This window comes from Mytilus edulis, chromosome 2 (assembly GCF_963676685.1).
Source record: "Mytilus edulis chromosome 2, xbMytEdul2.2, whole genome shotgun sequence".
Taxonomy (NCBI): Eukaryota; Metazoa; Mollusca; class Bivalvia; order Mytilida; family Mytilidae; genus Mytilus; species Mytilus edulis.
Window position 1 is genome coordinate 3,148,414 of NC_092345.1, and position 72,089 is coordinate 3,220,502.

Sequence of the window (72,089 nt, forward strand, 5' to 3'; positions counted from 1 at the left end):
TTTTAAAAAATGCCCACCCTCACATTGTTCATTGCCGTGACGTGGCGTGAGGGCTCCACTTTGGTGGTCTAAGATGAACACGTTGAGGGATTGTATGCAATCTTTCTTTTCTTCATTTCTTACGTTTTCCTTGGTCGCCATCTTGGAAGTACACACCGATATCCATAATTTTATAATGATCAATATTAACTTACCTGCAACTTTTTTTTTATTTTTAGGTTATAAAATACACTTCTATTATAATTTTATTCAATAATATATGTTTAAAAGTCACTTAAATGTGTTAATATTGATATTTGAAGAGTTATTCGGTAATTACATGAGTTATTCGGATAATAACACTGTTATTCGGTAATTCGTGTTACCCCCTTAAAATTTGCAGTTACGTCCCTTGTCATGCACAAAACGTCACGAAAACGTGTGGAATCGTTTTCAATATGTCAGCCTCCAGTACAAACAAATAAAGTTCATGATTTCTCATAATATTCATCGAAGACATTCGTAGTTAGCAATGTCATCCCTTGATACATGGGTCAGCGACAAACTGCATGACATCTTAGGAATATCGGACAAATACATCTCACAATATTTGATTGGTTTGTGTAAAAAAGCAACAAGCTCAGATGGATTCATTGATAACCTCAGAGAAACTGAAGCAGTTGACATTAATCCACAAGTTATCCAATTTGCGAAGGAGTTATGGGAAAGGGTAACTTAAATAGTCTTGTAGATAGAATTATTCCAAGGCTTTGTTGGACACCTATAGCATAGGTTTCATTCGAATGTACTTTTTTTTAAAATGCCCCTCTGCGATGCTTTCGAGACAAGACAGCCCCACAGTGACACTTCCATGAATCATGACGTCCATAGGATGCATCGACCATAAAGCAAAACCTACAAATAACACATTGTCCATACTTTTTAGTTTAACTGTAGAGCATGATTCTACAGACTCTAATCTGTAACGGGTTTGCCCCAAATGTTGCCACACACCACAGATTTTCAGGGCTCAAGTCCAGGAGGAGACTATGTGACTTTGCCAACAAAATCATGTTCTCCTGGGTTATAATTGGTGCCCAATTAAAGAATCCCTCTGTCAACATATATTTGTTCCGCCTAGCAGAAGTTCCAATGGAAACTTTGTTATAAACATTGTCATAATATCTATTCCTGTTGGAACAAAGATTCTAAACAATTTATTCCGTTAGGAACATATACTGTGATTTTTATTCTTGTGGAAATAATATTCCAGAATATTTTTTCCTTTTGGAACTTATATTATGCAGGAACTTCTATTCCGTGACACCACAGTAGTTAGATAGAATATTTAGCTAGTATATTTTGTTATAAGAGTCATAATGATATGATGACTCCTGAGGTTTAGAAAGCGTGATTGGACAGCTTCCCTTAATACATATGGCAGATACACTGTAGCTAGTTGCTATAAATAATTCACATTTATATATTATATGCTATATATATATATATAATGTGTATTCTAAGTGAATTGCATATAAAAAACATAACAAATAATGTAAATACAGCATATATAATTTACCATCTACTTGTATATATCACAATACTTTTTAGAATTTAAATAAAATTTATTTGCGAAAAAAAGCTATTGATGGTGTGTCTTATCAAAGTATGGCTCTGTTGTCTTTTCATGGTATGGCTGACACAGCATGGATGTCATGTCTTGCATTGTTGACTCCTTTATCCCAGGACGTTGTTGACCTTATCTTCAAGTATAAATTGAATTTTATTATTGAATAGCGTTTAGTTTTATATATTCAAACAAACAAACAAATAAATATTTTGATTGATATTATTATTCACATATAGGTATTTATGAAGTTTTTGCTGATTAATGATAATCTGAAACAATAATGTGTTTGGATATAAAAAAGATTAATCTTTCACCTGTTTTTTTTTTTAAATGCAATTGCCATTGACATGATTAATGCTGAAATATTATTCTCCAACAGGTCAAGACTTTGTAATATATTACACAAAAAACATGTATCTATTCAAAAATCCTTAAAAAAAACCCAAATACTATGTAGTCTGTGTGTTATTGCTTGGAGTACTATTGTGTATTTAATATATGTAGATATGTTCTACAAAATGTCCAAAGGCGAAAAAAAGGATAAGTTCTTAATCAATATTTTCAGGCACCAAGAAAAGCTGTAACAGAAAAAGTAGGAAGAGTTTTAGAAAGGCAATCATTAGAGCTACAAAAGAAGAACCAGAGTTATAAACTTGTATCGTCTGGAAGTGAGGAGGATGAATATTCTGTCCAGCCAAAGGTAGACAACTCTATCCTAAAAATATATATAGAAAAGGGTGGTGTACATTAAGATTTGAATTAGTTTACAGAATCATGAATACTGTGGATTCATTTATTTTCGTGGGTACCTATTTTCATTGATTAAGAAAAAAATGTATAATTGTGGATATTTAATTTCGTGGTTTTGCCAACGTCTGCATACAAGCCAACAGAAAATTTGTCATTCGTTGAACATTTGATTTCGTGGTTCACCTGTACCAATGAAATCCATGAAAACTTGTATCCAATGAATAATAATGAATCCACAGTAAAAACATTTGGGCAAGCTATGAGACAGCAACTAAACAAACACAAACCAAATGAAATCGACTAGATGTCAACATATGTTTGTTTACAGGTGTAAATACAATATGTTATAATTTTATTACTTTTCAAGCTGAAGTTTGAGCAATGCTAGAAACACATTAATTTCTTTCAGAGACGGAAGGCAGAAAAAAGACAGAAGCATTTACGTAAGAAGCAGGAATCTTCAGATGAAAGTGATGCAAATCCAGATAGGTAGGAGTCTAGTCAAACCAAAAAATTACACTTCCATTCCTAAATGCAAATTTTTAAGCTGATACAGAAAACTAAAAAACAAACATGTACAATTTGTATAAACATTACAAATCAACAGTATACACTTTTTTTCTGGCTATGGGTATGAGAACAATAAACTTGCTATTAACTTGTAAATAAGTGTTTTATTATGCAGACAATTTTTTAGCACATAAATGATGCTTTTATTGCTGTTCTGTCATTTGGAAAAAGCTATAAAGTTCTCAAACAACAAATCCCCCTCTCGAATCAATCTGCCTTTAAATTGAAGAAAAATGTAAGATATTTCAAGCAGCAACTAAACACAAATACATATACAAGCCTTCAATAATTAGCAGAAACCATGCCCAGTCCTTCAACAGAAAACTATTTTTTGTAAAATTTTTGTAATTTTTTTTAATGGGGTTATTATTACCTTCAAGATGGTTTTAATAACATTAGGAAGGCTGCGTAAATGTCTTTTTGTGTCATTTGTTTCAAAAATCAAAGTTAAAAGCTGTTTTGAGTTTGTAGAAACAGACTAAAATATTAAACTTTATACCTCATGTTGTGTGAGTAGTTTCAAAATTGTAATTTCTTTCAGGGACCTTGATGCAGATGATAAAATGGATTCAGATTCTAGTGATTCAGAAAAAGAAAGGTTACAGGATCTTGAAGAAAGGGACAAATTTGCAAACAGACTCAGAGAAAAAGATAAAGATTCACAGAGAAAAGTTATGTCAAAATCAGAGAAAAAGGTAAAAAGGGGTATATCAAAGTAAATATGGTATACTGTCTTGAAACGTTCAATTAAAACAAAGACTTTTGAGAACAGAATTGCTGATTAAAATTCAGAAGGTGTTTAAAAAAAAGGAAATTTTTCATTTTGTATCTGGTGAGCTTTCAGTTGAGTACATCTTTATTCAAACGAGGAAATTTTTGGCCAAAGGGACACAACTCTACTATTGCAGTGAAAGGAGAAGGTCCAGTAAGACCCCTTTTTGACCCCAAAATATAGCAGTTTTACAAAATTATTAATTGGAAAGTAGAATGCTTCTGCTACATAAATATGGACTGTTTTTAACAAAATACAATGCACCTATATCGGTACTTGCATCATTAAGTCATGCTAAATTACTGAAATCTTCACAAAATTAGCATTTTAGTTAAATTTTAGACAGTTTCCGTCTGAAACGAAAGTGGCCGCGTTTGTGTTCATTCATAATATTGAAATGTAAGTTATATTTAATGATAATACATATCATATATAAAGGTTGAGGATGAACAAGGATGAGGCCATTTTCATTTTTTGACAAAAACCATCTGAAAAGTGGCTTTTTTGTCATATTTGATAAATTTTTCATATTTAAGCTTGAATGGGAGTGTTTTTAATGAGTAAATCAGTTAAAACCTTACACTTAAATTAATTGAATCAAGTGAAATAGACACTTAAGTGTTAAAAAAAAGTCCAAAATCTTTCTTCAAATGAAACTGAAGTTTGAGGCCAAAATCGGCCCTTACCAGAACTACTCCTTTCAAATCATCCTTTATCATGCTGCAATTATTTTTATCATTTTAATCCTAAAATTTGTTTGCATGTATTTTTTCTGTAGTTATGGTATTTTCTGTCTTCATGGTTTTACAGTTACTGATCTTTTTCTTCTTAAATTTTCTTTGTAGGCATATGAAGAGGCAACAAAACGTCTGCAATTAGAAAGAGAAAGCAGAAATAACATAATACCAGACTTAAGAAAGAAATCTCGTAGAGACTACTATAAAAAGAGACATAGGGATAAACTAGATGATTTAGAAGCTGAGATCATAGATGAAGAATTTTTATTTGGTGACATGCCGTATGTATCTTGTTTGTATTATTTTTGTGAGTTATTGATTCCTCTGTATTGAAACAGTTGTGGAGTAAGAAGTGGAAGATTCACAGCAGTTTTCAAAAACTAGTTTTGAGTGTACTGGTGGTCCTGTGACTCTTTACATTTGGAAATGAGATAAACTGTAAAAGAGATAACAATTTACGTGGCTTGCTTTTTTTGTTTTGAAATCCTGATAGGCAGTGATTCTGTTTCAAAACATGTGCATGCCTTACAAATTTATTTATTTTTAAAATAACAGTACAAGATCTTAAACATTCTTTACAAATACTATCTATGTTAGGTAAAGCAATTCATAAAAAAGAGCACATTTGTTGACTCACTGGTGTTATTTATTTATTCATGCATTTTGTGTTTTGGAAATATGTGTAATATACACAATATTTTTTTCTTAGTTTAACAGAAAGAGAAAAGAAAGATATGAAATACAAGAAAAAGGTGTTGCAGCTGGCTAAAGAACATCGTAAAGCTGGTGAGAAACAGAAAGCAGACCATTATTACATGCCTAAAGATGATGTTAAACCTACAGAAAAGTATGAAGAAGATGACACAGAAAAAGGACCAAATTATGAACAGAAGCGCTGGGAAGAGGATCATGTAGGGGCAGCAATTATGAGATTTGGAGCCAGGGATGCCAAAGAGAAGGCTCGAGAGAAAAAGTATGTAAAGGATTACGATGTGATTATGGACGAGGAAATAGAATTCATTCAAGCTTTACAGATGCCAGGAACCAGAAAGGTAAGAATTATACTGTCTTTTATAGGTGTGTATAGTACACATTGTTTTACCCCCAATAAAGTAGTTGAAAGAGGGGATGGGTTTTATTACAAATTATAGATGGTTTTAAGGTAAAGATTGCATGAAATGCAATCAAAACCTTATGGGACTGACTTGATTTATAAATGTTCCAAGGCTTATCACTACCTTTTTTGATACACATATTATATAGTGCATTGATCATAACATTCTGTACAGTACGGGTAGGGACTTATTTTTATGGATGTCTTAATCCGTCTAGTCGGATATGAACAATCGGACATTTTTATGGTAGGTAGTATGTTCATTAAACAACAGATCCAGGTGTGAATGGTCCTTTCATCTTAATCCGTGTTGCTAAAATTACGGTTCACTGATTTCAGAATCAGATTACCTGTAATTTTAACCTCTCAGTCACTTTATTGATTATATTAGTTCTACATCGTATTTGACATAAAATATTTTTACAGGTGAAGTACTGGAGAAAACATTGTTTAATAAAAATAGCTTATTTTTGTTAATTATGGTTTTTATATTTCAACTGCTATTTATTTTCTTTGTTCCTAAAAATTATTTTTATTTTATGTTCCTTTTCGTTTTTTTTTTGTTTTTTTTGTATCTTTTTGTTATTTGTTTGCATAAATTGTTTAAACATATATATTATTACATGTATTCTATTTCTTGAAGCTTACGGTTATTTTTATTTTACTGATTTATTTTCCACGTAAATCCATTGATAGCAGAATGCTATCTCAAGTGCTGCTGCATACATTTTAGTTTGACGCGGTCACATGCAAAATATTTCTAAAATTTGTATTTAATATTCTGTATGTTGTGTCAGTTCCGAGATAAAAATAATTACAGTGAGCAACACTTGTATATTATTAGTAGCTTGATGATTCTTTGTAGTTTTACTTTTTACTGTAAACAAATATTGTCCGAAAGTTGGAGATGTATGACTAAAATAGAACGCAAATAATAACACTAGAAGAAAATATTGATTCTTCCCGGGCATATAAGTTTATTTTAAGATTTCCGTGTTTGTTCATTATGCTAAATTAATATAATTGCTCTGCATTTGGGGGTAGGGGGTAAAAGGGGTCCGGATCTCGAAATCCCGGGCTTAAAAACACGAAGTCACAAGGTCCCGAATTCAAATAAATTTAAATCCCGACATTGCGAAAAAAGAATTCCCAGATCCCGAAAGGGTTAATCCCGAAATCCCGAACTTATTTGCATAATATTAATTTACGCACAATCCATGTAACAAAGGAAACTTGTATGTTATATTTTTTATAGCAATCTAAAAGAAAAAATTGCCGTGAAAAGACAATTCCATGATACACATATCAGTGATCAACAGCGTGTGCACGTGGTTGAACTTTCACTTGACTCCACTCACAATAATATTGAATGCTAATAAAAGATATTAAAGATCGATTTTGTCCACTGCACGAGATTTTTATATGGCGGGAAATGTCGTAACAGTAAACACAGGTAACCTTACTGACCGACCGTGGGAAAATTCATTCATGATTAAATTTGATGTGGAATGATTGACAGTATTGTGTTTTAGTTTTGGACTCTTGATCGATTTACCAGAATAGAAATTTAATCGATTTACATACATGTATAATAAAAACACGATTTAGTCTTCTTTAACTATTTTTTGTTTTATTTTTATCAGTCATTTCCCGGATTCCCATTTAAATAATCTATTTGGAGACCTCCTTTAAACTTCGGAAATAATACAACATCGATTTAAAAAATCAAACTGACTGCGCGAGCTTTAGAATGACTAGAAGTACGACGAAAAAGTAAAGACAGCTGATCATGACTAGTACGACTAGCCTTCAACCCCATTGGGGTATAAATGTGCATTTAGTCAATAAACTATATAAGGTTAAACTTTGATTTTCGTGTATTGATTTGATACAATTTGTAAAATATATTTATAACACCGGCGATTTTCACAAAATATTTTAGACATGAAAATAGAAAGGTATATTATCTCGAGTGTCAACAATTTTAAATAAAGTAAAAAAAATAGGAATCGAAATATGATCTCGGCGTTATAAATATTGTATTAAAAGAAGCCAATAGCTTGACTTTCAAAGAGATTAACGGGAAATATGTCAAAATAGAAAGCACGAGTGATCTGTCTGACCAAAATGTTTCACTTGCGAGAAATGATTGACAGGTGTGAATAGATGTAGAGGCTCCGACGGGGAAAGTTGTATCAAAAGGAAAATAACTTAATTCACAATGTCTATATATATTTCATAAATACGATATGTTGGCCTTATACTTAAAATTGATTTTCTTATAATAACATATAAAGGAACAGGACGTTAAAAGCAGGAAATAATATAACCATCAACGAAAACTCGTATAATTTACGGGATTGAAGTCTCAACAATTTGATTTAACTTCTATTGAAAACAGTCTTGGTTGTTATTAAGCTTATTATTTTGAATTAGATGAAATATTTACGGTTTACAAATACGAATACAAAATAGTTTATTGGCACAAAACTATTGAAATAATTGGCAACACAATATATTGTTAAAAATCGTCTTTATTTCATTTTCAAATTATAAAAAAAATAAAATTATATTTAATTTTAATTATGTCACCCGATCGACAATGTCGGGTGACATATTGCTTTTCCTCTGTTTCTTTGTTATTATTATTATTCTTCCAACTATTTTGTCCGCCACTTTTCTCAGAGCCAATGGAACCAATCTTAATGATAGTTAAGTATAATAGGGAACACAAAATTGCGGGTTGCAGTAGGGTCTAAGACCATAAAAAATGGCTGCCATTTCCATGGAAACGGAACAATTGTGAAAAATTCCACTTTTTGGTTTTTTGGAATAATTTGGAGATGCTTAAACTCAGAATCATCATATTTTAATACAATGAAGGTGCCACCCATATACTGGTTTTGGATAATTTTGGCAATCATTGGAACTACTATGTTGCCATGGAAACTACACCAAAAATTTCAAAAATATGAAAATGCTTCAAATTTTTTGAAACTTCACCATAACGATGAGCAACTTTGGTAGATGTGGAATTTGGCGTTGGAATTTCCAAAATGTCTGCCGTTTCCATGGAAACAATGCAAAAAGGTCAAAATGCTCCGAAAACTTCCGGGTTTGGTGAATAACTTTGGTTTGCTTGAACTTAAAATCATCAAATTTTTACACAATATAGTTATCCACTATATACAGGTTTTGATTGATTTTGACAATCATTGGAACTACTCTGTTACCATGGATACAGGATCAAATATCTCAAAAATTTCAAAATGCTCCAATATTGATGAAACTTAATATGATAGTTGACTGGCAAGTCTGGATGACACTTTTGAAGTGTGGAATTTCCAAAATGGCCACCGTTGCCATGGAAACTGTAAAAAAGTCAAAATTTCTCAAAATGCTTTGAACTTAGTGAAACTTTATATTATTGTTAACTGCCAAGTACAGATGATACTTTTGACTTTGAAATTTTCAAAATGGCTGCCGTTGCCATGGAAACAGCAGAAATGTGAATTTTTTTAAAATGCTCTGAATGTACTGAAAATTTACAGTAAGATGTATTGCTATAAATATATGTGCATTCACTGTTAAACCATTTTGAAATGGCTGCCGGTTAGTGGCAATAGGGGAAGGGTGACATCCGCTATTGCTTGCAATGGCAATTCTAGTTTTTATTCTTATTCTTATATTTAATTTTAATTTTATTTCTTATATTTAATTTTAATTTTATTTCTTATATTTAATTTTAATTTTAATTCTTTCTCTTTGAATACAAAACATTATCTTACCTCCTATACATTTCCAGGAATATGATTGGTTAAAAGCGTCCGCGTGCAAACCGTGTATATTAGGTTAGTAGGGAGGCGGGGCTTATCTCATACACGGTTAGTAGTGGAGTTACGTCCCTTTATATTCCTTATTAGGTAAGAAGGGGGCGGGGCTTATTTCATACACGGTTAGTAATGGTGTTATGTCCCTTTATAAAAAACAAAACGGTACTGAGAAAAAATCTTAAAAGTTCCAACAGACGAAGAAATTGATGATTAAGATTGAATTAAATTCATTTAAACCTTACAAGTCGTTATTCTTGGCATCTGTTTTTGTAGGATCAATGGAATATTTTCTTAGTGCTCACAGTATTGAAGACTTGCTCATTTTGAGAATCACCAGTATTAATTTCACCCGTTAAGATAGTCGGTAAGATAAATTCGTTACATAGTGTGCTAGTGACGTAATACGGTATATATGGGGTCAGTAAATTCCATATGGGGATTCGAGCTTCGCTCTCACCCCATATGGAATTTACTGACCCCATATATACCGTATTAGGTCACTAGCACACTATGTAACTAATAATATTTTACATTTATCTATCCTCCATAAATACTAATATATCTGTACAGGTAAAATTTAATTCTAATCAAGTTGGTACAGATTGATTTACGACCTTCCACTTGGATATTGCACAGCAGGTGTTTATTACACTGGGACAACTGTCCGACCAGTCTGACATCTAGACGGATTAAGGCATCCATAAAAATAAGTCCCTACCTGTACTGTACATCCTATCCATGAACATTTCAAGAAATATATTGATGTAATATATGCTCAGATATTCAAGGCACAAAATGATTTACATTTGTCAAGAAACTTTTGCAAGGTGCAGGCATCTAATATCTGTTCAAAAATAGAATGATGTCATCACTAACATCATCTTTAACAAAGTTGGAGTTATCTTCCTTTGTCTAGAATTGCTGTTAAATCAACTACAACCAATGCAATAATTAATTTTACTTCTTACTGATAAATTGGAGCAATCTTTACCATTCAGTGCTTACATGCACTTTTATTATTTTTTTAATTTAATCACTGTTTTATTTTTAGCGCATTTTTCTTCATTATTTTATATGATAAAATCAGCATTGTAAAAATATAAGAGAAGAGTTAGAAAACAATATATTCTTCATACTATGTTTTATTTAATTTTGGTAGGTGTGTTCTTTTATACCTCAGAAGAACTGAATTATAAATTTGGAATGCAGATTAAAGCAGTAAAAATTAGAATGAGAAAAAGAATTCTTTCAAATAATCTAATACAATTTCAAAGAAGTGATTTAAGTTGGTAGAAGAAATTCTCAGGGCTTATTACTTTTATTTAGTTTGTCACTATAGAACTGAACTTTATATTATCCATGTCACATGGTGGTTATCATAATGATAAGGACCAGTTATTATTTATTAACAGGATGAACCAGATTTGTCAGAGAGAGAGATGAAGAAAATGACAATAGAAGAAACACAGAAAAGTTTACCTATCTATCCTTTCAGAGAGGATCTAATTGCTGCCATGGAGGAACATCAAGTTCTTATTATAGAAGGGGAAACAGGATCAGGGAAGACAACTCAAATACCACAATTTCTTGTCAAGGCAGTAAGTAGTAAGGGAGACAACTCAAATACCACAATATCTGGTCCAGACAGTAAGTAAAAAATGAAGAAATAGGTAACTGCAAATCATGATGTCAAGCAGTTTTGAATGAAAGATTTTCAATTTTTACAACCAAGTTACCTTGGCAGTGAATCTTTATGCTTATCATGTTTAATCCACTTTTCAATTTCTTCTGGTGGTCTGTACGATGTTTGAAAGCATGTTTAGTGTAAGACTTACAACAAAATAAAAATATGGAATGTTATGGGTTATGAGATTAAGACAGTAGGAGGTATAGAAAAAGGCTAAATTAAAACCATCTGGTATAGATTATAACCATGAATTGAATAATTAAAGTATATTTTTTCCCCCGTTTATTGGTGTTTTGAAGATGAATACCTAAACAGGTCATATTTTTAACTTGAAAATGTTCACGGCTGTCAAAGCTTAGGGGGAGATTTGCATCTTTGAAGGTTTCAGTGGTTGGCAAGCATGGTTAATCAGAAGTAAAGATATCTTAATTGTGTGTATTGGTGTGGTTGTTAATTATAATATATTGTTTTAGGGATACACTAAGGGAGAAAAGAAGATTGGATGTACCCAGCCAAGGAGAGTGGCAGCCATGTCTGTAGCAGCCAGGGTAGCAGAAGAAATGGGATATAAACTTGGGAATGAGGTCAGTAGTTTATACATCCATAAGATGTCTAGGTTTTAATTAGATTTAATTTCAGTTTCAATAAATAACAAAAGCTTAAAGTTGCAAGGAAGATGGTCATATTTTTCCATCAATAAAAATATCACAATAATTTCTGAATTTTCAGCATTGAATTAAAAGATTAATCAGAGAATCTGTCATATTAATTTAATGGAAATAGCAATGTGCTTATTTTGTAGGTTGGATACAGTATAAGATTTGAGGACTGTACATCAGAGAGGACCATGATTAAGTATATGACAGATGGTATGTTGTTAAGAGAATTCCTGTCGGAACCAGATCTAGGAGGATATAGGTAAGAATTCCTGTCCAAACCAGATCTTGGAGGATATAGGTAAGAATTCCTGTCAGAACCAGATCTAGGGGGATATAGATAAGAGTTCCTGTCATAACCAGATTTTGGAGGATATCGGTTAGAACCAGATATAGGGGTTATAAGTAATCATATAGGTCATTGTGATACAATAAGGAAGGAAAGGGGATAGATCTTTGAGGCTTAGTGGAACAAATATACATTTCTTATAATTACGTTACATGTATGTTTCATAAGAAACCATACTTTTGATTGGCTGACAGAAATTGTGAGGCAAATCCTACATCATAAAATTGAGATTGGAAATGAAGAATGTGTCAAAGAGAAAACAACCCGACAATAGAACAGACAACAGCAGATGGTCACCAATAGGTCTTCAATGCAGTGAGAAACTCCCGCACCGATCAATATATATTTCTCAATAAAATTCATCATTCATGACAGCACATGCTTGACATGACAACTTGACAGCAATTGAAAGGAAAATAAAAAAAATGTTTCATAAAACATATAATTTCATGTTTGTAACATAAAAATGTATTACATGTATAAGAATTGAAATTAATGTTCATTGACTTATTTTTCTCTTTTCAGTGTAATGATAATTGACGAAGCTCATGAAAGAACATTACATACAGATGTATTATTTGGATTAGTTAAAGATATAGCCAGATTCAGACCAGACCTTAAACTTCTTATTTCTAGTGCTACCTTGGATGCAGAGAAGTTTTCTGAAGTATGAAATTGTAATGTCAGTTAAAAACATTGATTAAGTTTATAAAACACCAATGTTAACAAGGTTCAAATACAAAATTACACACACACACAAATGCCTAAAATTGACACAAACTCTTTTAAGTGATATTTGGGTTGAAGATATTTTTGCCACTAAAACTTATAACATAACTAGTCCATTATTTGTTTTCTAATTTTGGAAGATTATATGGTTTAAATAATGGCACTTTTTGTTTATTTATTTTTATGTTATTTTGATAATTTTGTTACAGTTTTTTGATGATGCACCAATATTCCGTATCCCTGGTAGACGGTATCCTGTAGATATATACTATACCAAAGCCCCAGAGGCTGACTACTTAGATGCTGCTGTTGTCTCAGTTCTACAAATACATGTCACTCAACCTACTGGAGATATTCTGGTGTTCATGACTGGTCAGGAAGAAATAGAAACATCCAATGAAATGTTGCAGGTAAATAACGGGAGGGGCTATCAATTGTCTTAAATCTGTTTGGCTGTCAGAAGGAGATATAGATATGGAATGAAATGTTGTAGGTTACATTGGATGGGCTATTAATTGTTTTCAATCTGCTAGAGATAGTCTAGTTTGTTTTGCTGTTAGAACAAATTGTTTGAAAACCATGAGCCAGCAGGTAAATTATAAAGACATGATCCAGTACGAAAAGGTCAGTTGTCAGGTATGCTGAAAATGATGTACATTACATGGAAACAGACCATTATATTTATAAAAATTTACTGAATCATCCCACAGATACTAATTATAGAATAACTAATCAAGAATTCAAATAGAGAAAAATATTCAATGAGTGACCGAACAACACATTACACATTGAATTTTCCTCGGAGTTCAGTATTTTTGTGATTTTACTTTTTAATAATTATCAGTGTTTTACGTTCCGAGTTGAAATTTTTTAATATTTGAATTCTTTGAATAGTTAAACTTTTTAGTACATTGTCAAATACCTTTTTTTTTATGAAATTAAAGAAGAAAATGTAAGGGACAATATTTTTTTCTACTCATTCACAATTTGTTTTGATCGGACGTTATCGCCAACATCTGAACAACGCCTATTGTTGTATGACCACAGAGAGTGAAATTACCACTTTTATTTTACTTGTGAAATTATCGGATTTATTTCACTGGGAAATCTATGTAATTCATTGCAACCAATGTAATAAATGCCATTTATTGTTTTTTTTTTGCACCAGATTTTGTTTGCAATTTTGGACTGATTGGATATTTAAGTCTTTGCTGTGTTTGTTATTCACATGTCATGCCATTGTACAATGCACTTGAATGAGCAGTGAAATGTTGATGTAGGGTTAATTTCATGGTGAAATTTCTTAAATTATATTAGCAAAATAATAGCCCCAAACTGAAAATTTCACTACACAGTATATTGCAAACAAAAAGTAGAAAGGACTTTTTTTGATAAAAAATTCTGTATGTATGTAAATACCTTAAAGTTTGGATACCTCAAAAAATAAGAAAACACGGCCAAACCGTTTAAGGTCAAATCTGTCTACTATATTGGAACCGTCAGTTAAACTTATGTAGTTTATATGTAGATTTTTAGTAAAATATTTCAAATTGTACAACTTTACATATATGTCTTTAATATCAATTATTTATGTAAATTTTAGCATGACACTGTATGACAAGCAACACAGCAATTGTTCTAAAAGTAACTTATATAAAACAAACTCCAAAGAGAAAATAGGAGTTGTTTTAAATGCTTTAAAAGATAAAAATAATTTATTATATTTGTTTGTTGTGTATAGGTATTAAAACTATAGACAATACAAACTACAATGTGAAATATGGTTTATGTGATGATCTCAGGTATAGTATTTGTGGACCCAAGTATCACACAAATTTCTACATTTAACTTACAATGTTTATGAACATGTTTTACGTTTATTTTATAGGAGAGAACTAGAAAGCTTGGTAGTAAGATAAAAGAGCTGATTATTTTACCTATCTATGCCAACCTACCATCAGACATGCAGGCAAAAATCTTTGAACCAACACCTCCGGGAGCCAGAAAGGTACTCACTCAAATATGATTATTATTTAAGAGTCCATTGCCCTGTCAATAACTTTAAATAACCCATAAAGATTCCATAGAAGTTATTAAGGCACAAAACAAGTCACTTGTGTCAATTTCATTCCTACCATCAAATGAAATACATATTTACTTGTCTATTTGTCCATTTGAGTTAATCCCCTTTGACTAGTTTGATTGTGATCAAATCTGAAATATGGATTTTCTTACAACTTTATATTTATCAGCTATAAGCACAAGTCAGTTTCCTTGAACAAAAAATTGTATTTCTTGAACCAAATAAGCGAACAAGAAATATGCTCTTTTTTGTTTTTCAGGTGATCTTGGCCACGAACATAGCAGAAACCTCTTTGACCATTGATGGAATCAGTTATGTCATAGATCCAGGATTCTGTAAACAGAACAGTTACAATGCCAGGACAGGAATGGAATCATTAGTTGTTACACCTATATCAAAGGTATTCTACAATTAAACCATATCTCACAGAATTGTCACAATGCACCATTAGTTGTTACCCCTTATATCAAAGGTCATCTACAGTCAAACCATAACTCCCTGAGTCCCAGAATAGTCATAATGAATCATAAGTTGTTACACATATATCAAAGGTAATCTACAGTCAAACCTTAACTCCCAGAACACTCATCATAATTAAGATATCTTAAAATTGATATGCAGTTAATGCCAGAATCCAAGTAAGACAAGGCAGTCAATATACACATCTATAATCTGCCACGATGAGAGATACCAAATAATAGTATACAGAAACACAAAAATCATGGAATTTAACAGAAAACAAAAAAACAGACTTAAGGGAGAGGGCTTAAAAGTCCTGTCTTCAAGTACCTAGGACTTTTGATACCTTTTCTGAAATTCTCCAGACATAATTATACAAAAATTCATCCTTCAACAGTTTAAATACTTTCAACCAAGCTCTAAATGCCCGCGATTTTGTGGGTGTTTTCTAGTTATATTGAAATTTAAATCTTGTCTATAAAACACATGATCCATTGTCCAAGCTTTCAATTCAGTGATCTCTGTATCAAAAAGGAAGAACAACACATAAAAATGAAGAACTGAATTGTGGAAATATTTTTTGTTATGATTATTTTTATGTAATACTTGAAATTGAGCTTTGAACAAATTTTCATAAATGGAAATATCATTAGATTGATACTTCAGGTCTCTGCACTTTATCTGGCATCCCCTGGATTGAAATTTTGAATCATACTTGAAAAACAATGAATGTTCTTGCATTCTAAGCATGAGATTTTTAAGGCATTATTGGGGCAAAAAAAAATTGTTTATGTTGTCACCATTATATGAAATTATTATGAGTGACACAGTATTTGTATACTTTCCTAACCACAGTAGGTGTTGTAGAATTTACTAATCTTATTTCCTTTACAATTCAATTTTCCAACACATTAATCTCCTTTGAATTCAGATTAAAGTTGCTTGTTATATTATTCGTCTGCTATCAAATATACATATGTAGATTGTTTATTTGAATGACAGGCGGCATTGAAAGTCTTTTTAGTCTACTTGACTAACTATGTAAATTAAACTGTTTTTAATTATAGGCATCAGCCAATCAGAGAGCAGGAAGAGCTGGCCGTGTATCAGCAGGCAAATGTTTCAGACTGTATACAGCATGGGCATACAAAAATGAACTTGAAGACAACACAATACCAGAAATTCAGAGAACAAACTTAGGAAATGTTGTCTTACTGCTCAAAAGTTTGGGTATAAATGACTTGATTCATTTTGATTTTATGGACCCTCCACCACATGAGACATTAGTTCTGGCATTAGAACAACTGTATGCTCTAGGAGCATTAAATAATCGGGGAGAGTTGACGAAACTGGGGAGGAGAATGGCAGAATTTCCAGTAGATCCAATGATGTCAAAGATGATACTGGCTTCAGAACAGTGAGTTTTTATGCACTTGAGGGTCTGGGTTGTTTTACCAGATAGGACGGTTCATTATGTTTTTGGTCTGTCTATTTTTCTGTCCATGCATCTGTCCAATATCAAGCTTAAGGCTCAAAGAAATTATTTTCAAATCGACGATATGACCTTTTAAAGAATATATGCCAAATTAGGGTTTTAATGCAGATTGTGCAGTTCACTAATAAAAAATTGTAATTGTGTAAATCAGGTCATGGTCCAGTGATTTTCAATCAATAACCAATTTCCAATGTTTAATTTTCTGTTAGGAACTACTTATGATAGGTAATTGAATTTTCTATAAAGTTGTATCACTATCAGTACCACTCAGTTTGTTGATCATTTTGAGGTCCTGTCCGTTAGTCAACTTTGAATTAATTAGAAATGTTGCTGTCCATCAGATTTTCTTAGTCCTTGCGCAATGAAAATTGTGTGTAGCAAATTTCAGAAATAATAAAATTGTTATATGTTCCCATGACAATATATTACATGTAATATTAAATGTTTCAATTTTTTGACTGTTTTTACATTTCTATTTTCAGATATCAGTGTGCAAAAGAAATTCTATCCATTACAGCAATGTTATCTGTTAATAATTCAATATTTTACCGTCCTAAAGATAAAGTGGTCCATGCAGATACTGCCAGGCAGAATTTCTTCCGACCAGGTGGAGATCATATGACATTACTTAATATTTATGAACAATGGGAGGAAACGGATTACTCCACTCAGTGGTGTTTTGAAAACTTTATTCAACATCGGTCAATGAAACGAGCGAGAGATGTGAGAGATCAGTTAGAAGGGTTGTTAGAAAGAGTTGAGATAGAGGTGTCTTCAAAACCTGGTGACACAATCGCACTGAGAAAGGTAAAAAATACAATAACTTGCATTTGATAAGAAAAGTTTCATATTAACAAGATCATAATGAATTATTTTATGTTTTGAAGAGAAAAAAATAACAATATATTTTTATTAATTTATAATTTGCAAAAGTATAGGTCATTTCTTTGCTGCATGCTGGAATATCCCTCAAGGTTTTTCCATGAAAATATACATGTTCTTTAATATGTTGTGCTGTTATACCACTGTCCCATGTTAGGGGAGGGTTGAACACTCACAAACATGTTGAACCACACCACATTCATTATGTACCTGTATCAAGCCAGGAGCTTGTAGTTTAGTGGTTGTTGTTGGTTCATGTCTGTCATATTTGTTTTTTCTTAAATTGTTTTGTAAAAAAATATGCTATTAGTTTTCTAAATTGAATCATTTCATATTTTTCATGTTGGGGCCTTTTATTGCTGACTATACAATATGGGTTTTTATCATTGTTGAAGGCCCTACAGTAGCCTTTTATTGCTTACATCAACTTCATTTGAACTTTGATGGATAGTTGTCTCATTGGCATTCATACCACATCTCCTTATTTTTATGTAGGAGCTATGGATGATAATTTGAAATCTATTCTATGGGAGGGTGTTTTGTACAGTGAAAGGGTAAAATTCAAACTCTGTGGATGAGTACAATGAATGTTTAACAGTGGCGGATCCAGATATTTTCATAAGTGGGGGCCCGCTCCAGTCACGCTTCAGTGATTCCCTATATACGCAACTAAAAAAAATTTCAAAAAAGGGGGGGGGGGGCCTGGGCCCCCCCTAAATCCGCCTCTGTTTAAATTGTAAAAAATAATCCTATACATGAAAGTATAAAGAGGCAACAGACAAAGCGTCCGTTAAACAGAACGTTTTGATATGGGAAGTTGAAAGTAATTTAATTAACTAATTCAATGCATGTGTATCTGTTGTGTTCTTCTTGTGTGTTTATTGTATTCTTCTGATGTGTCAATTGTGTTCTTCTGATGTGTTAATTGTATTCTTCTGATATGTCAATTTTATTCTTCTGATGTGTCAATTATATTCTTCTGGTGTGTCAATTGTGTTCTTCTGATGTGTCAATTGTTTTCTTCTGATGTGTCAATTGTATTTTTCTGATGTGTTCATTGTATTCTTCCAGTGTGTCAATTGTATTCTTCTGATGTGTCAATTGTATTCTTCTGGTGTGTCAATTGTGTTTTGATGTGTCAATTGTATTCTTCTTGTGTGTTTATTATGTTCTTCTGATGTGTCAATTGTATTCTTCTTGTGTGTTTATTGTATTTTCTAATGTGTCAATTGTATTCTTCTGGTGTGTCAATTGTATTCTTCTTGTGTGTTTAGTGTGTTCTTCTGGTGTGTCAATTGTGTTCTTCTGATGCGTCAATTGTATTATTCTGATGTCTCAATTGTATTATTCTTTTGTGTCAATTGTATTCTTGTGTGTTTATTGTGTTCCTCTGATGTGTCAATTTTATTCTTCTGGTGTGTCAATTGTGTTCTTCTGGTGTGACTATGAACTTTTTCTTGTGAGATGAGTTTTTTGTGGGTTTTTTTGCTAGTATATTATGCTCTTCTTGTATGTCAATTGTGTACTTCTTGTTAGTATTGTGTTCTTGTTTATAAATGATGGAATAATGATTGAGATGGTTAAAGATTTGCATTAATATCTTATTTTAAAATATGATTTATTGCTTCTTCTTTTTTCCAGGCCATTACAGCAGGATTTTTCTACCACACAGCTAGGTTATCAAAGGGAGGTAATTACAGAACTGTAAAACATCAACAGACAGTTATGGTACACCCAAACAGTAGTTTGTTTGAAGATCGACCAAGATGGCTTATTTATCATGAACTTGTTTTCACCACTAAAGAATTCATGAGACAGGTGATTATATATACAAAGATAACTATACAAAAAATAAAATTTATAAGACAGGTGTCAGATTTTGTTAAAATTGCAGTATGCGTAACTCATGTATTACTATCCGCTGCCTGCTTTTGCTACAAGTATTTGTTTAAATAAAGCTTTATATTTTAGAAGGTACAAGAGTTAAGGGCATCCGATACAGTTTCAAGGGAGTTAACTCTTGGCGCGACGTTAAGCGTTTGAATTCCCGCAAAACGTCACTTTTTGCGGGACGTAATGCGTGTCATTTTCCGTAATCAGAAACGTAATGTGGAATTTCCATGCTCCAATTTCTGTTTCTCCCGCATGCTAATTTCTACGCCATTAATATTAGTCAGTGCATTTGATTCTACCAGGATAACAGTCTAATAACATAATAAGAAATAAAACACATTACTGTTTCTTTGAAATCTTCAACACATATCGTATGGTGAGCAATCTCAAGACGACTGACCCTTTTGGTGTTACTAATATCATGCATGTCAATTAAAATTTTATTACCATTCATCATCCACGATTTGGTCCGGATCCGTTTTTTTATTACAGCACAGAAAACCAATGATATTTTAAAACTAATACCGAAAATGTATGTACACGAAGAAGTCAATTTCCTTTCTAAACAATTTATTCAATTTATTTATGTAAAAGAAATAATGGTATGCCGCTAATACAAACAATGATACAACTTTTATAAAAGAACAAAGTTTCTATTTGATTTTCCTCCACGTTGCACGTAATTTATCTAACAAAAGGCAATAGCAAACAATATGTTTATACACCCGTAAAAATTTTGACGGGACATAATGGTATAAAAATGCCCGCGTCCGTCTGTCCGTTGTAAATATGGTACAGCATATTATCATTAAACTGAACATGGTTGTTTTTTTCAGTCATGATGGTCAAACGATCTGTATCATTTTTGGTGAACTTTATGAGTTACAGGACTTCGTAACTAGAACAGTGTTTTCTTACAGTTCGCGGTGTATCTAGAAAACGTTTTATGACTATTGCTCAAAACTTTACACACTTCTTGGTTATATAATTCTGAAGAATTTGTATATACTTTTGAGAATGATTCAGAATTTGATTTTAGAGTTATTGAGTTTATGACAAAAAGGGGGTGGGGGTTCACATGTCGCGCCGTATCTCAGAAACTATCTACAATTATTGCATAAAACTTCACATACTTTTTAGTTAAATTATTCTTAAGATCTGTATACTTTGGTGATGATTCTTTAATTCATTTTTGAGTTATTGAATTTTTATTGAGCTTCAATTTGGGGATCATATAAAACATGTTGTGATATATAAACTTCCTATTGAGCAAGAATAATGAATGAGTCAGAATATACCTAGCATGACTTCCCGTACAACCCCCGTGTTATTTTAAAAACATATATTATGTTTTTTTGTTTTTTTTTTCATAAGACGAAGGGCGTATCATGCGCTCGAAGCGCAGCTGTTTATTTTTTTCTTTATTTTTTATAGATTATATTAGAGAAATGACGGAATGACAGAAAATACAATGCAATTTTCGATACAATTAATATTTCCAAATGGCATAACTCTTTTAAAGAATAGTTGATATGCACTGATTTTCGAACGTGTCCATACGATATCAGTTTTATAGAAAGTTGGCAAGAATGGTACACTTGAAAAATCTAATTAACCAGAAGTCCGGAAGGACAGACAGGGGAATGGACATGCGGTATTTTATGTACGCGCTGTGGTGAAAAAAATATATAGTTATTTACCATTAAAATTACGCTATGAGAGAATGATTTTATAATCGCAACTAATCGTAATATATCCAGTCCTCTCGCTATTAATTCAATCGTTTTTTAGCCAAATCAAAATTTTCAAAATAATAGTTTCTCTGTCTGGACAAAAGCATCCATTAGCAAATTGAAGATTCTCCTTTGTAAAATTTTGCTTCTGTTTTCTGACCACATAAAACAGAAGATGTGGTATAATTGCCAATTAGACAACTCTCAACAAGAGACAAACATGACACAGAAATTAACAACTATAGGTCACCGTACAGTCTTCAACAATGAGCAAAACCCATACCGCATAGTCAGCTATAAAAGGTCCCGAAATGACAAGGTAAAACAACTCAAACGAGAAAAGTAACGGCATAATTTATGTACTGCAATTTATGCACAAAAAAAAAAGAAGTTCCGTTTGCAGGAGAATGCAGAGTTCACACGTAATTCGAATAAGTTTAATTCGCAATCGAAATGTTTTACGTCCTAGCGTAAATTCTAATTCAAATTGCAATGCGCGTCAAATTTGATAACTGTCCAATCGACGCTAACTTTTTTAAAATTCGTATCAACAAAAACGGATTTTCTCAGTGATAAAAACGTAAATTAAAGAATTATGTGTAATGAAACAGCAGCCACCAAACAAAACAAAACAAAGAACAACATATAGAGGTCATCATACAGTATAAAATAATATACGAGTGTGTACAGTAAATGTGCCTGTATGTCATGTTCTAAATTGCCGAGTCTTTAACTTTTGAAAGCCGTAAAAATTATCAACAGTCCGTAATAACTTTTCTTGAGATGTTTCTCACTTAGACCACAAACACAGAGAGGTATTTGTTATTCACATGATTTTACTTTCGAAAACAATGTTACCAATTTATAGATAGTACTTTACAAGCAATATTTATACATCTGAAAAATGTCGCCGGTAATTTGAAGCGATAACGTCGAAATTGTCTGCCAGCGACGTCGTGCACTTTAGCGCTAACGTTGAGGTTACAAAGGGGTGACGCAATTTTTTAGGATAAATCGCGATTATCATGGAATCCAGCACGGTGACCTATATTTTTTATTTGAGATTTGGAGAAAGCATGACAAAATGCAGTTTATGCAGAAAAATGATAAAAATGACATTTTCAGAAACAGTTTTTTTTCCATTTTTTTAGGTTTAGAAAAATACCACTTTGAGCATCTGGTCCGAAATGTCAAGCAAGACTTGAATAATTTTATAGTTATTCGTGTAGTGATTTATTTTTTTCTTTATTGCCATTTATCGCAGCTTCAGATTGAACCCGATCTTAATAATTTACGACGAAGAATATCTGCTCCAAAAATTTTATAACATTGCCTATTTTTTTTACAAAATTGCACAAATCCCCAATTTTCAGCCTCAATTTTCTCGAAAACAAGCACGGTGACCTATGTTTTATTTTGTGTTTTATTTTATAACTCGCCAAGGCCTACAACATATTTCAAAATTATAAAAATGACATTATATCGAGAAACTGTATCGGATGCCCTTAAATGCTTCATATCTTGTCTGTAGATACCTAAAGTTACACAGTTTCTGTCTTCTGTCATATGTCCACCAGATAGGGTTCACCTGACCTTGACTGCATTTTATGGTTAAAGTTAGGTGAAGTTCTGTTTCTCAAATACTGTAAGCAGTAAGTCAAATATACAGGGTGTATGGAATGATTGAAATGGGTAGTCAGTCTGGTAGGTTTCATCTGACCTTGACTTAATTTTCATGGTGTATTGAATAATGTTTAGTTTTCCTGTAATGCTCAATTTTTCAAGTACTATTAGTAATAGGTCAACTATATTCGATGTATGGAATGATTGTCAGGTATACTTGTCTGACTGGAAGGTTTCATCTGACCTCGATCTCATTTTCATGGTTCATTGGTCAAAGTTAAGATTTTGCTTTTTGGTTTGTTTTTCAAATACTAATAGTAATATGTCAACTAAAATTGGTGTATTGAATGATTATAAGATGTACATGTCTGTCTTGAAGTTTTGGTCCATTTTTCAATTACCATAAGAAAAAGATCAACTATATTTGAGGTTTAAATTTTTTTTAAGGTGTAAATAAAATTGAGAATGGAAATGGGGAATGTGTCAAAGAGACAACGACCCAACCAAAGAGCAGACAACAGCCGAAGGCCACCAATAGGTCTTCAATGCAGCGAGAAACTCCTGCACCCGTAGGCTGCTTTAGACTTCATTCTCATAGATCTTTAAAAATGTTAAGTTTATATGACATTTCTAATAAAATCTTTATCTTTAAGACTTTCAACATAAAATCAATGGTCAGTAAAGCAGGGGAGACATTTCAATGTGTGCATACTTGTTTACTTTTACAATGGCTAGACAACATTTGTAGTTGAGTAAGATTTATATCATATCCATCTTGAACCTAGATTGTCGTATAGACTTTACTAAACCTGAAGACTTGTCCAAAACCTCATATGTTTGGTAGTGAGGCTAAGATTTCATTGTAAGTATAAAAACAAAAAGATGTAGTATTATTGACAAAAGGATGTAGAAGTTATCTACTATAGCTCACCATTGGCCTGTTTCTAAGTACTAGTAACTGAATATTTCAGTTTTTTAACAGTCTCTCTGTTGGTTGATATAGTTGATTTAAGGACTAAACTTTTTTGGAATTTACCTTGGAGTTTAGTATTATTGTTGTTACATTGTTTCCTTTAGCAACTGAACATTTATAGAATTGTGGATTATTTAATGCGTATTGGTCTGTTATGCATATAGCATATGGCTTTGACCTTATTTTGGAACAATAGTGGTTGTCTGTATTAGGCATTGGGCGAATTACATTGCAATGTAATGCATTATATTACAATTACTTTGACAAAACCGTGCATTAAATTACAATTACAATTACAATTACAAGCATTTATCAATGTAATGCATTATATTACAATTACTTTGACGAAACCGTGCATTAAATTACAATTACAATTACAAGCATTTATCAAAGTAATGCATTATATTACAATTACTTTTGCAAAGTAATGCATTGAATTACACATTACATTTGTAAATGTTATTATTAAGTGAAAAAAATAAAACATTTTGCAAAACAACATTAAGTCACAAAAGATTCTAGCATATGCAAAAACTGTTCCTTATACAAATTGAATTAAAGTGAAAAGTCTATTCAATAAAACTATTACATTTTAACATTGACATAAGAGTTTTGAGTTTTAACATTGACATAAGAGTTTTGAGGTATATACATCTCTATGTTTCTCTAAAAAGAAATTACAGAGAGATGAAGTTTTATATTTATTTTAACTATTGTTAACTTCACTTTTATAAATATAAATTTATTTTATCAATTCCAATCAAAAATATTTACTGAGAATTTCATTCCTAATTAAATTTAAAAAAAAAGAGCTTAATTTATGACCAAGTGTCAAAATGGTGAAAATAATTGATTGTAAAACAAATTAATTAGTGTTTTATGACAATGGTAAATTTTCTGTTATTTATTAAATCATGACAAGGTATTCATTGATGTTTTGACAACAACAAAACACTTTTACAGTAATGTCCTTCTTTTTTTCAAATTCTGCTTTAGCTAAATACCTAACAATCTGTGAAAGATATATAGTATGCGAAAAAAAAGTAATGCCATGTAATGTAATATAATGCATGAAATTACACAACATTATTCTAAAGTAATGCATTAAATTACAATTACATGTAATGCAAAAATTGCTGCATAACACATTACAGACAAAGAGCAGACAACAGCTGAAGGCCACCAATACAGTGTCGGATCCAGGGGGGGGTTCCGAGGGTTGAAACCCCCCCTTTTTTTTGGCCGATCAATGCATTTGAATGGGAGCATATAGTTGGGAACCCCCCCCTTTTTAAAATGGCTGGATCCGCGCCTGCAATGGGTCTAAAATTCAACTAGAAACTCCTACATCTGGAGGCATGTTTCAGCTGGCCCCTAAACAAAAATGTATTCTAGTTCAGTGATAATGGACATCATACTAAACTCTGAAATATACACAAGAAACTAAAATTATACAATACTAACATAGGAATTTCTCTAACACTTTTGTACATAACCACCCAACCATAGATGAGACATGCAATCCCTGTGTCCCTTGTATTCTTTTGTGACACAACCGTTGTTCGTTCTAAAATGAATTGTGAATGTATAAATGAACTATAATCTAAGATGATTTATTAAACATGTGATATACATAATTTTAGGTAATAGAAATAGAAAACAGCTGGTTATTGGAAGTTGCACCTCATTATTACAAATCTAAAGAACTGGAAGATGGATCTGGAAAGAAAATGCCTAAAAATACGGGAAAAACGAGAGAAGATGTGACGAGGAATTATTGAGGGAAGAAACTGTTATGGAGAGCATTGTGATTAACCTACATAAAAACTGAAACAAACAGATAAACCATAAAAAGTGATATTTCCTGGAATTATTTGTACATATTTCTGAATGTAATATGGATAAGTGTCCATGGTTCAAGAAAGTTCCTAGAACAATTAGTGGGAATGAGATCCATTATAAAATTTATTGTGAATTAGTACCATCCATATAATTTTACTTCAGTAAATACCGGTAATGTCTGCACATTTATTTTCAATGATATTTGCAAATGATTCTGTGAGATTCAACATGTTACATGATGTACATAAACAAAATAAATCTTGTTTTTTATAGTTTGTTTTTGAATTGCTAATTGTGTATTGCTAACTAGTAAACATATTTGTTTAGAGGCCAGCTGAAGGATGCCTCAGGGTGCGGAAGTTTCTCGCTACATTGAAGGCCCTTTTGTGGCCTTCGGTTGTTGTCTGCTCTATGGTCGGGTTGTTGTATCTTTGACACATTCCCCATTTTTATTTTCAATTTTATTGAAAGATAGAAAGTACATTGAAATCTCTTTTGCTTTACTTAAGGTCAAGAGAAAATTATGCATTTAAAGGATTTTTTATCAGAGGTCAGAGAAAATTATGCATTCAAAGGATTTTTTATAAAAAAAATATTCTGTTTTCATCTTCTCCTTCTCAGGTCAGTGGCCAGAATGAGGTTATGCAATCACTTGGCATCCATTATTTGTAAACAAAGATCTTCATCAATACCACTGAACTAATTGAAATGAAACTGGACATGATTGATTATCTTAACATTTACATTATGTTCTTAAATTAAATGTCAATCCAAAAAATGGCTGCTATTGCTAAAAATATAATATAAGTGTAAAATGCAAGTTATCTCGTATTTTGAAAGCCATAATGGAAACAGAAAATCTGAAATTATCTGCAAAAAAAGATCTACAAAAAAGATGCTTAGGCTAAAACCATAATTGACTCATTATGAGAATATTTACTCGTCAAAGATTTCAGATTGTAATTTATACTATAAATGATGTATGCCCCAACATAGTGACTCTAGTTGCAAAAGGAACAGTATGTAGAAACACAATATAGACATGAATGAATAACATACAAGCACAGAAAGAAATTATAATCAAAACAAAACATATATACCTTTTGTTTATTTTTGTTGTTCAGGTGCTGTCCAATAGACATATACCCCACATCTCATTTAAATTCCATAAAATACAAAATTTTAAGCTAATTACTGTCTTCTGGTCATGTGATCTTTTACCATTGTTTGTTGTTTGTTCCTCACATTTTGATCTTTTTCTTGAAAATCACTGAATTAAATGAAACCAAATTTGGTGGAGTTGGAAGTGACAGAATCCTTGTGTTACTTTTGGTGCATATTCGTCAATAACATAACCACCTGAAGCCAAACTTCCTGTTCATGTGAAGGTCCTTACAATTGAAGTGTGTTTAGAAGTTGCTGATTTGAATTTCATATTGGCAACCAGCAAAGGTCAAAGTTCACACTGAGCTATGAATAATTATAATTTGCTCATCATTTCAAGATCAGATCAGTGAAGTTGAAGTAAGTGAATTAGAAAAAAAAACAATGCAGAAATGTTTATTTAAAGTCTCGTTTAGCTTTACCATAAAACATACATAGGACCTAAGGAAGGCACTTTAAAATCTACTATGGGTGGGTGGCAAGAACAGTTGAAATGTAATTAAAATTCTAAATTTGACTTTATTGGGTGAGTACTCATTATGAAATTGCCTACCCTATGTACCATGTTTATTTTTTTTGGAACAGCCCTTACCAAGTCATGTTACTTTGGAACTGAATAAAAAATCTAATATGACTTCAGGGACCAAAAATTGGTCCAATTGTACTGATTTTCAAAATTTGCTCATGAACCTGTCTCTATTTTTGCATTATTTTGTTAGTTAAATTATGAAAATCAACAGATACGTGAAATTGTAAAATTCAGCTATTCTTCATTTTGAAAAATTTAGATATAGTTGCAATTTTTTTTTTTTTTCTTCAATCCAGATGTTTTCTGATCCAATTTTGAATCTCCTTTTCCCTAAAAACTCCTATTAAGGTTTTCAAACATCATTATGACTAAGTTTAAAAAAGTTTAATCCCAAAGGAAAATTTTGTATTTGAACATGGTTTGCATTTACTTAACATGATTGAATTTTATGTCAAGCCTTAAAAACCAAGGGTTAAATATAGGTAACACATACACTTAACATTATCAATGACCAATGAATTTGATGTGAAGGTCAGATTCACCCTGTTGGAAGAACATTTTTTTTCCAATCGTTCTACGTAAAATTTTAATCCTGTTATCCTGATGAGTTTATTTACCAACAATTATTTACCTATTTCTACTAGTATCTGTAAAGACTATTAAAATGGTTTGCATTGCATTTTGAACATTGATGTCAAGGTCAAATGAACTTTGCCAGATGGATTTTAAACATTACATTGATATTATACAACAAATAGTGCCTACCAATTAGCTACAGTTTGTGATGAATGGTTGTTTAATGTCCATTGGCAAGTTCCATGTATATTAAAAACGAGACGATGGTATTTTTTTGGCTGTGCATGTATTGTTTTTGAGTCGTGGATGGATACCCGATATTCATTTTGTTTCTATTAACTATTATTGATATGAATGTGATTCCTGCATTGTAGTAGACTTTTTGCACCGGAATGAAACACATTTATTCTAAAACCAGTTGTTGGCATGACACAGGTTATGTTCTTCTCATATATTTCATGATGGTATAATTCTAAACCCCTAACAGGAGGGATTGTGCCTGATATTCATATGATGAAGAAATAATCTTTCAACCAGTTTTATAGAGGTCTGGAGTTGGCATGTCAGTAACTGCTAGTAGTCTGTTGTTATTCATGTATTATTGTCATTTTTACTATTTTCTTTTGTTTCATATTCTGACATTGGACTCTGACTTATCTTAAACTGAGGTTTACTGTGCGTATAGTTGTGCGTTTGTTTTTTCTACATTGGCTAGAGGTATAGGGGGAGGGTTGAGATCTCAAAAAAACATGTTTAACCCCGCCGCAATTTTGCGCCTGTCCTAAGTCAGGAGCCTCTGGCCTTTTTGAGTCTTGTATGCTTTTTAATTTTAGTTTCTAGTGTATAATTCGTAGTTTAGTATGACGTCCAATATCACTGAACTAGTTTATATATTAGTTTAGGGGCCAGCTGAAGGACGCCTCCGGGTGCGGAAGTTTGAAGATCCATTGGTGGCTTTCGGCTGTTGTCTGCTCTATGGTCGGGTTGTTGACGCTTTGACACTTTCCCTATTTCCATTCTCAATTGTATTATACACTTGGTAAGATTTTAAAACATGCTAGTGCACGAAGTAAATGTCAATTGGAAGACTTGCCAATTATTACTGGACACCTTATTTTGACACTTGACCGACTAGTCTGCTCTAAGGACTTATGCTAAGTGCTTAGCAGAGACGCAGCAGATCATTTTGGAGTCTTGTTTGACCCAGAAGAAGATTATAACCTCGACCTCCCGCACTCTGAGATGATCATACAGTCACTAAACCACCAAGGCGGTATCATTTAGTATTGAGAAAAAAAGACGTAACATGAGAACTCATTGTTGGTCACTGAACAACAAAAATGAGGTCAAGATCAGATTAACCATACCAGACAGGCAGGTGCACCTTTCAATTTTGCCAAAAAATAATCCTGTTATTATGATGAGTGTATATACCAACAATAGTTGACCTTTTGCTTACATTACCAGAAATTAACCTAATTAACAAATGTTAAAATGTTTTTGATCATCAGAAAATTAGTTACTGTTACCGCCAAATTTGAATCTACAAACTAAAAGTGCTATTATGACAAACAGCCAATTATATTCTGATAAAAATTACGCACAAAGATGGCAATTTCTTTGTCCAATATCATTATTGAGGCCTTTTAGGTTGGATACTATAATACTGAGAAAAAGATTAGAATTTCAAAGCTATTCTTGATAGATTGAAACTGCATATATAAAATGATCACCTCAACAAGATTTGCCAAAATGTCAAACGACTAAAAGCTGTCAATTTAACTTGATTTTTTGCCCTTTAATGATGGGTTTTATGGACTTTTTCCACAATGATACTGTAAAAAGTGAAAAATGTAAACATGGAAATTGTTGTCCACAAATGTTTTCATAGGTAGGATGACCGCTTAGTGGAGGTTCATGTAATTAGGACAAAGAAAAAAAGGTTCGGCAGACTTTGTGAATATATTTTTGATGTACAGTAAACAAATAATATTATCCTAGTACCAAAGAAAAGAAAACAATAAACTCATCATCGATACCAGGACTAAATTGTATATATACGCCAGACGCGCGTTTCGTCTACAAAAGACTCATTAGTGACGCTCGAATCCAATAAAGTTAAAAAAAAAAGCCAAATAAAGTACGAAGTTGAAGAGCATAGAGATCCAAAATTTCTAAATGTGTTTCCAAATACAGCTAAGGTAATCTATGCTTGAGGTAGAAAAGCCTTATTATTTCCAATATTCAAAATTTTGTAAACAGTTAATTTATAAATATAACAATATCAATGATAATTCATGTCAGCAAATTATGTTATCTCACTTGCAATGCATCTTGTACATTGATGTCAAGGTCAGATGATCTTTGCCAGACGGACTTTACACATACCAACCGTTTTATTTATCAAATATTGTAGACCGATAAGGTATAGTTGTTAATGGATGGCTGTTTAATGTCCAGTGGTAAGTTCCATGTATATATATATCATTTACCAGAGTGAACCTAATTACCAAATGCTCAACACGTTTTGATTATCAGTTAATAAGTTACTTTTATCGCCAAATTTTAATCTTCTAACTAAAAGTGCTTTAATGACGAGCCACCAATTTAGCACTGATAAAAGGTGTGCACACAATTGACCAATTTTAGTCGAATATAGTTATGGAGGCCCTTTAGGTTGAATGCTACACCAAGGGGCAAGATAACACTTTCAAAACTATTCTAGGTAGAATGAAACTGCAAATATGAAATAATCACCATAACAAGATTTGCCAAAATGTTGTTATCCATTCGTTTGATGTGTTTGAGCTTTTGATTTTACCATTTGATGTGAATAAAGGACTTTCCATTTTGAATTTTCTTCCGAGTTTATGATTTTACTTTCAAAACTACTTAAACTGCCCTCAATGATATAATAGATTGAAACTGTGAAGGTGAAATAATGAATGAGGAAATAGTTATCTGTAAATCATTTTATAGGTAGGCATAGTAAGCAGTAAGTATCAATTTTGGAGACTGGTTATACCCGGAAGGAAATTCAAGCCAAGACCCTCACACTCTCTACAACTAAACCACCAAGGCAGTATCATATTGTATTTGATAACAGAATATGTATGAAATGTTTCTTTGATAATCCAGAAATGGACATAGTTACGAAAACTTTAAATCAATAAGCTAGTAACTGTTAACTAAGGTTTCAACTCCATCAGGCAAAGTTGGCTTTAGATGAATTTGGCAATATATTTTAGGTATTTTAGACATATAGCTCTTCCACGAATTTCGGTACTTATCCATCTTTGGATTTCAAATGTTTGGCTTTGAGCGTTCCTGATGAAGGTAAATCCAGAAAAGCGCTTCGGACGCAATACATTGTTAAACGTGTTGACGGCAAAACTGAATCTACAAATTAAACGTGCTTTCTTGACCAAAAAAAAAAACCAATTAACTTCTGATATAAATTTTGCCCAAAGATCACATTTGTTTGGTCCAATATTTTCATTGAAACCTTTTATGTTGAAAACTAAAAAAAAAAGAAGTCCGTCGGAGGGGGACGATAAATGGCTGACCCGTGTTAAGAGAGAGTCATATCTCTTGCACGTAAAAGACACCCTTGTAGATTTCGAAAAAGAGTAGGCTAATGCCACTACAAGGTAGCACTCGCACCCGCAAAGTGGAAAGGGATTTATATAAATTTGAAAACTTGTTTTCCAATCCACTATAAATAAATATGTTTAAACTAACAAAAACAAAGATGTGCAACAAAAAACAAACGACAATGCAACATACATAAAACGAAATATAAGATAAGAACTGCCTGACTTGGTACAGGACATTTTAAGGAAGAATGCTGGGTTGAACCTGGTTTTGTGCCTAAGAGAGGCGAAAGATACCAAAGTGATATTAAAACCCATAGATTGAAAACAATCCCATTTAGCCTTGGCATAAATCGAAAAACGACGAAAACACAAACAATACACAGACCAAAACATAGACAACTTAAGACAGAGCAACACGAACATAATAGATTGAAACTGTGAATACGAAATGTACAAAAAACAAATAGTTTATAAAACCATCATCAAAGGGCAATAAGCAAAATTAATAGTACAATTGACAGTTTTAGTCCAGTGACCTTTTGAGCAAGATTTATCAAAAGGTCACTGGACTAAAACTGTCAATTGTACTATTAATTTGGTTTTGCTCTTTGTTGATGGTTTTATAAACTATTTTTTTTTGTAAAATGATAAAAAGAAATAACTGTGAAGGCGAAAAAATAAATAAGGAAATTGTTATTAGCAAATCATTACATAGTTAGGATTGCTGCTTAGTGGAAGGTCATTTGATTAGCAGAATAAAAGGAAGGACTGGGAAGACTTTGTAAATATATTTTTCCATCTTGATGTACAGTAAACAAATTACATAATCCTAGTACAAAAGATTTTTTTTATATCTCATCTCAATAGAACACAATCGAAAAAGTGTTTGCAAGAAAATGTATAATTGTTCATAACAACAAATAAAGGTGCAATAATGATGATTTTTAGAGGGGGAATTCATAATTCCAGGACATGGACAATGGATCATAAAAAAATTGAAAACACACTTAAAATGTGAATATTTTAACCAGTTGAGGTAATTGGACTCTATTTGCAACCTCATAGCAAAATATGGGTTTTCCCCATATCTAAATAGGGGAATATGTGTTTGATCATTTTCATTTTTGTCTTTTGAAAAGGGACTTTCCGTTTTGATTGTTCGGTATAGGCATAGTAAGCAGCAATTACGAATTTGGGAGTCTGTGTTTTTCCGGGAAGGCAATTGAACTCATGACCTCTCACACTCGGATGCGATCACTTCACCACTAAACCACCAAGGCGGTATCATATAGTATTTGAGAAAAATACATATTAAACAAGAGAACTTGTCTTTGACTGTTGATCAACGAAAATATTAAGATCGAGGTCAGATCGAGGCATGTACTCCTTACAATCATTTCCAAACAAAATATAGTTGTTGCTTGGATTATCCTGATGTGGACCTAATTACAGAACTTCTAAATCAATAAACTGGTACCTTTACCGCTATAACTGAATATACAAATTGAAAGTTATTTCATGACTGAAACAACCAATTAACTCCTATAAGATTACTGTTTTTGTCGAATATTGTCATTAAAGCCCCCTATGTTGAAAACTATAAAAGAGAGGTGAAAGATATCAAAGTGAGATTTAAACTCATAGGTTGAAAATACATCCCATGGCAAAAATTTAAAAAACGACGAAAACCAAAAAAACAGGACCCAACCAAAACATAGACAAACTTGACACAGCACCACACACCGTACAGATAGAAACTGTGAATATGAAATAACCAAAGCAAGATTTATCAAAAGGTCACAGGATTAAAACTGTCATTTGTACTATTAATTTGGTTTATTGCCCTTTAAAGATGGTTTTATAAACTATTTTTTTTCCAAAATGATAAATAGAGAGAAACTGGGAAGACGAAAAAATAAATAAGGAAATTGTTATCTGCAAATCATTTCACATGTAGGATGACCTCTTAGTGGATGGTCATATAATTAGCAAAATAAAAGGAAGGATTGGGAAGACTTTGCAAATATATTTTTCATCCTCATGTACCATAAACAAATGATATTATCCTAGTCCAAAAACAAACCTTATTATCTCATCTTCTAACACAATCGAAAAACTGTTTAAATTGAAATTAATGATTAGTTATAACAACAAAAGAAATGTGCAATGAAGATGTTTTAAGGTGAAAAAAATCTATAATTCAAGGACAATAGATCATGAAAAAAGTGAAAACACATTTTAATAGATTATTTTATAAACTTATTGTAAATATAACGGAATATGATGAGACTGTCATCAAAGTGAGAGGTTTAGCGCATTAAAACCAGGGTTAATCCACCATTTTCTACATTTGAAAATGCCTGTACCAAGTCAGGAATATGACAGTTCTTGTCCATTCGTTTTTGATGTGTTTTGTCATTTGATTTTGCCATGTGATTATGGGCTTTCCGATTGGATTTCACTCTGAGTTCGGTATTTTTGTGATTTTACTTTTTTCGACACTATTGTGCTATTTCGAGGCGGTCAGATCTAGGTGGATGGAACCGTAGTTTTTGGAGATAACCGATCCTAATCAATAAAGTTTGAAGTTAAGTGCACCTGCCAGTGGTGCAGGGTTACAACTGTACTGTGCGTCAATGAGTCTGACTTGGAAAACATCCTTCGTATATTAAAAAAAAAAAGCCTCCTTAATTTGATTTTCATTATGTGACAGAATAGGATGAACTTGGTATTTCGGTCATTAAAGCTCACTCCGAATTCGGGTATAAAATTGTGTTTGAAACACCAATTTCAGTATTTTGATTGGTTTATTTCTGATTCTAAGAACTATAATCGTACACGAAATATTTATCTTTTTTTTTTTATCTCGGCTGAGTCGAAAGTTTAATCGTATCAATCTATGCATACATCACCACTTCCCCCATATTATTGTACAACCAGGATATAATATCAAGACGTTCATAGTTGTTGTTTTATTAGCAACTTGTGAAGTCTGGCAGTCAATGTGTTTATTTGTTATTAACAGCCAAGATTATGAAATTTACAGTGAAATCTGTCTGAATAAATTTCTGTAAACTTTGCACCTGTCTACACCAAAATCTTAATTGAAGATATGTAGTGAAACATTTTTTATTATATAACCTGTTTATGTGTCGCACGATAAGAAATTGCAAACTTGCACCAATATGTAATTTGAATATGTTAGATGCTAGCCTTTCAATTTAAAAGTAATGGACCATTAATGCAAATCATCTATACCCCCTTCTTTTATATAGAGCTAGTAATCATATACGTCAGTTCCAGCTAACTACAGCAATTTTTGTGTTCCTGTTAGTCATATAAAGCTTCTCAAGGTTTTAATTATTCAGACTTCATGGTTTAATTTTAAACTTATGGTTTTTTGGTGGACCTGCTGATGGTATATCCAGAACAACGCTTCAAATAAAAAAATTTCACGACGAACTGAATGCAGTTTCCTATTCACAATTAAAATGTGAAAATTCGAGATCAAGTTCAACCACCGACTTTCAACAAACTTGAATCAGTCATCATATTTTTCCGTGGTAACAATACCACACACGAAGTCATATCGGACCTCCACTAACGTAAGATCATGAAGCACGCACTCCTCTTCGGAATGACCAAGGGGTCCTGTTCTTAGTAACTCTATAAACGCCTATCCCATTAAAGTCACACAGATTCAGGCAAGATAAAGAAATAATAAAAGGGCATGCAAGTAGAAGAAAACATTCCAAACTGTGATTTCCTGAACTCCGCTAACGTAAGACAACAAAGCAAGCACTCCTCTTTTAATGGCAAAGGGGATTAGCTCTAGGGAACTCATTAATTGCCTATCCTAATAACGTCACAGAGATTTATGTAAGTAGAAACAAATCATTTCAAACTGTGATTTTTTTTTACCTCTGCTCACGTAAGATGATGAAGCAAGAACTCCTCTTTGCAATGACCAAGGGGACCCGCTCTGGGGGATCTCTTTAAACGCCTATTCTTAAAATGTCCTGTACCAAGTCAGGAAAACGGCAGTTGTTATCTTATAGTTCGTTTCTGTGTGTGTTGCATTGTCGTTTTTTTTATTGCATTTCAGTGTTTCTGTTGTTTCGTTGTTTTTCCTCTTATAGTTGATGTGTTTCCCTCGGGTTTAGTTTGTAACCCGGATTTGTTTTGTCAATCGATGTATGACTTTCGAACAGCGGTACACTACTGTTGCCTTTATCTATCCCATGAAACTCACACAGATGCATGCAATGACCGAGTGGCCAACAATACCTACACATTTTATAAAGAATACTTACAAATTGAAAGGATTAATGTCAGGAATACACTGAATTAAGAAATTGCATATGAGATAATTACATGAATAAAATGGAACTAACATTGTTTTTCAATTTCAATGTCCTTACTTATTTGTATGTCAACAACTATATGTTGACGTGTGTCTGTTAAAACCTGGGTAATAAAAACATGGTCAGATTGCTTATTTGTTTTCATAGATATCATTTTGAAGATGAACAATTGCAGGATGAATTTGAATAATTTTCATTTTTGGTAAACATATAAACTTTTTTTTTTATCGGAAATGCTCCTCTGAATTCGTCTTCATAAACACTTAAACCCAAAAATGTTTTAAGCGAAAGATGTACAACTATAAGATCTTACCAAAGGGGTATATGAATGGAGGATTCAAATCGGACTTTAAAATCAAAAACCCGAACAGTATTCAAACTGACAAATTTATAGGTTTGTAATATCATGATGGCTGCTTAGGTGTGGTAAAATTGTTAACAAAAGGACAGGAAGGTCTGTTAAGATTTTGTAAATATATTTGCATTCTGATGTTGACTTAACAGTTTGCAGGGAATGGTATTGCAAATCAGCTTCAAGGGAATAGTTTGGGTTCCTCGTAGCAAAATATGATAAAATTCAATAATACGAAGTCCCTTGTAGTTTACGTAGGAGAGAACTTAACATGAAAAAAGCTAGCTATAAAACCAAGTTTAATCCACAAAGTTCTAATTTTGTTTGGGTATTTTAGTTATTATACGTTTTACTTTGCAGCGTTTATAGTTATGCACCCCATATTTTTTTATATGGTACGTGGAAATTTGTCAATATAAATCATCTTATAGTTTACATAGGAGTAGAGCCAGACAAAAAAGACTAATTCAAAGCACCAGCATTTGTATGCTTCATTATTGTTATGGTAAATATTTAGGTAACCGATTGACACGTTGCCTTTGTATATGTGAGGAAATGTATCAATGCAAAATCTGCTGGTATTTGCATAAAATTGATCATTGGATTTAAAAATTGCAACTTCTACAATTGAATTGGTCCCACTTTTGCAAATAACGTTTTGTTGTTGTTGTTATTTTTAAAGAATCTTTTACAGAGAAAACGTATTTTTGTGTCATAGACAAACTGTAATATTATTATATTTCAGATTAGGATTACCATATCAAAAGTACCATGGCATTTGTTTTGTTTATAAACTATTTAACCCCACAGTCAATGTATCTTTTTTTAACATTCCAGTCATGTATCACAACAAATGAAAGAGGGACGAAAGATACCAAAGGGACAGTCAAACTCATAAATCCAAAACAAACTGACAACACCATGGCTAAAAATGAAAAAGACAAACAGAAAAACAATAGTACACACGACACAACATAGAAAACTAAAGAATAAACAACACGAACCCCACCAAAAACTAGGGGTGATCTCAGGTGCTCCGGAAGGGTAAGCAGATCCTGCTCCACATGTGGCACCCGTCGTGTTGCTTATGTGATTACAAATCCGGTAAATAGTCTAATTCGGTAGGTCATATTCATGAAAGGGAAGGGGATTGTAGTTACGACGTAAGGAACATATCCGATATCATTTGTGAAACGGTTATTCCATAACGGTCAATCAACTCGTGATGGCGTCCGTAAAATTTAAAATGAAATTATCACTTAATAATAGCCAATCATATCAAAGATTAACTTTGCATAGCGGAGTTGAAACCATAGTTTCTTTATAATATGAACTTTTATAATCGGATAACTATAAAAACGGATTGTTATTAATCATATCAGTACCAAAAGTATTGACTCCTGGGCTGATGAAACCCACAAGGACTGATAGTTCACCATAAAAACGGTTTGTTGTAGATCATATCAGTACCAAAAGTATAGACTCCTGGTCTGATGATACCCACAGGGACTGATAGTTCAACATAAAAACGGTTTGTTGTAGATCATATCAGTACCAAAAGTATAGACTCCTGGTCTGATGATACCCACAGGGACTGATAGTTCACCATAAAAACGGTTTGTTATAGATCATATCAGCACCAAAAGTATAGACTTCTGGTCTGATGATACCCACAGGGACTGATAGTTCACCATAAAAACGGTTTGTTATAGATCATATTAGCACCAAAAGTATAGACTCCTGGTCTGATGATACCCACAGGGACTGATAGTTCACCATAAAAACGGTTTGTTATAGATCATATCAGCACCAAAAGTATAGACTTCTGGTCTGATGATACCCACAGGGACTGATAGTTCACCATAAAAACGGTTTGTTATAGATCATATTAGCACCAAAAGTAAAGACTCCTGGTCTGATGATACCCACAGCGACTGATAGTTCACCATAAAAACGGTTTGTTATAGATCATATCAGCACCAAAAGTATAGACTCCTGGTCTGATGATACCCACAGGGACTGATAGTTCACCATAAAAACGGTTTGTTATAGATCATATCAGCACCAAAAGTATAGACTCCTGGTCTGATGATACCCACAGGGACCGATAGTTCATCATATCAGTACCGTAAGTATAGACTTCTGGTCTGATGATACCCACAGGGACTGATAGTTCACCATAAAAACGGTTTGTTATAGATCATATCAGCACCAAAAGTATAGACTCCTGGTCTGATGATACCCACACGGACTGATAGTTCAACATAAAAACGGTTTGTTGTAGATCATATCAGTACCAAAAGTATAGACTCCTGGTCTGATGATACCCACAGGGACTGATAGTTCACCATAAAAACGGTTTGTTATAGATCATATCAGTACCAAAAGTATAGACTCCTGGTCTGATGATACCCACAGGGACTGATAGTTCACCATAAAAACGGTTTGTTATAGATCATATCAGTACCAAAAGTATTGACTCAAGGGCTGATGATACCCACAGGGACTGATAGTTCACCATAAAAACGGTTTGTTATAGATCATATCAGTACCAAAAGTATTGACTCCAGGGCTGATGATACCCACAGGGACTGATAGTTCACCATAAAAACGGTTTGTTATAGATCATATCAGTACCAAAAGTATAGACTCCTGGTCTGATGATACCCAAAGGGACTGATAGTTCACCATAAAAACGGTTTGTTATAGATCATATCAGTACCAAAAGTATAGACTCCTGGTCTGATGATACCCAAAGGGACTGATAGTTCACCATAAAAACGGTTTGTTATAGATCATATCAGTACCAAAAGTATAGACTCAAGGGCTGATGATACCCACAGGGACTGATAGTTCACCATAAAAACGGTTTGTTATAGATCATATCAGTACCAAAAGTATTGACTCAAGGGCTGATGATACCCACAGGGACTGATAGTTCACCATCTAGTTTAAAATGTTGATACGCTTTCTCTTTCTAAACACATAATAAACTCCGTATTAGATGAATTATTTGACAGACAAAATGTTTTTGTTTTTATGAAAATGTGATCAAATGTCACTGCCTGGCATTTGATTAAATTGTTATTATCTGCATATGTATATAGGAAGATGTAATATGATTGTAAATAAGACAACTCTCTACTAGAGACTTAATAACGTAGGATATATAATTAAATATGTAGGAAGATGAAAATATCAATTTCAACAGACAAGGAGGGAAACAAATGCCGGTAAATACTGGTTAAAATCGGTCTTCACTGAACAATACTAGTTGTTTAACATTCTGAAAGTTTACAGCCACGCAAAAGGCTATTTATTGAATATTGTGTTAAACTATTTCTTATCTCTCAACTTTCAATCAATATACATTCAAATCCGTATAAAGGGGCATTATTTGTCAACCTGAAATTCATTTTCATCGATGTCACTAAAATTTTCATATTTGATTCATTAAAATTTTCATATTTGATTTTTTTACATACTGAAATGTATATCCAAATTGCAATCAATCTGAAATAAACAATTATCAATGCATGAACGCGATAAAATATATCAATATTTCATATGTATTTTAGTTGAGGCGCCATCTTTTAACCATCGAGATGACATCCGAAGACTGCCGAAGGTAACAAAACCTGAAATAAACATAAACATAAATATAAATAGATTGCGACTAGGTGCAATTCGATTTTTCGATATCTTTTTGATTTCATATTAAAGGTAAAAAAGAAATCATCGTTTTTATTTGTAACCAATCTCTGGCTAAGGGGTTAAATTGAAGGTTATAATTATATGAATTCCGATTCAATGAGTGAATTATTCATTTGCATTTAAATAATTCCACAGCGATGGTTTTTTTTTAGCTTACTCTTACAAAATCTAAAATGATCGAAGAAAAAAAATTGCAACTAATTTCTCTGTAAAAACAAGAGAGGAAATGTAAAATGTAAAATAGAATTGAGAATGAAATCAAAGAATGTTTCAGAGAGACAGAAACCCGACAAAAGAGCTGAATACAGCCAAAAACCACCAATGGGACTTCAAAATAGCGTGAAAATCACGCACAAGGATGAGGGCTTCAGCTTATCCTGAACAAAACATGTGTACTAGTTCACTGAACATGGACGTCAGACTCAACTCAGAAACATATGAGTGATCTAAAATGAAGATAAAACATACAAAAATAATGAGGGCCAGAGGCTCCTGACGTGGGACAGGGGCAAAAATGCGACGGGGTTAAACATGTTTTGTGAGATATCCACTATATACTTCTAGGAAATATACAATAAACAAACACACGGAAATACGTACAATAAAATTCAGCTTATAAAAGTCCGACGTCAGAATAGGTAACAGAAGAAAATAAGTAAAATGACAATGATAAGTAAATTATCAAAAAATCACTAGCGACTTTTTTTATTGTCTTTATTGTTGATTTTGGCTTGCCCCTTTTTGCCCTCACAATACTTAACAACGAATATTTCAATGTCCAAACAACTCTTTACTGCAATTCAGCAGTTTCTAAGTCGTGTATAAGTGCAAAACACAATTACCTACACATGGTGATGTCCAAATAACTTGATTTATTTAGTTCCGATATCAATACGCCAGGTATGGTATACGTATTTATTTGTCTTTTTGACATTTTTATTGATTTCCCCATCTTATCAATGTACCACTCCTTATCACAAGTGATAAATACCTTCGATTTTCTTCTTGTTTGCTTAAACCTAATATATAGGTATACCGTCCAAGTATATGCGGCGATATAATAAATAAGCAATATCAAGTGCTCATAGTACATCTTGTATTTTCCGCTCGCTTATTTTCTGTATCTCCCTGTATTAAAATAAGAAGATGTAGTGCTTGTACAGACGAAGTGAAAATTAACTGAAATGAACCTTTCGAATCTATTCTTTAGAAGGGGCATATCGAGTGATGCTAATGAAAACCCTAGTGTCGCTTCGAAGGTTCTAAATCGGACCAGATTGACCCATTACTTCCGCTTTCCAAATGTCTTCGTCTCATTACTAGTACTAAACCATATGAAATTAAACTAACTAGATATGTTCCATGTGTTAATAGTTTAGTATGTAGACGAAACGCGCCTCTGGCGTATTAAATTATAAGCCTGGTACCATTTGATAACTATAAGCATGTGGGAATGTATTATTGTATTGTCTATTTGTGTATATCTCTGTCCTGGATGTTCTTGCATTTATTTTTACTGTTGCCCTGTAATGTTATGTTGTCATTTTTGTGTTACATATAAAATTGCCATAAAAACGCGAGGTTTTGCTAGCCACAATACCAGGTTCAACCCAATATTTTTTTCTTAAAATGTCCTATACTAATGTCAGAATAATGTCAGGAAATGGCAGTTGTTGTCTTTGATTCGTGTCTGTGTATTGTATTATTTTTTGTTTTTTGTCGCACTTCAGTGTTTCTACTGTTTCGTTGTTTTCTCTTATAGTTAATGTGTTTCTCTCGATTTAAGTTTTTGGTAACCCGGATTTAGTTTCACACAATCGATTTCTGACTTTTGAACAGCTGTATACATCTGTTGCTCTTTTAAGTCGCTAGTTAATGTAGCTTTTAAACTGATTATATCACTTGATCCTAATGGCAATCACATGGAGACCGCATTTCTTCGAAAATATGTTAAAACTGTTGTTCCGTGATACCACATAGGCAGTGTACTGGCTATACTTTAAGTCATTATATATGTTATCAGTTATTTGCGTGTTTTTATTAAACTTTGGATTTTCATATATTTTTGCATCGTGCTTTACCTATAATTGTCAAAATTTGCACTTAAAATTGGAAGCGTTTATGTAACAACTGCCACCAGGTAGTTGTCTCTGCTGGTGGATCATTATTATGTCAGAAAAAGAACCAGTATTTTGGTACTGGTACGCAAATACTGATGAATTTGCTGATATAGGATTTTGGTAATCAGTTTAGTTAATTGAATGTATTTCCCTCCAATATCTCTGATTCTTTGTCGAGGTCTGCCTTTATCTTTTCATACTTGATTTAACAAGCAATCAACATGTATATATCTTTCAGATTTATAATATACATATAGTATATATTAAATAAAGGCAACAGTAGTATACCGCTGTTCAAAACTCATAAATCCATGGACAAAAAACAAAATTGGGGTAACAAACTAAAACCGAGGGAAACGCATTAAATATAAGAGGAGAACAACGACATAACACTAAAATGTAACACACATAGACATATATAGCATAATAAAGATGTAGTGAGTTGGTCTATTCAGTCATCCATAATGACAAACGTCTTTTCAAATCAATTGAATCGAAAATATTCCTTCCATAAATAATGTCACGTTGTTTTAAGTAGTATTTTATAATCAGAAGTTGGGAGACGTAAATGTATATAACAATGCAAATCAAAAGTGTAGTTTGACAGTTGTGAATGTAGAAAATTATTTCATCATACTTATGTCAGAGAACTTCTCATAATTTATTTCACTACCAACACATGCCTTTTGTTAACATATTTTGGAAGGAATAAATTGTGCACGCTTTATTTAGGAAGAATATGAACGGCAATAAATTGGTCACAGGGTCAAGCAAAAAATAAAAGTCCTTTAAACTCATTAATTCATTATTATTATTACAACATCAAAGTTAATGGGACTAAATAAGATCAGAATAAATATCAACACATTTTACATTCTTTTTTAAATTCAAAGGCTTACTAGTATTTCATATAAATATTATTAGTCCTAATTTTATTCAAATTCATTTAAGCCATGACTAGAATATTTTTTTATTTTGCATATGAAAAGTTGCATAATTCATTATTTGTGGCGGTTATTTCTCTTGACTTTTATATATCGCTTAATAAGGAAGTATGGGTTTTGCTCATTGTTGAAAGCCATACAGTGACATATAATTGTTAACACCTATGTCATCTTGTTTTTCTAGTGAAGAATTGTCTCATTGGCAACTATACCATAGATTCTTATTTTTATATCTAGTTGCGAAACGTAAATAAACGAAAAATGAACAAATCAATAAAGAAAAAGTATGTACATTTTGTATACAAGTATTTCTTTTTTTTATTTAGCCAAATTTCATGCCATGACTTACTAATATATAAATCATTGTCACCTACTTTGAGTAAAAAAGGATGCATCGTATTGGAAAGCGAGGATCTTTATGTGTTTTAATGATAATAACTAATAAGTAGTCAATTAGCTTTTAAATCAAAACTGAAAATGAACTGAATTTTAATAACCATACAGAATATAATAGGAAGCTTGATTTGTTTTTAAGTTTTAGCGTAGTTTATTTTGATTTGATTTATATAAAATTAGAAAACATAGCTTTCCAATATTTATTTCATATATAGTTATCAAAGGTACCAGGATTATAATTTAGTACGCCAGACGCGTTTTTCGTCTACATTAGACTCATTAGTGACGCTCAGATCAAAATAGTTATAAAGCCAAACAAGTACAAAGTTGAAGAGCATTGAGGACCCAAAATTCCAAATACGGCTAAGTAAAACTATTCATGGGTTAAGAAAATCCTTAGTTTTTCGAAAAATTCAAAAATTGGTAACAGGAAATTCATAAAAATGACCATATAATTGATCATATACTTTCTCTACATAGAAACTGTCACCATCAATTTATCATCCGCTTTTTTAAAGGAGGATATTTGGTAATTTCTACTGATCGGGGTAGGTTTGCTACTATAGTATAGGTCACAGGACGGCCTTACTACATAGCAAGCTATAAGACCCCGAAATGACAAATGTCAAACAATTCAAACGAAAAAACGAACGGATTGATTAATGGAAAAATCAATTTACAAAAACCAGATATGATTTAAAGCTACAAACAACCATTGGATTACAGAATCTGACTTTGAACAGACTCATATATAATGTGGTGGCGATAAACCTGTTTGCAAGCACCGAACTCCTTTTATCAGTTAGTGAAATTAAAAATAACTTTGCAGGATGTTTTTTTCTTTCTTTTTGTTTTGGAGAAGTTCTTTGGAAAATCTACTCTCTATCAGTACAAAAACAAGTCAGCCATAGGATAGGAATACAGACTGTTTTTATAAAAAAATACTTATACCAACCAAGAAAAAAATAAAAATAAGCTTTTTATAATTTCCGATTATCAATAGCCGTTTTTTTCGTCGAAATTGGTTCACATTTATGTTGTGGCCTTTTATTGCAACCCGTGCCGTGTAGGTTTTGATTATTGTCACATGCATTATAGATGCTTTCATCTATGTCATTTTTGACTATGGTGGAAGGTTGTTCGATTGGAGATCATTTTAACTCATCTTATTTTCAGATGTAACATAAGTCACAGCAATGAATCGTATCTGGGTTGTAAAAGAAAACATAGACACCGTCATAATTCAATCAATGGAAAATAATACCGATCATAAGAATGAAAATTTGATATTGACTTATAAAGAGTTATTTCCCTTCCACTGCGTATCACTTTTACAAATAAAGAGTTATTTCCCTTGCATTGAGTATCAGTTTTATAAACTTTAACACATATTTTTAGAAATTAAAAGTTTGCACTTATCATCTGTTGTAGACCAAATAATTGAACGATCAAGTACGGAATAATCTGGTTTAATTATACTGCCCGATAAAGTAAGGCTTTACATATTTTACTACTATTTAAAAAAGTAAAAGTATTATTGGTAACAGATTGAGGAGTTTCCACAACAAGGAAATTGACATTTTATAAATGATTGTGATTTTTATCCTTATCAGATCTTTAAAAAAGTCACATTTATAATTTCTTTAAAAGATTAAATCAAAGAGAGTTTAAACGTGTCAGCGATCTTCACATGGGGTAAAGTTGTACTAGAATAAATTAGCCAGCTACACTCTTTATTTACTTATTTTGGACCAAAGATTTTTAATTTTAGACTTTTAACCCCCGGGAATAACATAATGTACTGAAGTAAATATAACTACCAAAGTCTTTTACTTATTTTCAGAGGAAATCGACGATTGTGTTTGACATAAAGGAGAAGACTTTTTAACTTTTTATGCCTTTGAATTGAAATTGTACTTTTGCTAATATTTGTTTCACTTGTCGACGCGTTATCAGTGCACCAATTCTTTCATATTTAGTTTGAATAAATATTGCTCTTTATCTTTTATTGCTCTGACTAATTTGTACGCAATTATCACACATTTAGCGTAATTTTTTATTAAGATAATAGAAACATCAAAGATACCAGGGTTCTAATTCCATAGCCTTATTGTGAGGTAAAGGGTTCGACGATCAATTTGAATATTTGGTGAAGTTTACAACGTAACCATTTATACATTACACTTACCAACACTTTTGATATTTATAGTTATATAGGCATAATTACTCAGATTTTGGATGTAACTTGCCTTCAGATTGACTGAAAATGTTTTTTTTTGTTTATCATCTCATAGACATAATTTTGTCATGTAACTTTGACGTCATCAACGTTTTTTTCACGATTTAAACCTTCAAAATGGAATTTAGAATAAAAGTATAAGGAGTAAGTGTAATATCTTATTTTTCTGTCATTTCAAAATTACATAAAAAATGTGGTGCCCACTTTTTAATAAAACACTGAGCTTCAATGTGCACCACAATTTTTATGTTACTTCTTCATTAACCGAAATTTTCGTCTGACAAGGTTCGTCTGACTTTGGCTCTTTTAATGTTCTATTGGTAATATTTTTGTGATTAAGTCCATTTCTAAAATACTTTGAGTAGTAAGCCATTATACATAATGAATAAAAGATATATATGTTTATAAGACATTGATCTTATTTGCATGTGCCAATTGCTAGCGTCAAATGATTAGGTAGACTACTTTTACTTTGAAGATTAAATGTGACCATTCGAATAATAATTAACACCAGATTTAACTTCATGAGCAAAACGACAGGAGCCAAATGTGGAGCAGGATCTGCTTACCCTTTCGGAGCCCATACGATAACCTCCAGTTTTTGGCGAAGTTCGTGTTGCTCAATATTCGGTATCATTTTGTGTTTTGTGTACTTTTATTTGTCTGTTGACTTTTCTTTTTAGTCATGAAGTTATCAAGATTATTTCGACAAATGAGTTAGACCGTCCTTTCGGTATATTACACATCTGTTTTTATTGTCCATTAGACGGAAAATCTTGCTTCCATGGTAAATATTGTCATGACCTTAAAGTTCTTTTACATCCCCTCTGGCCATGGTATTACTGGGAACTAAACATTATTCAACATGAACATCTCTGCATGTTATAACTATTAGATTGACAAAAATTATGTCTACATTAAAAGAGGGTCTTCAAATATACTGTGAAACCGTTTACTCGCGCAGTGGTGTTAATCATATGCGGATTCTTAAAAACTCTGTGGATAATTTTGATTCTCGATCTTTCTCTGAAACGAGTTCTATCAAAACTTATATTTTTCCACCATTTATACCACCATTCACCATATGAAATTGACAAATCGTCTAAAAGAAAAAAAACACACAGCTTTTAACATAAAATTTGGAACATACGCCTAAAACTTTAAGATACCATACGGCATATCTTGATAATACTGAACAAAAGTAAAACCTTAACCATGGTGTGTTTCCACTCTGGTTATTCAATGTACATATCCCGATATTTTCGTTTGTGCATGTCTTATGATTTGTTCCAAATATTTCCATTAAATCAATACTAATGGTTTTCCAGGTATAGATTTAGGACCTTACTTATCATATTTTGTTTTTAAATTTCGATTTTTAAATATAACTCCGGATTTGATTTGGCTTTGCAACTGTTTTGATTCTAACGTCTCTGGTGAGTCTTAATAGACTAAATGTGTGCCTGGCATCCAAATTTAAAAACCTGGTATCTTTACTGAGTTTATCACATTCTGGTGTCTACTGTATAACGTTTTCATTTTACAACTCTGGCTGCCATTCTGCCTATTCCTGTATAGATTCGAAAGAAAGATATTTAGAACATATAAAGTTTTAATCATCGTTTCACCGCCATATTTACGGAAAAAAATAACTGAAAACAACATGTTATTAATTTCATGCGTCCGGAGCTCTTTTTCTGTATTTACATAAGGTATTGAAAAGACATACAAAAAATAGTTAAAAATTCATGAACGGGCAATTCTAGAAAGTTTGTGATAAATTATGTCAATACCGAATTACTGACTTCTGTACTTATAATACCTTAGGGACTGACCTTGAAAGGAATATTATCGAAACCAGTGCTCTTCCTTTAATCAAATATAACTTGAACGCACTTGAAACAGAATTTCTAGAAAATTCATGGGTAGCTGTTTATTTTACTCGGCTATATAAACCTGGCCGTTTTTGGCACAACTTTTTTGAACTTTTGGTCTTCGATGCTGTTCAACTTTGTACTTGTTTCGGCTTTCACACTTTTGTATCTGGGCGTCACTAGTAAGTCTTGGGTGGACAAAATGCACTTCTGGTGTATTAAAATTTTAAAAATTGTTGCCTTTTGTTAGCTATTATTCGTGTGTTTCTTTGTCAATTGTGTTCTCCTATTTATTTATATTGTAGTCCTGTAATGTTGTGTTGTCATTTTAATGTTATATTTCACATGGCCATAAAAGAGGGAGGTTTGGCATGCCACAAAACCAGGTTCAACCCACCATTTTTCCTTGAAAAATGTCCTGTACCAAGTCGTTTGTTTTCTCTTATTTTTGAGTGTGAATTCACATTACTATAAAACGTGTCACGGTACTTATTTATCAAAAATTCATGTATTTGGTTTTGATGTTATATTTGTTATTCTCATATAATTTTGTCTAATGCTTAGTCCGTTTGTGTGTGTGTGTGTGTTACATTTGAATGTTATGTCGTTATTCTCCTCTTATATTTAGTGCGTTTCCCTCAGTTTTAGTTTGTTGCCCCGATTTTGTTTTTTGTCCATGAATTTATGAGTTGTGAACAGCGGTATACTACTGTTGCCTTTATTTAGGTTTGTAGTATTGTCAATAAGAAGTGTTTTTCCGATTTTACTAACATGAATATTCAGACCTCTACTTCATCCTTTTCAAAATTATATGTGTAAATGATCATGAATTCGACTTGAGTATATGGTATGAATTTTTCTTGTTGTTAAATGTCGTACGGTTGCCTATGATTTCAAACATCGTTGTCATACATCGTTGTAAATATAATGGAATTTGATACGAATGTCATACAAGTGAGCGTGTAAGCTAGTTATAAAACCAGGTTTAATCCACAATTTTCTACATAAGGAAATGCCTTTACCAAGTTAGCAATATTACAGTTGTTATCCGTTTGTTTGACGTGTTTGAGCTTTTGATTTTGTCATTTGAGTAGGGACTTTTCGTTTTGAACTTTCCTCGAATTTCAGTAGTTTTGTGATTGTACTTTCCACCTCCACTTTATTTGATCTTTGAGGTATAGTGCAATCATACCTCACCTCATCAAGTTTATACTGGGCTTATATTTCGGTCGGGCGTTTACCAGTAAACATTTTCTTTAGAATAATAATCTCTTTTATTTGTATTTTTAGTATCAGTAGTGTTTTTATGTTTCAATCTTAAATTTAGTGGCGCATACGAATATTAGTAAATTAAATATTATAATTGCTTATCAATACTACACTTTGAGATGGGGTGACTTATGAAGCCGGAATTTTGTGAGATGTCATTAAGTGATGTCGCAGATAATTTGTACACACATTTAAAAAGTGAAAATATATCAGTTTAGAAATAAATATTTGTCATGCTTCTTAATTGTGTCTTAGGTAAAACAAATTGTCTACAATTATTTAAAATTGCGACAAAAGGCTTAATCTGTAGTTTTGCCTTTTTCTATGATTAACAGTTACTGTATGCCACACTACGACCGAGTGACTGTCGCTTTAAACAATGTATGTCGCGCGTTATTTATCGTTAGAGAAATCAGAAACTATTCTAGATACCCAGATTAGATGGTCTATGATAATTCATTCATTCTGATAAAAATCTGTTGCGACATTCGCTAATCACCATTTGACTGGATATCTTTTTAAACAACAAAATTTTGAAATGTCTTTTACTTTCAGTCATTTAATTTTTATGTTTACGACATTTGTATATCTATTGATAAAATAATTAATAATTTGTCATGTGTTATTAATTTGTCAAAATTGTAGTTCCCGTGTCGCCAAACCTTCGTGTCAACGATTTTTCTTGATAATACTTCTATCCTTGTATTTCTGCTAATTTGAAGGCGTTAGTTGACGAAATTTAACGGGAAATGATCATGTATCCCGGAAGTTCAAAATCTTACCTGTTTTGTGCAAACTTTTTAAAAAGCTGCAGTGGACTAGTGAAACTATATTTTACATAAAACACAGAACAGTAACTTCCAATGATGATTTAATGAACTTTCACATATGACAATATGTTTTTTAAGTTTGTTTTATCTGTCCTGTATCACGCTTAATGTTTTGTTTAATTTCTATTCTTAAAGTATTTGTCTATAGCTATTGTGATTGGGCTAGAATGGTTTTGTTCCAAGTCCGGAATATGACAGTTGTTTTTAATTCGTTTAATTCTTTTGTGACCTCGATTTTGCCGTTTGATAGAGAATTTTCCAATTTGAATTTTCCGAGGAGGTCGGTTTTAATTTTTAATTTTACATTTTTTGTATTTATCAGTTTTTTTCCTCAAAAAGACCCTTTGCTGTTTTCTGTATTGACACATATATTGAACTGACGATATTGTCGATAATCTCGAAATATTCCATTCTACCGAATTAATCCTGATTCACTACAAGTATCTTAATCCACCCTTTATTTTATTGTAATACAGAACAATAGTACCAACACGCCATGACTTTTTGTCACCCCGAATAACAATACTATCCAGATTATAAGATTATTCCTGCTGTATTTATAAGTACGCTAACGCATACGTGCAAAGTCATTCCAATATTTCCATTTCCGTTACTATTTAAATATACGCAAATAAAATATGAATTATGATTACAGTAAATTAGTTATAAATTGTATTTATTTGTAAGAAGATATCCCATTATTATTTTTAAATATAATTTAATGTCGTGTTAAGGTGTTATAAATCCAGTTTATACAAAGAATACCATGTCCCGGTCATTTTTCTCAACGGGTTTGTCTTTTTTTAACACCTGTGAAGGTGACAGGTGAAACATGCAAAGTAGACTCACCTGGGAGCACAATCACTAACCAAACCAAATTAAAACAAATTACAGGGAAATGTTGAATATCTATTGTCAATGATTATAATCGAATTGCAAAAGACTCGGCATACTTTGTATTCTAATTCTTTAAACAAGAAAAAAACTTCCATAGCAATATCCAGTTGATCAAATTTTAAAAGGATGCTTGTAGAAGGTTATAAATCTCGATTGTAATTTCCGTTTAAACTTATTATTTTTAAAGCAGTTTGTCTTTAACATGGTGCTCGATAAACTCAGCTCTGTCATATATTATCAGTTACCAGAATGAAAAAAATATCATCGTTAGAGTCTTCGTTTCTACATAGACATCAACAAAAAAGAAATGTTCAACAAAGGTAATCTATAAAGGCAACAGTAGTATACCGCTGTTCAAAACTCATAAATCCATGAACAAAAAACAAAATCGGGGTAACAAACTAAAACCGAGGGAAACGCATTAAATATAAGTGGAGAACAACGACATAACACCGAAACGTAACACACACAGAAACGGACCAAGCATCAGACAAAACACCACGAGAATAACAAATATAACATGAAAACCAAATACATGAATTTGGGATAGACAAGTACCGTGCCACGTCTTATCTCAATTTCTCAAAAATAAGAGAAAACACAAACGACTCAACTTTAAAATGCAACACACACAGAAACGAACAATAATATAACAATGGCCATCTTCCTGACTTGGTACAGGACACTTTTAAAGGGGAATAAAAGTGGTGGGTTGAACCTGGTTTTGTGGCATGCCAAACCTCGCACTTTAATGGCAAAGTTAAATATAACATTGAAATGAGAACATAATATTACAGGACTACAATACAAATTAATAGAACATATTAGACAAAGAAAAACATGGTTAAGTGACGCCCAGATATAAAAGATCGAAAGTGAAAAAAATACAAAGTTGTACAACACTGAAGATAAGAACATTCTTATTATATAGAACAATTCATGCTATTGCAAACAGTAAATTTTATCAAATGAATATGAAAGAGATAAAGAAACTGAAGTATTAACTAATTACAGAAAACTAAACCCGAATACATAACGCCCAGATATAAAAGATCGAAAGTGAAAAAGGTACAAAGTTGTACAATTCATGCTATTGCAAACAGTAAATTTTAACAAATGAATATGAAAGAGATATACATAATGAAACTGAAGTATTAACTAATTACAGAAAACTAAACCCGAATACATAATGCTATTAAAGTTTAACACAGAATAGACACACCCGAATCAGTCCAGGCGTCAACGTAATTAGAAAAATGTGACGTCACATACGATGGCGAAAAGGCACAAACGTTATGCCACATTTGAATTTATGAAATTTAGAAACAGCATGACGTCACATATGAAAAACTATCAAAGTGAGATAGAATTAGGATTGATTTAAGATTATATTAGAACTAAATACTGATAATTCATTTAAACAAAATGCATATTGCAATACTTATTAATAACAATTAACTGTAATATATATATGTCCAGTTTGTTATGAATCCAACTTCAAACGTAAATAATCGTACAAAATTTAATATAATTAATAAAGGCGGTGATTAATTTTTCTATCCGTAACACCTAAATATAATAAAAAGACGTCAACACATTTGACAAAATCCGATGAGAATTACAAATATAACATTAAACATGTAAACTAAATACATGAATTTGGGATCAACAAGTACAGAAACACGTCTTATAGTAATGCGAATTCACATTCAGCAAAACAGTCACAATCGGGAATAAGTCACGTTTGGTAATTAAAAGATTAGACGACATAATGACAAACCACAATCTACCATGTGATAAAAATGTCCTTAGCTAGTTTGGTTAAAGAGACATCATATGGATCCACCAATTCGTGATGGTGTCCATAAAATTTACGGAGTGTCAATTTTAATCTGTCCTCCTCATAACTTTGTTGGAGCAGTTTCTGCGTAAGGAGCACACTCCTGTATATGAAGTCCGTATAGTGTGAACAAGCACGTGAATAACGTATCAATTGTGATATGTAAACACCATACGAAGGGGCAGAGGGTATGTTACTGCTGAGAAATGGGAAATTGATAATTGGGAAGTTGAAATCGTCCCGTTTATCATAGATTTTCGTGTGAAGTCGTCCATCTACGTCAATATTGAGGAAAAGATCAAGGTATGAAGCAGTCCTTCTAGTATCAGTAGTATCCTTAATTTCAAGTTCACTGGGATATATGAGATGTAAGTATTGGCTGAAGTATGGGTTGTTCAATGATAAAACATCATCAATATATCGGAAAGTAAAATTAAAGAATTTCGCAAGGTGCTCACTCGTGCCCTTTAAGAAAATCTAGGAAAAACAATAAAATCGACACTTGTTTTTATAGTGATCATACGAGTGCAACACAATGTTGACTTCTATACCCCTATTTTGTTTTATTTTTTTTTTACATTTTTACCTATCATGTCTGTTTGTTTTGTTTTGACATCGTTGTCAATGTTATGGAAATTGATGCGTTGATCATACAAGTGAGAGGTTTAGCTAGCTATAAAACCAGGTTTAATCCTCCATTTTCTACATAAGTATATGCAGGAGACAAGTCAGGACTCTGACTGTTGTTGACTCTATTGAAGATACACAACCATATACCAGTATCCTCAAATGAAATAAAATAGGTCAATGCTTTTAAAGCTGAATACTATCTACAATTGACTTATCATCAATGGTTACTTTCAAACGTTTATTTAACACAAACGTTTACTTGTATACTAATCCGTAATGAAAATATTTCAGTGTCAATGAATCATTATGAGGGGTGGTGCGTGGGCCATTATCTCCATGGAAATGAGATACGCCAATGCTTATATATCTGCATAATAAATACTAAAAACCTACCACTAAAATTCAAACTGAACTTATTACGAACTCGTTGTCAAATGTACCAAATATCCTTATTTTGTGATAAAAAGTAAAATCACAAAAATACCGAGGAAAATTTTAAATAGAAAGTCCCTAATCAAATGGAAAAATCAAAAGCTCAAACACATCTAACGAATGGATAACATCTGTCATAATCATGACTTGATACATGTATTTTCTTATACAGACAATTCTGGATTAAACCTTGTTTTATAGCTAGTTAAACCTTTCACATGTATGACAAATGTATCTTTAGTGAGGCTCGATGCCAGAATATTTGAAAGAACGAGAGGAAAATAAAGAAGTAGTCTTTAATTTAAACTGGATTAAAGCGTTGATTAAAGTATTTTCCTGGTCTGAATAGTACCGACTTGCTTTTGCTCTTTACCTGTCTGGTTTTATCGTATTGATGAAAGTGGAACCACTTTTACTTATTTATGGTATATATGTCAACATAATTTTAAGTTCCAAATTAGATAAGTGTTAATCTTGTTGTTTGTTTTCTTGATCAAAATAGTATCAACTTGAAATTAGTCTCGGTGAAGATGTAAACATTGTTTTCAGTTCAATTCTGATTATAGCGTTTATTTTATTGTTTTCTTGGTCTACTTAGCACCACCTTGACCTGTGTGAAAAAGAAATCAAATGTCAAAATCCATATTTAATAAGTCTTGAACTAAGCCCAGCCGTATATTGATGTCAAGGGCATTCGCATATGTAAACAATAAAAATGAAAACAGCTGTTTTTATATTTTATATGCGTCCGAAGCGCTTTTTTTTTATTTACCTTCATCCGGAAAGCTCAAAATCGAATATTTGAGAGCCAAAGATGTGTAAGAACCGAACCAACTGAAACAAACGTGGATTATAACGTTAATTACTTATGGTAAATTGTATTGTGGCACATGGCACCACCCCTCATCAAGATTCTTTGACACTGAAACTTTTTTCATTACGGATTAGTTTACAAGTTAAAGTATTTGTTAGATATAAGTTTGAAAAGAACCATTGATAATAGTTGGTATTCAGCTTTAAAACCATTGACATATGAATGAGACCACCCCTAGTTTTTGGTGGGGTTCGTGTTGTTTATTCTTTAGTTTTCTATGTTGTGTCATGTGTTTTTTTGTTTGTCTGTTTATCCTTTTATTTTTTAGCCATGGCGATGTCAGTTTATTTTCGATTTATGAGTTTGACTGTCCCTCTAGTATCTTTCGTCCCTCTGGTAATTTTCGTCCCTCTTTGGTAGACATACTGTTGATTCATTAATATTCGTTTGATACCAATTTCCGTGGATTTTGTGGGTACAAGGGAATCACATATTTAAATGTTCACCGAATAACAAATTTCTTAAAGGAAAGATTGCAGATTTTGCCAAAACCACGAAATGAAATATAAACGAATATGCAAGTTTTCTTCAAACCACGAAAATTGGAACCCACGAAAAAGAAAAATGAACCCACAGTAGTTCTAAGTTCCAAATTTCGGATAGTGTTAATCTTATCCTTTGTTTACTTGATTAAAATAGTATCGAATAGAACTTAGTTTCGGTGAAGATGTATATATGGTTTTCATTTCTGATCTGATTATAAGGTTTATTTTATTGTTTTCTAGGTCTACATAGCACCACCTTGACCTGTGTGAAAAGGAAATCAAGTGTCAAAATATACATTAACAAGTCTGGAACAAAGCCCAGCAACATAACTGATATCAAGGTCATCACGCACATGTATTGTAGTGCCAAGGACAATGAGAACAGTACCAGTTGAAGAGCTATATGACAAAAAATAACCAGAAAAAAACATTAAATCAATGTAATGTTAAATTTGCTGTTGGGAGCTGAAGCCTTAGTTTTTCTAATAATGAAAAATTATAAGCAAACAATTTAGAAAGGTTTGTTATAAATCACGTCAGCACCGAGTATAATTACTATATAGCTGATGATACAATCGGGAACAAATAATTTTAAATAAGCAGTGGTATCGATACAGTGTTGAAAAAAAACAACACTTTATAAATTTCAATTTGTTGTGTCCGAAACAGTGTTGAAAAAAACAACACTTTATAAATTTCAATTTGTTGTGTCCGAAACAGTGTTGAAAAAAACAACACTTTATAAATTTCAATTTGTTGTGTCCGAAACAGTGTTGAAAAAAACAACACTTTATAAATTTCAATTTGTTGTGTCCGAAACACTTCCTCTGTATTTAGTTTCTTTAGTTACAATATAAACTGAATATATAAAAGACACGTATGAATAAGAACCTAAACAGTTGAAAAGCTTTATGACTAAAAAGGACAGTAACCTTCACCAATTTCGTAATTGGCCAACGTTTTAACAGCGGCATAATACTATTGCCTTTATTTGCTATATCAAGAAAACAAGAAGATATAGTATAACTGTGCATCAGACAACTAAGCACCAAAGATCAAAGTTCGAGAAGGAAAACAACTAATGAGCACTGTACTGCCTCCAACATCAAACAAAATACATACCATATAGCATATTTTAAAAGTCTCTTGTATACCAAAATGTGAAAAAATTCAAAAGAGAAAACAAATTGTTTAATTGATGCTAAAAAAATGAACGAAATACAAATAGGACTGACAAAAACAGAAAAAAAAATGAAAACAACAAAATGAGATATTTCCGACTTTGAACAAGCACATAAAGAAAGTGACGGGGTTAAACATGTTTGTTATTGCTCAACCGTCCTCGAACCTTCGAAAATATTAAGTCTATATCAGCAAAGATACTCACTACTTTAAAAAAAAATAATTACATAATTAAGCATCACAATAAATGTACATTTGAATGCAATAATTGGTAGTAAGAAATAAGAACGTTCAAGACACTCTCTCTATCACAATACATTTCAGATCAAAGAATCGAATACAGTGCTAATGAAATATGATGAGTTGATAAGAATTGAACATATACAGCAAATTCATAATTGGCCATCGTTTTGACAGCGATATACTTCTATTGCCTTTATTTGCTATATCAAGAAAACAAGAAGATATAGTATGATTGTACATCCGACAACTAAGCACCAAAGATCAAAGTTAATAAAAACAACTAATGAGCACTGTACTGCCTACAACGGGGTACTTTTAAAGCCAAAAATGTATGTCTTCGGTCATGGATATTCTACATGTAAATACAAAGCATTTAATTGGAAGGGATTTTTGGTCCGCTGCTAAATCTATGTACAATGTTACTCTTTTAAATGCTATGGTTTTCAAGTTATTGACTTCTGGAATTGCCCAAACGACACCAAAAAAAATAGATGTAAACAAACATACTGCATAATAGCCTTATTGTTTTAAGAAACGTATTTCAGAATGTTGCCTGTTTACAGTTATATTGAATTCAATTTGGTCCATGTTCACAGTGAAGCTTAAACAAGTTTGAAACAAGTTTAAATGAGATGTTGAACATTGATTATAAATATATACCGCGTTTATTCTGGAAACACTTGCAACTATTAATTAATATTAAATACATGTTTAACATTTTTTTTTTCAAAGATGTAAACGATACGACTTGTTTACACCATACATGTTTCACATGGGCAGTATAAACACAGCCATAGATAAAAAAAAAAATAGAAGAAGGAGGAGCTGTTTTAACCATATGTTTTGTTATCTCTTCTGTGCAAGCAATAAGAAATCAAGGCATTTTTGGGAAAAGTAAACTTTACATTCTAATATTGCGTCACAATATCATTGATCACTATACATCTTCATTTAACGTTATCAGTAATATCTATACTCAGACCAGCAACCAGACTCATCTTTCACACAAATTTAACACTTTATGCGATAGGGACATGTGCCGCAGCAAATCAAAGGCGTTTAATTGATTGGTCCATTGTTGATAATTAACTGGATGACTTCACCGAGAATCATTTTCAATAGCTTGCGTATGTTACATGTGGAAAATTGTGCTTTTCTGAAAAGGTATCCAGTATCTATGATATATCGAGTTTCTCGTTGTAAAGAATTTGAATAGTATTATTACTGGCCATTTAGACGTAAGCTGTGGTGATGCATTTGATTATGTAAATGATATTGTGACTGCTTTGACTATCTTCTTTTTTCTTTTTCAAGATAAAGCTATTAACGGTGTTCTTTGTTTACTGTGAACGTAAAATGGTACATGGATCAAAAGTTAAAGACTGATAAAATACGGCATGTTGTGATGATAGTCAAAGTGCTATTAACCTTTAGACAAAGTTTATAGACACATGTAAATTTCAGAAATATTAAAATAAAGAATAATAATTTCTGTTTATTATCTTAAACCACTAAATATGTGAACGTTCATACAATATAATACATTTTCATTCATTCATTTTCCATGGGGTACACTAAAGTATAAGAATTGGAACCACTTTCGCAAATTTATAGATTCGACCAATTAATACATTGGACGAATAACATTTCCGCATATTATATATGTTATTTATTTTATTTACGATTTAACACAATGTTTTATTACATTTGAGAGTTTCTAATTCAGCACAAAAATGTAAATTTGAGTCGCTATAAATAAATGTGTTGAACAGATTTAGTTATGAGTCTACAAGAAAGTTAAATCATCTCTTCGTAAATTTTACGGACGTCATCACGAGTTGGTTGACCGTTATGGAATAACCGTTTCACAAATGATATCGGATATGTTCCTCACGTCGTAACTACAATCCCCTTCCCTTTCATAAATTTGACCTACCGAATTAGACTATTTACCGGATTTGTTATCTCATAAGCAACACGACGGGTGCCACATTTCGAGCAGGATCTGCTTACCCTTCCGGAGCACCTGATATCACCCCTAGTTTTTGGTGGGGTTCGTGTTGTTTATTCTTTAATTTTCTATGTTGTGTCATGTGTACTATTGTTTGTCTGTTTGTCCTTTTCAATTTTATCCATGGCGTTGTCAGTTTATTTTCGATTTATGAGTTTGACTGTCCCTCTGGTATCTTTCGTCCCTCTTTTAGGTCATACGAAGCATGTGTTTTGTATCAATAAACAAATTTAACCATCGTAAACTTGTGAAAGGAATAAACACAAGCCAAAGGGAATATATCTCAATTTATTAACTCCTTTCGTTAAAGTGACTACAACTTAAACTTAGCTAGTACTTTAATGCATAGCTTTCAATTCCATGAGCAGCATTTGAAAATCTGAATTCATCAAATCTTGTATATAAACGTGTGTGTGTGTGTGTGAATGTGTTTTCAAAGTAAGAAAAAAAAAATTAACACGAAATGCAGTCATCAATTATTGATAAAAGATGTTAAAGATCTACAAAATAATTGATGAAAAGAAAGAAGAAGTCCCTAAAGATTTATCAGTAAAGGCAACAGTAGTATACCGCTGTTCAAAAGTCATAAATCGGTTGAGAGAAAACAAATCCGGGTTATCAACTAATTCAAACCTTACTTAACTAAAAAGAGAGAACATCAAGGCGTAGAAATTAAAGAAGGATGTAATTGTTTTACTATATATATGAAAGTGGTACATATCAAATGTTGTGTGTATTCTGTGAAAAGGAGAGCGTATAAAAAGTCATTCCATCGTTTGTTGCTGTGTTACATGTTTGTTTTTGTTCATTTTTTTGTACATTAATTAGGCCGTTCGTTTTCTCGTTTGAATTGTTTTACATTTGTCATTTCGGGGCTTAATATAGCTGACCAAGCGGTATGAGCTTTGCTCTGAGTTGAAGGCCGTACAGTGACCTATATTTGTTAATTTCGGAGTCATTTGGTCTCTTGTGAAGAGTTGTCTTATCGGCTATCATACCACATCTTCTTTCTTATAATTACTGGGATAGAAATTTTAAATTAACTCTGGTGTTATAGATAGCTACACCTCTCACTTGTATGACAGTTGCATAAAATGTCTTTATATTGAAAACAAGGTGTGAAAAATTAAAAGTGTCAAGCATAGCCGTAAAGCAGTCAACATTGTATTATAATCTTAATCACTATTAAAACAAACAAATATGTCAGCAACGAAAAACAAAATTACATACAGACAAAGCACAGAGTCCACAATAAAATTCAAGAATTCACTACATGACCATGACACAGTAACACTATGGCGGGATGTATAGGTATTGAGCCTGGCCAAAAGGAAGTTACCAAACATGGACTAAATTGTTAAGGGTTAAAACTTCAAACAACGTCAGTACATTATACAGGGCCGTAACTACATTGAAGCAAATGAGGCAAATGCCTCATGTTTTAACTTTAAAAAAAACTTTAAAAAAAGATTGTATTCATATCAAATTGTTTCACGGAAAGTGTCTTGTAAGAAGCAAGTTCTCTTCACTCTCTGATGTCGCCCCTGCATGTTTTTCGTAATCCATGTTTCTATTTTACTTTTGGTTTTCAGAGTTCATGGTCTATTGTTTGTACTTCTGTGTCCCGGGTTTGTCTTTTGTCCATATATTGTCCTACTTAATAACTAGTCTGAGTGTTGCTTTTCATTTGTAAACGTGTCACACTGTGTAATGTTGAATGTCCACCGATGTCCAGGCATTATGCAAAAATATTTAAAGAATATACGATGCTACTGGACACAGAAAGAAAATGGTTGTTTCTGCATGGAGAATTGAACTTGATATCAAAGATTACAAAACTGCCTTCAAGTTTTATATATAAAACCACAGGCGCTTGTGTATATGATATAGATATTTTTTTAGATTTTTTGTTGTTGATTAAAATATTCAATTTTCTATATTTATAATGCATATCTATCACTTCTGTGCATGTCTCACCTAGTTTCGAGTGATTTAAACTACTCAGAGAAAATACCTAATTTTTCTTAGTATGGATCGTAAAATTGGGTATTTTCTCTGAGTCGTTTAAATTACTCGAAACTAGGTGAGACATGCACAGAGTATGTGACGTTTTAGTTTTAGTAGCGGCTGCAATCTCTTAAATACCGAATAATTTTGAAAATGCATATCTCATCTAAGGCAATAACAATCAAAACCAAGGAGTAAAAAAAAAAGACTCATAAAACCAAAAGACATTTACATCAACAGTTATAAATAATAAATAAGAAACAACACGAACTCCATTAAAAACCGGGAGTGAAATCAGGTGCTCCGGAAGGGTAAGCATTTCCTGCCCGTATACGGCACCCGTCGTATTATTTCTTTGTTCAGTTCGGTGAGGATGGAAGGCTGAGGAAGAATATCAGATATGATTTCAGACACACTTTTGTCATAATGGCCAATCAGCTCATGATGGCGTCCGTAAAATTACTTGAGTGATGACCTTAATTTAATTGATTCATAGCCCTGTCTTAGCAACTTTTGAAAAAGCAGTATTCCTCGTTCAACAAAATCAACGAACTTCGAGATAGCTCTAGTGTAACGTATCAATTGAGACACATATACTCCATATGCTGGTGCCGCTGGGATGTTTCTACACAGAAATGGAAAGTCGACTATAGGAAAATTAAAATCATCGCGTTTGTCATAAGTTTTGGTATTAAACCTACCATCAGTAGTCATTTCGAAAAAAGGTCTAAATATGAAGCAGATTTATCTGTGTCGGTAGTATCTTTAATTTCAAGTTCACTTGGATATATTAAATGTAAGTGATCACTGAATCTATTATTATTAAGAGACAGTACATCATCAATATACCGAAAGGTGAAATTAAAAAAAAATGGGCTAATTTCTTTTCTCCTTTCTGTACAAGCCTTAGGTTTAATTCTAAAAAGATACTGCTTACCCTTCCTTAGATCACCCTGGAGTTTGGTAGGGTTCGTGTTCGTAAGTTTTTAGTCATGTGTTTTGTGTTCTGTTGTTGGTATTTTGGTTGTTTTTCGTTTTTGCCATGGCATTGTCTGTTTGTTTTTGATTGATGAGTTTGAAAATCTCTTTTGTATCTTTGGCCTCTCTTCGACATTTTAAGGGAATTTAGAATTTTTTACGAAAAAAAAAGCAAAAGAATCTTGCAAATAAAAATAGAATCAAACCCAATTTGTTGTCCTAGTATGCAGCTTTATCCCAATTAGAAAGTGTTAAAGGTGGCTCGGGACTATTCCACTGCGCATGAATTACCATGCACACGAATGTTTGTGTTGTAAATTTACTATTATTTTTTTTTAATATTTTGATTGATTAAAAATTTTAAATTATTGTACTTTTGTCACTAACAAATTATTATCGTAATTATGTGTATCTGTGAAATACTCAAAATTACATTTCACCCAATTTCACCATTTTCCCTCCAAAATTTTGGGTGTAAGGCCAAATATTTTTTTCCCTTATCTGTGACCTATGTTTTTTATTTGCTAATTCTTTGAAGAAATATTTAAGCTTTTATATTAACAGTTTTCGACCAAGTGTTATAGAACGCTTTTTTAATATTTCGATAAAAATATGTCAACATCTCTATTTCTCTATCATTTCATTGAAAAACGGTTCCTTTTACATACCTAATGGTAAAATGGTCCGGGACCCCCTTCTTTTCGAACAATTTGATTCACTCTCTATACAGATTTAAATAACAAAAAATACTGCACTTCTGATAGAAACTTCAAATATACCCGAGCCTTCTTAATGTAAGACTAAAATATATCAATTTGTTAGTGAAACCTCTAACTAGTTCATTACTAAAGATATTTTACCTCCATGCACTGTGAAAGAAAGGGCATGAAAAAGTTATATAAATTGTAAAAACAGTCTATACATTATAATGTGTAAACAGAACAACGTGCCACAACTCAAATATATATGTCTAATACATTGTTCGCTAGATAAAAATAAAAAAAAAGTCATACATTTCCTAATTTTCATATAGTCATACAGTATGCGTGACTTGAATTAAAAAGAAATTAAGATATTCTGATTTGAAAAAGGAGACATCATAACTTTTACAACCACGATTGCAAACACTATTTGTTGGAACCATTATTTGTTCTTTTTCTATTAATCAAACGTTTTGAAAGATGAATTATGAGTTGTCTAATAGCATACCTTATCAAAAGCGCTTTGACAAAAACAACCATTAAATATTTACACATAACAATCTGCTAAGCAAATCGCCTTTTTAATTCAGTTTGTGGTATGATTTCATTTCACATAATCTGCATATGGTTTAGATAATGGGCACTTCAAAACTTCATTAAATATTTGATTAAGACGTCAGGCCCACATCTGATGTACTTTTATTTGTTTGAGAAAAGTTAAAAAAACAATTAGACAAGTCATTAATTTTTAAAACAAAATTAAGTAATTTCTTTTCGTTTTTTTGTAAAAGAAATTTCTAATCTGATTATTTTATAAAATAAATAAATTTTCCTATTATTTATAGGGATCCCCTTTTTTTGCTCATTAATTTACAGAAATGTCCTTCTCTTGAACTGGGAGTTTTTTATTACACTTTGTGAAATGAAGTTTACATTGCTACATAATAGTTATCAAAGGTGTAAAATACTGTTTATCATGTGTTATTTTAAACAAAAAGGTGTACAATATCGACGTTAACCTTTTTCTTATTATTATAAAACGTAATTTCGAGATCTTAGGTTCTCAAACTACTATAATAAAATGAAGGTTTAATAATATGTGGAAAAACAGATACGTTAACAAACGGGAAAAATGTTGGATGTTTTAAGTAGGCGATCTGGATGAAAATCTGCTAAATACATTTGTGAAAAAGTGGTAACAACGAACGTTCCCGTTCATGTACCAGCTTATTCGCCGTTTCAGAATCTAATGCATTCTTGGTAATATTTTCAAAAATGTACACCGAAACGTCGTGATTGGTTGAAAACGTCCAAAACAATGGAAATTCAAACAATGTCGTGACGTTATTTTCATTTTGGGGTACGAACAATGAAATTACCCATCGTCCTTTAGATTCTGAAACGGCCAATAATGATAGCTGAATTTACAGACCAATTTCAGATGAATCTAACTAAAATTTCCCCCTTAATCTATGCAATTATTATTATTCTTGATACTGTTATTAAACGGTTTTCTATATGAATTCAAGGAGGTGTAAGGTAAGTGAGCAACCCGACGACAAACAAAAAGGAACATTGTTTTCTCATTTTAATGTTTATAATGAAAATTTGAGATCCAAGATTTGTGAAAATTTATAACTTAAAGACACTTCCTATTTAAAAGTAAATTTATAAAAATAACATGAAAAAATCAAAAAGGAAAATCTCTCATTAAATACCAAAATATTACATACATCCAACAAATGGAAACATCTTTCATAGTCCTGACTGGGTACAGGCATTTCTGTATACAGAAAATGGTGAATTAAATGTGGATTAATAGCTAGCCTAACCTTTTATGTACTAGTATATAAATATTTTTGTTTTACCTACTTATTTATTTCCGTTAATGATAATAAACAGGAAATTTGTTAAACCTTGACATATTCAACGAAGGAAAAAGTAAAATACCAAAAATACCAAACTCCTTAGAAAATTCAAATCGGAAAGTCTTTTATCAAATGGCAAAATAAAAAGGCCAAACACATCAAACGAATGAAAAACAATTAAGTTGGAGAGAAATAGTTTTGATCGTGTATACTGTGGATTCATTTATTTTTGTGGATATCAATTTTCGTGAATTGATAAAAACTTGCATTTTCGTGGATATTTGATTTCGTGGCTTTACTAATCTCTTCATACAAACAATATGAAAATTAATAAGTTGGTGAACGTTTGAATTCGTGGTTCATTTGTACCCACGAAACCAACGAAAATTGCTATCCAACGAGTAATGAGGAATCAACAGCATTGATATTATGAACTTGCAAGCTAAATAATATAGTTTTCATATCAAACATTTCTTACACTGATCTATCTCCCCGGGACCATCAAACATTGTCAAATCAAGAGGTACTTATACAACTAATTTAATAATCAATTTGAAGAATTCAATAAACCTCTCGCCATTGGAATAATTTGACACATAGCTTATTTAGAAATTTTATAAATAGCCACCTTTAAAAACTTTGATTCTTAATCTTGTATATGAGCCAAACAAATATTTCGGACCTGATTCTAAAAAAAGTGATCAATTGGTAACGTCAAACTTTTAATTTATTAAAACAAATATTTTATAATATTCCTTTTTATTCTAATTATCTAAATGCATCCTTTCAGAACACCTGGGATTACTCCCCATTTTTGGTGAGGTTCGTGTTGCTCAGTTTCTGTTTTACCATGTTGTGTTATGTGTACTGTTAAGTGTCTTGCTGTCTACTGTTTTTATTTTTTTTGGTCATGCCATTGTCCATTTGTTTTCGACCTATCAGCTTTAACATCCCTTTGGCTCTCTTTTATTATTTAATGAGGTGAGTTTGGGAACAGAAAACACCAATAATGCAAAAAAGTATGTAGAGTGAGAAAAATAGTTTTAGGTCCTGGTATTGTAGATCAGGAAATATGCATAAATTGTAAAATGACGCTTAACTTTTCTGTGTAAAATTCAAAAGGTTGCAGCTGAAGTCAATAATAAAAATTGATGCTTTCTTCTTAATCATTTGGTTAACCAATTGAAATAAATTTATATACAGATATACTACATTATACTGGAGATAACAATTGATTTCTTCCTTTAGTAAAATTATTCAGATACACACAATATGAAGAAAACTTCAATTAATACAAAACTGTCAATTTCAGTTCAGAGGGGTGGCAGTATTACCAAAATATTTAAATAAATGTCTAATTTTTCTCTCTAATTAGTATTTTTCCCAATTTATTATAAACATGACATTGTCTGGTCTGAGCAATTTATGGTTAGAATTTAAATAATTATGTAATATCCTAATTTCTAAATATGATATTTAAATTAAACGTACTATTAACTCCGATTCACGATCCGTATCTTGGCATTAATAGCAAACAATTCAATTTCAATACGGTAAAATCGTACTCATTTTAATAAATTTCTCATCACTTAATTGATTATCATTAAAGTTATCTGAATCCAAGCTTTTCATTAATTGGTCCACTTTAAAACGTTAATGGTATCATTTAGAATATTCCGCGCCATCATTCACCTGATACGTTTAACCGGAAAAGAAAAAAAATATATAGGACAAGAGTAAATCAGTCAAAATTTATGTAACACTTATTGTCTATTTTTAGATCAAAATCAATTAGTAAGTAATTAAACTTATAAATAAAGTTTATCAATAGACTGTGTAGCAATTAAGTTAATGACCTTAATATTTATTGCATAAGTATGAATGTAATTTAGAAAATACTTAATATAACGTTGATTATTGTGAATGTGGGAAACCAAATGACATTCCCATTATTTACATAGGACATTGCCAATTATAACTCTCCTGTTAATTGTGCTAAAATGATTGGAATAGTATCAGTGCATTTATTTCTCCAAATCTTTATATATCTATTATATATCTCCCGGTTTTTAGTGGAGTTCTTGTTGTTTCTTTTTTCCTATTTAGAACTGTTGATGTAAATGTCCTTTGGTTTTATGAGTCTTTGTTTACTCCTTGGTTTTGATTGTTATTGTCTATGTAAACATACTTTAAAAAATCATATATATATATATGTATTTCTGTTATCAATTTAAAAAAGTGTAGATTCGGTATGTAATTTCTCTTTTCTATGGAATATCTACACGTTTTACCGCCGCTAAGGTATGTGCAAGAGGATGTATTCTTTTTGCACTCTCTGTCATGGTATGTGTCTACAGTATACAGAGATAAAAGCAAAACGAATATGCATGTTTACCCTTCACGGAGACGCCTGATCATTTGCGCATTCTCATTGATGAACCCTTTTAGTTTACTACTTATTTGACGCAATTACCTCTCTTAAACATGAATGATCTGTTTATTACTGATTTTGCTGTAAAGATTGGTTTTTTATTTGTGTGCGGTTATCAATGACTGTTCTTCAACCAATCAAAATGATGAATCGAGAAACATTTGGCAACAACAAAACTAGTTTAGTTCACCAAATATGCATAATGACCAGAGCCTGATGCTTTATCTTTATGTTTTGTTTGATTTGGCATTTCGTTTGACTTCAAATACTGTTCTTCCCTGATTTATCAAATAGGGATGAATGGGGAATGAATGTATTTTTTTTATTTGTATTAACAGCAAACGGTCACTGAAATCATTTTGTTTTGCATCTAAATTTCATTTAATTACAATTTTTCCAGTTAACTCTCTAACCAGGTTTAACCAATCATTTTCTTCGGAAAATGTCTGTATCAACTGCAGAATAGGACAGTTATTTTCTATTTTTTAAATATCAATGTTTGATAAAGTCTATCCTTTCATTTTATCAATTTTATGGACTTTTCTTTTTTAAGTTTACCTTGTAGTTCTGTATATTCGTTACTTATTTTACATACTAATATCTGTTTGGCATGGAAATGCTGATCACTACATTTTAATGTATATGGTTTTAACATTCACTCTTACATGCCGAATAAACGAACTTTCATGTTTACAAAATTACGGGGGAAAAGGTACATTACTTTATTGGCAACTACTATTTATACATATGGTTATTTTAAGTGTCCTAACAGTTTTCTTTATCAGGTAAATATCGATGAAAACAAGACTTTCACTTTTTTGAAAGATCGGTATTTGGACATTACCCTGTATTAGTTACCCTCACAGGATCAACATTTAAAAGTTGTCAAATCCTACTAGAAATTGATTAAAAGAGTCTTTCTCATAAACTTTAGTTTTACATTTTAACATACCTTGTTCTTACACAAGTACTACGACAAGTTGAATATGTGGAGCTTGATCTGCTCACCTTTCCGGAGCAACTTAGTTCAACAGTGGGATTGCTCAAAGTTTGATTTTCTGTGTTTTGTTTTGTAAACTGTTCCACGGAGTTGTCAGTTTGTTTTCGACTTTGAAAGTAACTTTGATATCTTTCAAATCTCTCATAAAATGCAATCGTTTTTGCTAAAGACATTTTAGTAAAAAAAAACATTTTAGTTTTTGACACAAATATTCGTCAAAGGTATATCAAAAGACAACACAAAGCATTACTATCACCATAAGACAACAATGTCCTTCTAGTACATTTTTGGGATAAATAGACAAAATCAGTGTTTTTGGCATTCGTCAGGAGTTTATAGTTCGACGACATGTTTTGAGATAAGCCAAATTATTGTTAGAAACCCTATTTTTCGTGGGTTGTTCCTCAGTTTTTAGTTTTTCTGTTTGGATTCGTAGACTTTTGTTTATCTTTTGGTCGTTTTTACTTTTTTGCCATGACATTGTCAGTTTGTTTTTGAATTATGAGTTTCGAAATGCACACCATTGGCTGTTATGATATGAAGTTAGTTAAGATTGAAAGACTTAAAATGGCCAATATTTGAGCTATATCAGTGGAAATTAGCCCTTCCGCTTTTGCAAATAATAAGAAATTTTAAGTACAAATAAAATCCATAGAATTATTACAATATGTTAAAAAATGTTGAATGCAGTGCATTTGAACCCGCTAAATTTTAAAGATCTGAATTTTCTGTTAATAGAAAAATGCAAATCATACAATGAAAGGTATGTCAATGAAAAGACAATTGTCAATCGTCTTTTTTAGAATTTCATATGCACTCGTGCAGTATAAAGACAGCTATTTAAAAAAAAAAAAAGTGATGCATTACCTTTCCGTAAAAAAAATTGTTATCTACCAAAATCCTCAAAATAGGTTCATTATACTATTGTTAAAAATAAAAAAAAATATCCATATTAAATAATTATAACAATAATGAATTCGTAGTTAGTCATTTAATTGAAATCGTTATTAATAAAAACAATAAAATTTTCCTCTAACGCTGAGAAAAAATGATATTGATGCAAATTAACGTCTGTGAAATAATAGGAATTTTGACAACTAGAATTTGTTTTAAAAAAGAAGTGTATTGACTATTGTACCATACAGGAAAACTATGGATCAATACGAATTCATTAGTATGAGAAATAAAAATAACAGAATGACAAATAGAGGTGTTTTTCTTTAAAAAGTAAAATGACAAAAATACTGAACTCGAAGTAAATTCGGGGAAAGACACAAATTAGGAAAATGATTACAGCTCAACGACACATTGGTGGGATGATAAGTACGGAACCACGTCAAAAGGAAATTGCCAAAATAGACTAAAACAGTAAGGTTAATTATTAACAAATATAAACACAAGAACACGTAATTAAGATGATAAACAAAGTCCGTACCTATAATCTATACTTCAAGATCAGAATATATAATCTGTGAAGTTGTTACGGAATATATATTAACAAGGTCTTGGTATCATCCGATAAATATTTTAAAGAAAGGGACTATACGTTCATCAACTTTAGACCCAGAAACTGGTGACATTAAATTAAGTATGAGTAGCAGCTGCAATAAAACTGATTAATAAAAAAACAAAAACAACAAAACAAAAAGATAAACTCGTGTTGAAAAATGTGTTTAATAACACGTGTTTTGTTTTTACTTGAAGAGGATGGTGAAATTTATGTAGTTATTCTTTCTCCATATTGTTAAATACGTTCTAACATTTTACCATATTTTTTTTTATCTTAATATCAGAGTAAAACAGTTTAGCATTTTGAGAATACACGATTCTGTTTGTTTACAACAGAAAAGAGAATCTATCCCAACATAGTAGTGTCCAATAATTTTGCTTTGAAGTATTTGTAGCATGACACATACAAAACTTAAGATAACCTTTAGATACACACTTAACACTCTTCAATTATTATATACAATCACCCAATTAACCAAGGTGTGAAAACTTAAGTAAATTTGAAATAAGGGTATCAATATCTTCATATCATTTATAACTTTGATGTAAGTAACTTTATATTAAAACCTCATCAAAGATACTAGTTTATTAGTTTGTATTAAAATAAGATACCATTATCACATCACTTGAATGAAATTTATTTGGAAATTGATAGTCAAAATATTCGAAAGTAAATACTCCAATTAAAGACATTTAAAAAGGATATGATTATTGTTATGTTTATAGTATAAAAAAAGAACTAAATAAATAGATATTACTTTTTAAATTCATTTCATTTCGCATGTGCTTCCGATAAAAATACATAAGTACTTATAAGTTAAAACGTTGACTCCAAAATAGATACAATCGAAAATTGAGTTACCTGTCATTCAATAAGGCAATTTTCAATACATAATTTCCCACAAAATTCAATATATGATGATTCCAATTAGGACTGTTGGAAGAATTTCTTTTCGAAAGAGATACAAGTTTATATGAATACTTTATATACAACAGTCAGTGTGAGATGCTTTCAATGAGTTTCGTTTGATTTTATTTTAAGTAACATGCATGTAATCGTGGGTACCTTAAAATTCTGTGCATACCTTCCCCATCCCCTATTTCTTAACATCATTTGTATCATTTACCAATCAATAGCTTTAAAAAACAAAACAATAACATCTGTTTTTTTTCGACAAATTCATACATAATTAGAAGGACTATTTATATTAGACAATGCATAACTTTTTCAGAAAGAATATTTTTTATCTTACCAAAGGAATATACGAACTCACAAGTTAAGCTGTCAAAGTAAAGTTTATTATTTTTTGTTAAAAGTGAAAGAATAGACAACAATCGGTATACAAATGACAACATAGAAAATTAGATACTTAGAAACCTGAATACTCCCATGGCGTTGTCGATTTGTTTTCGATCTATGAGTTTGAATATTCCTCTGGTTTCTTTCGCCCTTCTTTTCCAAAAACTGAGGGTTCTCTAAAATAGTTTTCAAAGGTACCAGGATTATAATTTAATACGCCAGACTAAAATCTGATATCAACACAAATCATTTTAGACTTTATTTGCTTCGGTTATAAAGTTTCCCTTGTATAACAAATCTAGTGGGATAAACGTGATACCAAGAGTTGTTTCCCTTGTATAACAAATCTAGTGGGATAAACGTGATACCAAGAGTTGTTTCCCTTGTATTACAAATCTAGTGGGATAAAAGTGATACCAAGAGTTGTTTCCCTTGTATTACAAATCTAGTGGGATAAAAGTGATACCAAGAGTTGTTTCCCTTGTATTACAAATCTAGTGTGATAAAAGTGATACCAAGAGTTGTTTCCCTTGTATTACAAAACTAGTGGGATAAAAGTGATACCAAGAGTTGTTTCCCTTGTATTACAAATCTAGTGGGATAAAAGTGATACCAAGAGTTGTTTCCCTTGTATTACAAATCTAGTGAGATAAAAGTGATACCAAGAGTTGTTTCCCTTGTATAACAAATCTAGTGGGATAAAAGTGATACCAAGAGTTGTTTCCCTTGTATTACAAATCTAGTGGGATAAAAGTGATACCAAGAGTTGTTTCCCTTGTATTACAAATCTAGTGGGATAAAAGTGATACCAAGAGTTGTTTCCCTTGTATTACAAATCTAGTGGGATAAAAGTGATACCAAGAGTTGTTTCCCTTGTATTACAAATCTAGTGGGATAAAAGTGATACCAAGAGTTGTTTCCCTTGTATTACAAATCTAGTGGGATAAAAGTGATACCAAGAGTTGTTTCCCTTGTATTACAAATCTAGTGGGATAAAAGTGATACCAAGAGTTGTTTCCCTTGTATTACAAACTAGTGGGATAAAAGTGATACCAAGAGTTGTTTCACTTGTATTACAAATCTAGTGGGATAAAAGTGATACCAAGAGATGTTTCCCTTGTATTACAAATCTAGTGGGATAAAAGTGATACCAAGAGTTGTTTCCCTTGTATTACAAATCTAGTGGGATAAAAGTGATACCAAGAGTTGTTTCCCTTGTAATACAAATCTAGTGATTTAAGTGATACCAAGAGTTGTTTCCCTTGTATTACAAATCTAGTGGGATAAAAGTGATACCAAGAGTTGTTTCCCTTGTATTACAAATCTAGTGGGATAAAAGTGATATCAAGAGTTGTTTCCCTTGTATTACAAATCTAGTGATTTAAGTGATACCAAGAGTTGTTTCCCTTGTATTACAAATCTAGTGGGATAAAAGTGATACCAAGAGTTGTTTCCCTTGTATTACAAATCTAGTGAGATAAAAGTGATACCAAGAGTTGTTTCCCTTGTATTACAAATCTAGTGGGATAAAAGTGATACCAAGAGTTGGTTTCTCTGTATATATTTTTTAATATCTAGTTCTCTATTTGATAATGTCGTCATATGTAACTAAATGTAGATCATCATTTCTATTTGAATTCGTAAACGAAATAACATGCATTTGTTAGCCTTAATCTACCTACGTACCGTACTAGGTCCATATCACATTAACGTGTGTAGAATAGCTGCAACCTTGCTTATTGCTTAATGGTGTACTACGGCGAGGCTTAGGAATTTGTGTCTGATATTCGATCTCCTTGTTTTTTTGCCTTAATTACAGGGTAATATATTTTTCTTCATAATACCCATTTTGTTTTCATATAAATCATAACTCATAAAATAATAGAATTGAGAAAAGAAATGGGGAATGTGTCAAAGGTCATTTACTAAAATTTAACACTTTTTT

General features: G+C 31.9%; 1 protein-coding gene across 1 annotated transcript; it reads left to right on the forward strand.

The window, feature by feature from the left end:
- The first annotated feature begins 378 nt into the window (after positions 1-378).
- LOC139511250 (pre-mRNA-splicing factor ATP-dependent RNA helicase DHX16-like) lies at positions 379-26,059 on the forward strand. Its single transcript, XM_071297850.1, has 17 exons — positions 379-709; positions 2,175-2,309; positions 2,769-2,848; positions 3,471-3,624; positions 4,547-4,719; positions 5,148-5,490; positions 10,798-10,983; positions 11,546-11,656; positions 11,875-11,990; positions 12,603-12,744; positions 13,016-13,216; positions 14,695-14,814; positions 15,149-15,289; positions 16,416-16,765; positions 17,326-17,650; positions 19,367-19,543; positions 25,591-26,059. Exons 1-17 carry the CDS (start codon positions 512-514, stop codon positions 25,726-25,728), a joined length of 3,090 nt encoding a protein of 1,029 aa, XP_071153951.1. The 5' UTR covers positions 379-511; the 3' UTR covers positions 25,729-26,059.
- Positions 26,060-72,089: the final 46,030 nt, after the last annotated feature.

What these genes read in the sequence shown, in the direction of transcription:
- LOC139511250 (XM_071297850.1), top strand. Translation starts at nt 512, where the DNA reads ATGTCATCCCTTGATACATGGGTCAGCGACAAACTGCATGACATCTTA. An exon ending in TGTCAAAATCAGAGAAAAAG is followed by an intron (nt 3,625 to 4,546) that starts GTAAAAAGGGGT and finishes TTTTCTTTGTAG; the next exon opens with GCATATGAAGAGGCAACAAA. An exon ending in ATGCAGAGAAGTTTTCTGAA is followed by an intron (nt 12,745 to 13,015) that starts GTATGAAATTGT and finishes ATTTTGTTACAG; the next exon opens with TTTTTTGATGATGCACCAAT.